We start from the raw sequence: 72,089 nt of genomic DNA, 5'->3' as shown, positions 1-72,089 counted from the left end.
ACCCTGTGATGGTCCTCCTTGGTGCTAGACCTCTCTTTTGATCATAGAGATGTAGGACTATATATGTAGGTACATGTAGGTCTATATATGTAGAGATATGTAGGTACATGTAGGTCTATATATGTAGAGATATGCAGGTACTGTCACGGGTGTCGTAGGGATTGGACCAAAACGCAGCGGGAACGTGTAAACTCATCTTCTTATTTTATTAAAGAAGGAAAACAAAAGAAACACGTATACAAAAACAACAATCGACACTAAACAGTCCCGTCAGGTGCACGAACACAAAACAGGAAACAATTACCCACAAATCCCATAGAAAAAACACCCCTCTTAAATAGGACCTTCAATTAGAAGCAACGAGGAGCAGCTGCTTCCAATTGAAGGTCAACCCAATAAACACCACATAGAAATAGACATACTAGAACTAACATAGAAATAGACTAACAAAGAACATAGCCCAACAAACCCCGAAACACTCTAAACAACCCCTCCCTGCCACGCCCTGACCAAACTACAATAACAAACAACCTCTTTTACTGGTCAGGACGTGACAGTACCCCCCCCCCCCCCAAAAGGTGCAGACCCCGGAAGCCCCTCACACAAAAATAAACACAAAAAAATAAACCCCAAAACAAAAAATAATCCAAACTAAAGGGAGGGAAGGGAGGGTGGCCACCGTCACCGACGGTTCTTGTGCTACACCCCCCCTCCCCAACCTCCTACTACGGAGGTGGCTCAGGCTCCGGCCTTACTCCCCAAACAAACCTGTCCACCCCCGCTAAATGCTTATTATATTTTACTCATCCCAAAGTCTCTGGGCTATGGCGCATCGCTGAAGACCTCGGGCTGATGCGCGTCGCTGGAGACCTCGGGCTGATGCGCGACTCTGGGAGCTCCGGTTCCGGACTGTAGGGCGACTGGGAGCTCCGGTTCCAGACTGTAGGGCAACTCTGGGAGCTCCGGACTGGAGGGCGACTCTGGGAGCTCCGGTTCCGGACTGCAGGGCGACTCTGGGAGCTCTGGTTTCGGACATGACGGGCGACTCTGGGAGCTCCGGTTCCGGACTGCAGGGCGACTCTGGGAGCTCCGGTTCCGGACTGTGGGCCGTCGCTGCTGGCTTCGGACTGTGGGCCGTCACTGCTGGCTCCGGACTGTGGGCCGTCTCTGCTGGCTCCGGACTGTGGGACGTCTCTGCAGGCTCCGGACTGTGGGCCGTCTCTGCTGGTTCTGGACTGTAGGCCGTCGCTGATGGCTCCGGACTGTGGGCCGTCGCTGCTGGCTCCGGACTGTGGGCCGTCTCTGCTGGCTCCGGACTGTGGGCCGTCTCTGCTGGCTCCGGACTGTGGGCCGTCTCTGCTGGCTCCGGACTGTGGGCCGTCTCTGCTGGCTATGGACTGTGGGACACTCTGGACGGGGCACTGTCGCCGCACACTCTGGACGGGGCACTGTGGCCGGACACTCTGGACGGGGCACTGTCGCCGGACACTCTGGACGGGGCACTGTCGCCGGACACTCTGGACGGGGCACTGTTGCCGCACACTCTGGACGGGGCACTGTGGCCGGACACTCTGGATGGGGCACTGTGGCCGGACACTCTGGACGGGGCACTGTGGCCGGACACTCTGGACGGGGCACTGTTGCCGGACACTCTGGACGGGGCACTGTTGCCGGACACTCTGGACCGGGGCACAGTTGCCGGACACTCTGGGCCGGGGCACTGTTCCCGGACACTCAGAACAGGGCACTGTTGCCGGAAGCTCTGGACGGGGACTGCGCCCTGAAGGCCTGATGCGTGGGGCTGGCTTAGGAGGTGCCAGACTAGGGACACGCACCACAGGGCTAGTGCGAGGAGCAGGAGCAGGACGGGCTGGACTGGGCTGACGCACTGGAGGACTGGTGCGTGGGGCTGGTACTGGAGGTACCAGACTGGAGACACGCACCCCAAGGCTAGTGCGAGAAGCGGGAACAGGACGTACTAGACTGGGCTGACGCACTGGAGGCCTGGTGCGTGGTGCTGGCTTTGGAGGCGCCACACGCACCTCAGGGCTAGTGCGAGGAGCAGGAATTGGATACACCGGGCCATGAGTAGGCACTGGAGGTCTGGCGCGCACCTCCTGCACAATCCGTCCTGGCTGGATGGTAATAGTAGCCCTGCACGAGCGGAGTGCTGGCACAGGGCGAACTGGGCTGTGCAGAGGCCTGATGGCTGCCGTGCATAGAGCAGGCGTAGGGTAGCCTGGGCCTAGGAGGCGCACTGGTGGCCAGATGTTCTGCGCAGGCATCCTACTTCCAGGCTGGATGCCCACCCTAGCACGGCACTTGCGAAGGGCTGGGATTGCTCACACCGGACTGTGCGTGCGCATGGGCGAGATCGTGCGCACTTCCGCATACACCGGCGCTCTCCGCTCCACTCGCTCCCCATGTATGTAGAGACATGTAGGTACAGTACACGTAGGTCTATATATGTAGAGATAAGTAGGGACCTGTAGGTCTATATATGTGGAGATGTCGGTACAGCACATGTAGGTCTATATATGTAGAGATAAGTTGGTACATGTAGGTCTGTAAATGTAGAGATATGTAGGTACATGTAGGACTACATACATTATGTAAAGATATGTGGGTACGTATAGGTCTATGCATATGTAGAGATTTGTAGGTACATGTAGGTCTACAGTATACAGTTGAAGTCGGAAGTTTACATACACTTAGGTTGCAGTCATTAAAACTCGTTTTTCAACCACTCCACAAATTTCTTGTTAACAAACTATAGTTTTGGCAAGTCCGTTAGGACATCTACTTTGTGCATGACACAAGTATTTTTTCCAACAATTGTTAACCTGTTGGGGCTAGGGGGCAGTATTTTCACGGCCGGATAAAAAATGTACCCGATTTAAACTGGTTACTACTCTTACACAGAAATGAGAATATGCATATAATTAGTAGATTTGGATATAAAACACTCTAAAGTTTCTAAAACTGTTTGAATGGTGTCTGTGAGTATAACAGAACTCATATGGCAGGCCAAAACCTGAGAAGATTCTATACAGGAAGTGCCCTGTCTGACAAATTGTTCTCCTTCTTGGGCATCTCTATCAAAAATACAGCATCTCTGCTGTAACGTGACATTTTCTAAGGCTTTCATTGGCTCTCAGAAGGCGCCAGAAAGTGGAATGAGAGCTCTGCAGTCTCTGGGCGAAAAACAGCAGGAGATTTTGTGAGTGGTCAGGCAGGGAACACATGTCAAACGTTGTATAACATAAATCTTTAGGGCCTTTTTCAACCAGAGCTTCAATAATATTCAAGGCGGATGATTGCATTGTCTTACTAAGCGTTTCGGAACAAAATGGTTCCCATGGGCGCCCGCGTCATAGTAGTAATGGCCCTCCCCATGTGACCAACTTCCCAAGACTCTCTTTGGGTCAGTTTCTACCATAGAAGACTCAAACCACTTTGTAAAGACTGTTAAATGATTAATAAGTCCCTGTGTGTTTCAATGGCAAAGGTTTGAAGTGATTCCACACATCAGATTTCCATTTCCTGTTAGGATTTGTCTCAGGGTTTTGACTGCCATATGAGTTCTGTTATACTCACAGACACCATTCAAACAGTTTTAGAAACTTTAGAGTGTTTTCTATCCAAATCTACTAATTATATGCATATTCTAGTTACTGGGCAGGAGTAGTAACCAGATTAAATCGGGTACGTTTTTTATCCGGCCGTGCAAATACTGCCCCCTATCCCCAACAGGTTTTAAGTTTCTTCAAATGCAGTCGCAAAAACCATCAAGCACTGTGACGAAACTGGCTCTCATGAGGTCCGTCACAGGAAAGGAAGACCCAGAGTTACCTCTGCTGCAGATTATAAATTCATTAGAGTTACCAGTCTCAGAAATTGCAGCCCAAATAAATGCTTCACAGAGTTCAAGTAAGAGACACATCTCAACATCAACTGTTCAGAGGAGATTGCGTGAATCAGGCTTACTTTGATTTACTTAGAATTCAAGGCACACTTAACCAGCATGGCTACCACAGCATTCTGCAGCGATACACCATCCCATCTGGTTTGCGCTTAATGAGACTATCATTTGTTTTTCAAATGGACAATGACCCAACACACTTCCAGGTGGTGTAAGGGCTGTTTGACCAAGAAGGAGAGTGATGGAGTGCTGTATCAGATAACCTGGCCTCCACAATCACCTGACCTCAACCCAATTGAGATGGTTTGGGATGAGTTGGACCTCAGACTGAAGGGAAAGCTGCCAACAAGTGCAAAGCATATGTGGGAACTCCGTCAAGACTGTTGGAAAAGCATTCAAAGGTGAAGATGGCTGAGAGAATGCCAAGAGTGTACAAAGCTGTCATAAAGGCAAAGGGTTCCTACTTTGAAGAATCAAAATGATTCCATATGTGTTATGTCATAGTTTTGATGTCCTCACTATTATTCTACAATGTAAAAAATAAAGAAAAACACTTGAATGAGTAGGTGTGTCCAAACTTTTGACTGGTACTGTATGCAGAGATTTGTAGGTACATGTAGGTCTATATATGTAGAGATATGTAGGTACATGTAAGCCAATATACTGTATGTACCGGCACATAACTATAGATTATTACACTTTTGCAATGTGAACTCCCTTCACTTCTTTCCAAATGCAGAATACTAACTTGACAACATGATAGTTTTCTCATGAAGAACATGAAATCTCAATTTGCCCCCACCTAGGCCAAAGGAATCATGAAAGGATATTTGATGTTTAAAGATGAAACTGCTGTCTGAAAAATTTGGACTTTTAACAAATTGCAGTAATTCCTTTACCCCATAGCCCTACATAAAAGAGGTGATGGTGCTGTTTAATTGAATTACCATTAGAGGGTCGGGTGGCTGAGGGTTGGGTGCTGTAATTGTGTCTATAGCAGAGGAAGCCAGAAGGAAAAGAAATTGTTAATCGCTTGATTTAATTAGTATGACTACTGGGAACAAATTAGAATTAAGCAATAACGCCTGCTGAGGTGTGATACTGCTAAGGGCTGTTCTTAACCAAGACGCAACGCGGATTGCCTGGATACAGTTTTAGCCGTGTTATACTGGCCATAATTCACAAACCCCCCGAAGTGCCTTATTGCTATTATAAACTGGTTACCAATATAATTATAAGAGTAAAAATAAATGTTTTGTCATGCCCATGGTATACGGTCTGATATACCACGGCTTTGAGACAATCAGCCTTCAGGGCTCGAACCACCCAGTTTATAATTAAGCAATAAGGCACGGGGTGGTGTGGTATATGGCCAATATACCACGAGTAAGGGCGGCTCTTATGCATGATGCATCGCGGAGTGCCTGGACACAGCCCTTAGCCGTGGTATATTGGACATATACCACTAACCCCAGAGGTACCGTATTACTATTATAAACTGCTTACCAACGTAATTAGAGCAGTAAAAACAAAGGGTATAATCTATTTTTCCTCTTACTATCATGAAGTAATCTAGTGACACCGTCTAGTGGAGAAAACAAGTATGCTTCCAAAGTGGTATATATGGATTAGCTGACAACATCACAAAAATTATGTGCAGGCTTCAATGGGGCACTAGATTAGTATGTGAGTTGTTTTGATTCTGAATGGCCAGATAGCTAGCAACAATGACAAGAATCTGCCATGTGGAGAATCGTTTCAGCTAGTTTCATCTTGTTCTTGATACCATGTCTTGCTTTGAGATGTTTTGACTGACTTTATGTCAATGCTAATATGGCTAAAATTCGTTAACTAGCTAACCAACAACTGTAATGATGTATTTGAGAGACAATTGCTCATTGAGCAAATGTCTTTGTTTTCAATATACATTGGAGACTAAATATAGTTTACATGTTGTCAACAATCTAAGCCAACCCTAACCTCTATGAATCCAAGAGCGGAAGACTTGTCTCTTGTCTCTAAAAGTAGGCTCACTTTATGTGAACAGTCCCATCACAAGTCAGACTGTTGAATTAACTTCATTTGAATGTACTTTACCTGTTGTCTGCTGATTTTGTCCTTATGTGCTGTTGGAGGTAATCTGAGAGCAAATATCCACAGACAAGTGTTATTAACCCGACTTTCAGTACGTTGGTCTGTATGTCGCTTAGTATTTCTGATTTTAACCAAAGAACAGACCAAACCTTGTCCCGTGCAACCAGCTGGCAAATTTCACAAGCACTTCCAGCTGATTGCGAGGGAACACGCTTTGGTCGACAACGTTCAGTTACATTTGGCCAGTTTTGTAGTACTTGAGTCAGGTTTCGAAACCACATATTGAGTATCTCGTGTTGGTAAAATTTTTACTCTGTCTTGTCTTGGTGTTCCCGAGACCAGCAGAGTAAAAAACTCATAATCAACTTCCATTTAGTCAGTGCGTAAAAGCCTTCGCCAGGCCAAATATATACACTCCTTTCTTGAAACAATATCTTATGGTCTATAGGAAGCTGGGATTTCTACTTAACTCGTAACATTACTGTCCTTTACTGTCATTGAAAAATTGCCTTGACTCTCTGATAGGGAAGAGGTGGGGAAATTGTTGGAAAGTTGGGTGCTTACTATTAGCAAAGGGGAGACAGGGTGAAAGTGTAACAGTCTTTATATCTATTATAGGCATATCTTAGCAGTGGCGAACCTATTGGACCTAGGCGTGTGGCTCAGTTGGTAGAGCATGGTGTTTGCAATACCAGGGTTGTGGGTTTGATTACCACGGGGGACCAGTATGGAGAAAAAAATGTATGAAATGTATGCATTCACTACTGTAAGTCGCTCTGGATAAGAGTGTCTGCTAAATGACTAAAATGTAAATGTAGGCCTTCAGTGCGTTGCAGGTTAGTACAGTGGTGAACCTATTGGATCTAGGCCTTTAGTGTGTGACAGATTAGTACAGTGGTGAACCTGTTGGACCTCGGTCTTCAGTGTGTGACAGGCTAGTACAGTGGTAAACCTATTGGACCTAGGCCTTCAGTGTGTGACAGGCTAGTACAGTGGTGTATTGGATCTAGGTCTTCAGTGTGTGACAGGTTAGTACAGTGGTGAACCTATTGGATCTAGGCCTTCAGTGTGTGATAGGTTAGTACAGTGGTGAACCTATTGGATCTAGGTCTTCAGTGTGTGACAGGTTAGTACAGTGGTGTATTGGATCTAGGTCTTCAGTGTGTGACAGGTTAGTACAGTGGTGAACCTATTGGACCTCGGTCTTCAGTGTGTGACAGGTTGGTACAGTGGTGAACCTATTGGACCTCGGTCTTCAGTGTGTGACAGGTTAGTACAGTGGTGAACCTATTGGACCTCGGTCTTCAGTGTGTGACAGGTTGGTACAGTGGTGAACCTATTGGACCTCGGTCTTCAGTGTGTGACAGGTTGGTACAGTGGTGAACCTATTGGACCTAGGCCTTCAGTGTGTGACAGGCTCGTGATGCTGAAAGGACAGCAACCGTAATACCAGCACACTCATTGTTGGTGTAGTGGAGGCTAAATGCAGGTACATGCCCTATACCCCTTTTTGTCAGTGGGCATTTCCTATACTCACTTCTTAATCCCTTCTGTTGCGTATCAAAGTAGTGCATTGGAGGTATACGACTTATTAATTATGTTGTACAATAGAGAAATCATGCACAAAGTAGCCTACATACTGTAGCCTATTTCCAGCTGAATATCACCTACAGGCAGCAAGACTGTGCAGCCCTTAACTGTCTGTTTCATTGAGCAGCTCACAGAAGAACCGGTAGGTAGGAAAGACATTTCAACTGATGATATCTACCAGCAAATGCTAACTAAAGCAACAATGGGTATGCAAACCAGGGGTTGAAAAAGAGGTGGTCTTTAGTCTTGGTTAGTAGGCTATTTGTGATGTGTAATTCAGTCATGCGTTGTTTGCATGAACATTTCTAAAGGCTTTCCGCAAAAAACCTTCCCAGTTAAATGTAATGTAGGCCTACCTGACAGAATGATATCATGATGATTTGTATCATTTACATTTGACATTTTAGTCATTTCGCAGACACTCTTATCCAGAGCAACTTACAGTAGTGAATGCACACATTTCATACTTTTTTTTTCTCTGTACTGGTCCCACCATGGGAATCAAACCCACAACCCTGGCATTGCAAACACCATGCTCTACCAACTGAGCCACACAGGACCTATCAATGGGGAGGGCATTTGTTTTGTTCAATTCAATTAAAGGACAACTACACACTCCACAAATATATTTTGTAGATTTGTCCCAGACCTTAAAAATGGTCTCCTGTTGTGGACTTAGAACATCAAGTTTTGTCGTAAAAAATTGATTTTGAGACTGAAAATCTGAAAAATATGATAGGAAAACAGGATTTTTCATGCAGAGCCTTTCCTTCACACAGGACCCACTTCTCCAGGCATCACTGCACCACTGCATAGGGCTGATGGAAAGACAGCAGTCCATTCACTCTGACATTATAAACCAGTAGGTCCCAATCATAATACAAAAACACAACCATTAGGCTAAGCGTTTCCCAATTGAAATGTACAACTATTACTTACCATTGCAAAAAACATTTAACGTTTAGCACACAAATAACTGGTGATCTAAAGTTTAAATAAGTTTAAGTTATTTTCAAAGAGATGGCCAACAACAGCATTTGAGCTGCAATAAAAAAACACAGTTCCACTCACCTGATGATGATAATTTGAAATGTAACTTCTTGTTGAAAGTTATTCTTTAAAAGGGAGAAGCTAACAAATTAGCAACAACATCCTCTTTGATAACACCCACTGCAGCTGCTGCAAACTAGCCTACAGAAAAATCTAGCTAGACTGTGGGAAAACTACTGCTCACTATTGCAAAGTGACCTGTTGGCCATTACAAGTCAATGTGATTCGCTGATTCCACTGTCACTCAAAAATGTTGCCCTAATACAATTGAATGGCAAATGCCTTCTATCAAGCTTATGATGGCCTAGCCAATGGCTGACTTAGCTAGCTAGATGTATCTCCCCAGAGACCACCAAAGAAAAGTCCTGATTGGAACTTTTTTTTCTCTTCAGTATTAACCTTTTCCTTTCTAACAAAAACTGAAGCAATTCAATTGTTGGCCTTTCTCTGAAAGTGTAGAGGGCCCTCATTGTTCCCCACTGTGTTTGGGATAGTAAATATGTGTAGAGTGTCTCTCTATTTACCATCAGCATGTATTTATTCACCATTCTGAATGTCTAAAGAATCCATATGTTCTTCTGGAATATCAACACAGAAATACTGGACATTTTAAGTCTTATTATGATGTCGATTTTACACAATTACAGTCATGATCTTGAATTGGACTCGCATTTTTCTGGTCTTGGTCTTGAATCGGTTTCGCTCCCTCTCAGGTCTCAGTCTTGACTCGGTCTCGCTCCTTCTCAGGTCTTGGTCTTGACTCGGTTTCGCTCCCTCTCAGGTCTCAGTCTTGACTCGGTCTCGCTCCTTCTCAGGTCTTGGTCTTGACTCGGTCTCGCTCCTTCTCAGGTCTTGGTCTTAACTCGGTCTCGCTCCCTCTCAGGTCTTGGTCTTAAGTCGGTCTCGCTCCCTCTCAGGTCTTGGTCTTGACTCGGTCTCGCTCCCTCTCAGGTCTTGGTCTTGAGTCGGTCTCGCTCCCTCTCAGGTATTGGTCTTGACTCGGTCTCGCTCCCTCTCAGGTCTTGGTCTTGACTCGGACTGGATTCGCTTCCGGTCTTGGTCTTGAATCAGTCTCGCTTTAGGTGGTCTCGAATACAATACTGCATTCGGCTATTGTTTACATATTGTTCGTCACATGAAACGCGTCAGGAGATGGAAAATACAAGCAACAGAACATACCGGCACCACCTCCTGTCACCAAAAGGACCAACAGCATGGACAATCGGTAAAATTCATTTAAATATAATTTTAGTCAACATTCTGGCTTGTAGAGACGATTGCATCTTTTTTTACAGCAACTTCTTTGACTGATATCCATGGAGTAGCCATGGTAACATTCTGATGTTTCGACAAAGTCAACCCGTCTGTTTTGCCCCATAGTTGCGCAGGTGTCGGTTTTGTTGTTAAACAACCAACATGTCTATGATTTTCTTATTTTTTTTATCACCTTGGCACATTTTCAGATGTAAGTGTAGTATTTACAACTCTAAACTGATTACATGTTGTGCCCCCTATCTTATGTTCAGGAACCTTTGATTGTGAAGTCATTGGGGTTTCACACATCTTTCACCATTGAGTCATTGATGTAAAATCTAAGTTAAAATCATCAGATAATGATAGGCTCACCATTCCATTTTATCAACCATTTAATCCAATAGCAAAAAATACAAGATACACATTTCAAAACTGTTCTATTTGAAGTGCTGAATAGAAAGAATAGTAGATTGTAAATATCATTTTCCATACAGCATTTGACTATAACATGACATGCACCAATTTGTAAATATTGTATCCAATGGAAGGTTGTGAGCATGTTGACAAATATTTCAGTCTAACACTTTCATTATCCTTATACAGTAGATGTCAAATTGATACATTTGAGGTAGAAATATAGACATTTAGAGCGTTCAGCAGTTCAAAAAAATATACGTTATTTAGACACTACATAATTTTGTTTCAGTAGTTATCAGTTTTGAGCAGTTTCATTAAATAATAGTTAATTGTATTGTTAACAAATTACAAGAAAATCATAGCAAAATTGAAGTTAATATTGCATTTTGAAAAGCAGATACAGAGATTGAACATGTATCCAAATTGAAAGAGTGATTCGGTGAAGTGAACAAGTGACTGTTAATTTGTTTGTTGTACTCCGTCAATTAAAAATATGTGTAGAGTTCTGAAACATGAATCATTTTGATGATCTGTTTAGATTTTTGTGCTTAAGAGATGTAAAAATGTACCACATTCTTGTGAAAATTCCAGCAAAGTAAATGATCTCAGCAGTTGCAGTAGTAAAGGAACAGTGTCAGGCTGTCTCCCTCTAGTGGCTGTAAGGATACATTATAGACCTCTCTAGCCAGAAGCTTCTTCTGGGGATGGTGGAACAGTGGAAGGTCATTTCTTTCCAGGGGTTGTGGTGCACTGGAACGCATGAGAAGGATAAGCGAATAGACAGGGTCCAGGCCCTAGAGGGAAGGAACTTGGTCCAGACAAAGTCATTTCCATGCTGGTCTATCTCTCACCGCCTTGAAGTCTGTCTTCACTGCATCATCACATACAATCCCTGTGGGAAAGTTGAGGAAAGGGTGGAAGAGGGGAATGTGAGCGTGGAGATGGGGGTGTGAGAACGATTGAGGTCAACATTCATTGAATTCAATTATCAAATACATGTTATCTAAAATGTTAGTTTAGCTCGTTCCAACAGAGGTTTACATAGAATAACTTCTCCAAATGTTGTTTTCTGTTTTTGAACAACATTTATGTCTACTAAACCTCATTGAAAACGATAGGTTTGGTACTGACCAAAGTGCTTGAGGAACACCACTTGGTTCTTCTAAATCTTCATCTCATATCTGCCACTGAATGACATGAGGGGAGGTCAGAGTAGAGGGCTGTAGAGAGAGGTGGTGTTCTCTGTAGAGAGAGGTGTTGTTCTCTGTAGAGAGAGGTGGCGTTCTCTGTAGAGAGAGGTGGCGTTCTCTGTAGAGAGAGGTGGTGTTTTCTGTAGAGAGAGGTGGTGTTCTCTGTAGAGAGAGGTGGTGTTCTCTGTAGAGAGAGGTGTTGTTCTCTGTAGAGAGAGGTGGTGTTCTCTGTAGAGAGAGGTGCTGTTCTGTAGAGAGAGGTGTTGTTCTCTGTAGAGAGAGATGCTGTTCTCTGTAGAGAGAGGTGGTGTTCTCTGTAGAGAGAGGTGGTGTTTTCTCTACATTTAAAAATATTACCATCATAGATTACCTGGGTGACTGTTTGAGAAATGTGCCTTGCTTTGTTTGAAGCAAAATTCTGGATTGGATTCATCATCTAACTGCCAGTGACTAGGAGAGTAGCTGTGCACACCCCAACCAAGCAGCACAGCATCTTGACACAATGCCCTCTTAACACGGAAGCCAGCTGCACCAATGTGTCGGAGGAAACACCGTGCACCTGGAGACCGTGTCATCATGCACTGCACCCACCCCAGGAGTCACTAGTGCGCAATGGGAAAAGGACATCCCTGCCAGCCAAACCCTCCCCTTACCTGGACGACGCTGTGCATCCCATGGGTCTCCCGGTCGCAACAGAGCCTTGACTCGAACCCAGAATCTCTAGTGGCATAGCTAGCGCTGCGAAGCAGTGCCTTAGACCACTGCTCCACTCGGGAGGCCTTCATGAAGGTTTTTAATGGAGATTCATAATGCCACAGTGAGGACTATAAAATCGCTTTGAATAAAATCATACAGGCTTATCAATGTTAATATTAATTTTAATACATATTTGCGTTGTAGGAACTGAAGGCAGGGTGTGTGATCATGGGAGGGAAGGGAACTGGGGCGACTGTCAACAGGGGGTTGTTGTATTTAAGGAAGCACTCCTAGTTACTTGTCTGCTCTGAGCACCTCGTCATCATCGTCTTCTTCTCATCGCTCCACACCGCAGCACGGCCATGGCCTTCAGCGGCCATCATGAGATGGAGAGCCAGGGAAATGTCGATAAGTTCACGGAGTTACTTGGTAAGAACCACCTCATGATGTATCGGAATTGTACAATGTAAAAACAACTGTACGTTCAACGAAGATGTTAGATCACAAAGGTTTTACCTCGTAGTACAGAGGGAATATGTGTTGTCATAATTGTACTCCTCAGTAGATGTGTGTTTGTCAGTATATAAAAATAATCACAATGCACCAAAGATAATATGACAATAGGAGTCTAGTAGGTAATAAAATACAAGTCTAAACCAGATATAGAAAATAGAGGTTATATCATCATATAGGTCTATCGTTTACAAGGGTTATCCAAGAACATGGTTGAGGAAGGCAGTGAGGTGAGTTATGTTATGATTCCCCAAATGTAATGAGATGGCATAGATCGGCCTTCTGTCTGGCCCTCCAGATCTCCAAGCCCGCGGAGTGAACGGCTCCACATCCATTGAAGAGAAACAGCAAGAGGGCTCAAAGCGGCCTGTCTCTTCACTAAGCCTTATTGAGCTAGAAACACATCTTCCCTGTTTCCTAATAAGCAGTTAGGGGAGACGGACTGCAACTGTTACTCTACTGCAACAGCGGAGCTCAGGATGATTCTAAAACAAAGAAAGCTGCCTTGGCAAGGAGTTTGGTGTTCTCTTGCATGTTCATTTTACTTTTATTTTACATGATCAGCTGGTACAAAGAAATAAGACATTACTTTATTCACATGAAGGTAGTTCATGGATTCCATTGACACACTTCAAACATTGAATACCAGGAAGTTGCATAGATTGTTTGGTGTATCTCTTTTTATATTAAAGATGAACAGGGGACCGTTGCTGGAAATGTACTGGAAGGGTGATCCAGGTGGTATGAGTCATCCAGATCTTTCTGGAGGTGAAACAGTAAAATACGGGTAGTTTACGAGGTAGCGGGAACAAGGTTTCCAGTAACAGCACACACAGAAGAGCTCTGCCTCAACACGTTACATTTTTAATGTCAGATCCTCTTGTTGATTCTCTTCATGGTCACACCCTTCTCCCCGGCGGTTGTACAGAGCTGTATAACAGAGAAAGGAGAAAAGAACACGGAGAGAGGGTTTATCAGAGTATTGGAATTAAAATATCCATTCTGTACAACATCAAATATCCACATCTAAGTATAAACAACAGTCTCCATCTTTATATGTCTCTTTCCTTTAATCACTCACTAACTCAATCACTCTCCTCTTTCTTTCTTTCTTTCTTTCTCTTTGTCTCAGTCTCTTTCTCTTACCATGATCAGCTTGTCCCCACTGATCTCAGCAGTGAAATGATACTGGGGGAACGGAATAATTATCTTGCCTCCTTCCATGGTGACGGTTGTCTAAGAGGGACAAAAAGAGTTCAGCACGTGAATCACAATCAGATGGAAAGTACAGTACATACGCTGTATCTCTTTGAATACTATTCCATGAGTTTAAAGAGCACACTTATTAATGTCTTCATTCATTTATTCACTCACCACGAATTTAGAGCGTAGCATGCTCTCTAGCTCACACTCCTTTCCGATGGTGAACTTGTTAGTCAAGGTCCAGTTGGGAATAATCTGTGACCAGGTAAAATCGTCCCCCTCCTGAAGCACTTCTGTTATCACTTTGAAGTCAGTTTTGGCATTGGCAAACCCTGGGGTAAAAGTACAGAGGGTACGGTAAGGGTTATATGTTAAGGTTGGGGTTAGGGTAAGGGTAGGGGTAAGATATGGGTTAGGGTTAGGATTAGACTGATAGTTGCGGCTAGTGTTAGGATTAGAGTTAGGGTCATTGTTAGGATTAGAATTAGGGTTGTGGTTAGGGGTAGAGCTACGGTAGTGAACGGTGGGAGAGATTAATGGGGAAAGATTGAGCTTAATGATATACACATCTAATTAAAACCTTTTATTTTGACTCAAACACATTAAACAAATCTTTTAGAGTTTGACTTACCAATTGCCTCCAGAAACTCATCGTAATTCTCTTGACTTTCAAGCTCATACGTCCCAGAGAATGCCATGATGGTGAAGAACTGACCAGAGACAGCAGAGAACAGACAGGAACTCTAGAGAGGTGGGTTATTCTCCTTCTTTTGAAAGAATTCTTTCTTTTTATCATGCAATGTTCAGTGACTCACTGACAAAAATGCCTCATTCCCTCCCTCCACACACAGGCATCACTGACAGCAGCACAAAGACTCCAAGAGGAAGTATGTAGGGCACATGCCAGTCATGGCACCTTGTCGTTCTATTGCCAATGCAATGACATAATGTTGCTGCACGCAGAAACAGTCAGGTACTCAAGTGTTCAGAAAAGTGGATTTCAGCTATGCTATTCACTATTGGGTTGCTGTTGCTTTAAGAAATGTCATATCGGATGTGATTGAGTCATACAGAACAAGTTTGTACAGTATGACAGACAGATGTTCCTAATAAGATGCACTGCACATTGCTATAGTATTGCTTACGTAACACCCCTATGGTGGATACGTAGATAGTCTCTCCCAGAGCCATGTATTTAATTATATGCATCTGGTTCATCCTTTTCAGTGTTAGGCTCCCGAGTCAGTATTGATAATAAAGATAATCTTGGCCTAGAAACCTATATAAAAACAAACCTTTTATGACAATGTCAAAAGTTTTAGAACACTTACTCATTCAAGGGCTTTTCTTTATTTTTACTATTTTCTACATTGTAGAATAACTGTGAAGACATCAAAACTATGAAATAAATAATAGTAACCCAAAAAGTGTTAAACAAATCTAAATATATTTTATATTTGAGATTCTTCAATAACCACCCTTTGCCTTGATGACAGCTTTGAACACACTTGGCATTCTCTCAACCAGCTTCAACTGGAATGCTTTTCCAACAGTCTTGAAGGAGTTCCCACATATGCTGAGCACTTGTTGCCTGCTTTTCCTTCACTCTGCAGTCCGACTCATCCCAAACCATCTCAATTTGGTTGAGGTCAGGGGATTGTTGTCACCACTTCCACCGAAGGTGGTTCCTCTCCCTGTTCGGGCGGTGCTCGGCAGTCGGTGTCGCCGGCCTACTAGCCATCACCGATCCTTATTTCCTTTTCCGTTTGTTTTGTCTGTGGTTCTTTCACAGCTGGTTTCATTTGCCTTAATTGCTGTGTGTATAATTACCCCTGTTGCCTGCCTAGGTTTGTGGGGGATTATTCATGTAATGTTGCTCGTTAAGGTTGTGGCTTATTTGTTTTCACGTATTATACCAAGTGTGTATAAGTTTAGGAGCGTTGTTCCTTATTTTTCTCCTTCCGTGAGTAACTGGTTTCTCTGTTGTCGTTTATTTTGGTATTGTACCTGACCTGTATGTTTGTGGACTTGCCGATTAAATTAATGTATCTCGGACATCTCTGCTCTCCTGCACTTGACTCCTTCACCTACCTCTAAACACAATATCGTCACAGAATCCCGCACCAACTTGATGGAGTCAGCAGGAGCTGACACGCTCCCGACATCTATGGAGGAGCGCGTTCAACACCACGCAGCAGTATTACACTGTCTGGGGAGCGCAATGGATCAGGTGATGGCGACAATGGAAAGATGGGAGAGAGGTGGCCTTCCTACACCTCCACCAGCCACACTCCAACCAGTCCCACAACCCTCTCCTTCGTCGCCTGGTCCCAGTGGAATTCGGCTCGTGCTCCCGAGGGAGTACGATGGGATGGCGGCTGGGTGCCAGGGGTTCTTACTCCAGATGGAGCTATACCTGGCAACCATTCACCCGGCTCCTTTGGGAGGTGAGCGCCCTCATCTCCTGCCTCTCAGGCAAAGCCCTGGAGTGGGCCAACGCGGTGTGGAACGATCCAGACTTGGCGAGGGACCACTACCCAGAGTTCACCCGCCGCTTCCGGGCTGTGTTCGACCACCCACCTGAGGGGTGAATGGGTGAACGTCTGTTCCATCTAAGGCAGGAGACAAGGAGCGCACAGGACTTCGCCCTAGAGTCCTGGACCTTGGCCGCCGGCGCGGGATGGAATGACAGGGCCCTGATTGATCACTATAGGTGCAGTTTGCGCGAGGACGTCCGTAGGGAGCTAGCCTGTAGAGACACCACCCTCACCTTGGACCTGCTGGTAGACATGTCCATTCGGCTGGACAACTTGCTGGCGACCCGTGGACGTCCGGATTGGGCCCTGTCAGTTTCATCCCCTAGCCCTTCCACTCCAACGCCCATGGAGCTAGGAGGTGCTGCAGCGAGGGCGAACGGAGGAGGAGCCCTTTCCTGTACCAGCTGTGCTCGTAGAGGGCACATTGCTGACCGGTGCTGGAGGGGCTCTTCTGGGAGTCGAGACGCCAGGCCAAGCACTGCTTGGACACCTCAGGTGAATTGGCACCAGGCTCACCCAGAGTCCCCTGTTGGTCACATTTATGTGGTGATTTCTTTTCCTGAGTTTTCCCCGCATTCCAGGCATAAGGCGCTAGTAGATTCAGGCGCAGCAGGGAATTTTATTGACCGCGGTTTTGCGCATAGTTTAGAGATCCTCCTTGTTCAGATTGATAAACCCTTCCCAATGCACGCCTTAGATAGCCGACCATTAGGGTCAGGGCTAGTCAGGGAGGCCACGGCTCCACCGGGCATGGTTACACAGGAGGGTCATGAGGAGAGAATCAGTCTCCTCCTCATTGATTCTCCTGTGTTTCCGATGGTGCTGGGGATCCCCTGGTTGGCCTGTCACAACCCTAAGATTTCGTGGCAACAGAGGGCTCTAAAGGGGTGGTCAGAGGAGTGTTCAGGCATGTGTGTAGGGGTTTCCATCGGTGAAACGACGGTGGAGAGTCCAGACCAAATTTCCACAGTGCGCATTCCCTCAGAATATGCCGGTTTGGCTATCGCCTTCTGTAAAAAGAAGGCGACCGAATTACCGAATTGTGCGATAAATCTCCTGGTAGACGCTGCACTTCCCAGGAGTCACGTGTATCCCCTGTCACAGGAGGAGATGGTGTCTATGGAGACATATGTCTCTGAATGCCTGGGGCAGGGGTACATTCGGCCCTCCACATCACCTGCCTCCTCAAGTTTCTTTTTGTGAAGAAGAAGGAGGGAGGTCTGAACCCGTGCATTGACTATAGAGGTCTAAATTCCATCAGGGTGGGGTACAGTTACCCGCTACTTCTCATCGCCACGGCGATTGAGTCATTTCACGGGGCATGCTTCTTCACAAAACTGGATCTCAGGAGTGCATATAACTTGGTGCATATCCGGGAGGGAGATGAGTGGAAGACAGCGTTTAGTACCACATCCGGCCATTATGAGTACCTCGTCATGCCGTACGGGTTGAAGAATGCTCCAGCAGTCTTCTAATCCTTTGTAGACGAGATTCTCAGGGACCTGCATGGGTAGGGTGTGGTGGTTTATATTGATGACATTCTGGTCTATTCCGCTACCCACGCCGCGCATGTGTCTCTGGTGCGCAAGGTACTTGGGCGACTGTTGGAGCATGACCTGTACGTCAAGGCTGTGAAATGCTTGTTCTTTAAACAGACTGTCTCCTTCCTATGGTATCGCATTTCCACATCAGGGTTGGTGATGGAGTGTGACCGCATTGCAGCCGTGCGTAATTGGCCGACTCCAACCACGGTAAAGGAGGTGCAGCGGTTTTTAGGGATTGCCAACTACTACCGGAGGTTTATCCGGGGTTTTTGGCAGGTGGCTGATCCCATCACGTCACTGCTGAAGGGGGGACCAGTGTGTCTGCGGTGGTCGGCTGAGGCGGACAGAGCTTTTGGTCCCCTGAAGGCTCTGTTTACCTCGGCTCCAGTGCTGGCTCATCCGGATCCCTCTTTGGCATTCATAGTGGAGGTGGACGTGTCCGAGGCTGGGATTGAAGCCGTGCTCTCACAGTGCTCAGGTACGCCACCGAAGCTCCGCCCCGGTGCTTGCTTTCGAGGAAGCTCTGCCCGGCGGAGCGAAACTATGACGTGGGGGATCGGGAGTTGTTGGCTGTCGTCAAAGCTCTGAAGGTGTGGAGACAGTGGCTTGAGGGCCTCAACACCCTTTGCTCATCTGGACTGATCACCGTATTCTGGAGTACATCCGGGAGGCGAGGAGACTGAACCCTCGCCAGGCAAGGTGGGCTATGTTTTTCACCCGATTTAGATTTACTATATCATATAGACAAGGTTCCCAGAACACTAAGGCAGATGCACTGTCCTGACTGTAGGATAGGGAGGAGCGGTCCATTGATCCTACTCCCATACTTCCGGCCTCTTGTCTGGTGGCACCGGTGAGGTGGGAGGTGGATGCGGACATCGAGCGGTGTCGCGTGTAGAGCCTACTCCACCACAGTGTCCAGCTGGACGGGTGTACGTTCCGCTTGAGGTTCGTGACAGGCTGATCTGGTGGGCTCACACGTCCCCCTCCTCTGGTCATCCGGGCATCGGTAGGACGGTGCGATGTCTTATTGGGAAGTACTGGTGGTCCACTTTGCCCAAGGACGTGAGGGTTTATGTGTCCTCCTGCTCGGTGTGCGCTCAGTGCAAGGCTCCTAGGCACCTGCCCAGAGGGAAGTTACAACCCGTTCCTGTTCCACAGCGGGCTCGGTCATACCTGTCGGTGGACTTCCTGACCAATCTGCCCCCGTCACAGGGCAACACCACGATCCTGGTCGTTGTGGATCGGTTTTCTAAGTCCTGTCATCTCCTCCCTTTGACCGGTCTGCCTATGGCCCTACAGACTGCGGAGACCCTGTTTTCTCACGTCTTCCGGCACTACGGGGTGCCTGAGGACATAGTTTCTGATTGGTGTCCCCAGTTCACATCCAGGGTGTGGAAGGCGTTCATGGAACGTCTGGGAGTCTCAGTCAGCCTTACCTCGGGTTTTCACCCCGAGAGTAATGGGCAGGTGGAGAGAGTGAACCAGGATGTGGGTAGGTTTCTGCGGTCATATTGCCAGGACTGGCCAGGGGAGTGGGCAAAGTTCATCCTATGGGCAGAGATGGCCCAGAACTCACTCCGCCACTCCTCTACAAACCTGTTGCCCTTCCGGTGCGTGTTGGGGTATCAGCCGGTCCTGGTACCATGGCATCAGAGCCAGACCGAGGCTCCTGTGGTGGACGATTGGGTGAGGCGCTCGATGGAGACCTGGGAGGCCGAAAGGCGGCAGAAGGCAAGCGCTGACCGCCACCGCAGCGAGGCCCTGGTGTTTGCACCGGGGGACCAGGTCTGGCTCTCAGCCCTCCACCTACCCCTCCACCTGCCCTGCCGGAAGCTTGGTCCACGGTTTGTGGGGCCATTTAAAGTCCTGAGGAGAATAAACGAGGTGTGTTATAGGTTACAGCTCCCCCCTTATTACCGTACTAACCCCTCGTTTCATGTGTCTCTCCTCAGGCCGGTGGTGGTTGGTCCACTTCAAGAAGGTGAGGTGTGGGAGGTCCCTCCGCCCCCCCTGGACATCGAGGGGGCCCCGGCGTATGCAATTCGGTCCATACTGGACTCGAGGCGTTGGGTGAGGGGCCTTCAGTACCTCGTGGATTGGGAGGGGTATGGCCCGGAGGAGAGATGCTGAGGGAGTTTCACCGCCTCCATCTGGATCGCCCTGCGCCTCGTCCTCCGGGTCGTCCTCGAGGCCGGCGTTTGTGGGAGCCGATTGTCAGGGGGATTGGGGGGCACAGTCACGTCTTCCACCGAAGGTGGTTCCTCTCCCTGTCCGGGCGGCGCTCGGTGTCGCCGGCCTACTAGCCATCACCGATCCTTTTTTCCTTTTCCGTTTGTTTTGTCTGTGGTTCTTTCACACTTGGTTTCATTTGCCTTAATTGCTTTGTGTATAATTACCCATTTTGCCTGTCTAGGTTTGTGCGGGATTATTCATGTGATGTGCCTTATCACTGCAGAATGCTGTGGTAGCCATGCTGGTTAAGTGTGCCTTGAATTTTAAATAAATCACTGACAGTGTTACCAGCAAAGCACCCCCACTCCATAACACCTCCTCCTGCATGCTTTACGGTGGGAAATACACATGCGGAGATCTTCCGTTCATCCATACCGCATCTCACAAAGACACTCCAATTTGGAGTCCAGACCAATGGACAAATTTCCACCGGTCTAATGTGCATTGCTCATGTTTCTTGGCCTAAGCAAGTCTCTTCTTCTTATTGGTGTCCTTTTGTAGTGGTTTCTTTGCAGCAATTCAACCATGAAGGCCTGATTCACACAGTATCCCCTGAACAGTGGATGTTGAGATGTGTCTGTTTGGTATTTGGAATTTGGTATTTTATTAGGATCCCCATTAGCTGTTGCAAAGCAGCAGCTGCTCTTCCTGGGGTCCAAACAAAACATGAAACATAATACAGAATGACAAGAACAGCTCAAGGACAGAACTACATAAATTACTTGAACTCTGTGAAGCATTTATTTGGGCTGCAATTTCTGAGGCTGGTAACTCTAATGAACTGATCCTCAGCATCAGAGGTAACTCTGGGTCTTCCATTCCTGTGGCGGTCCTCATGAGAGCCAGTTTCATCATAGTGCTTGATGGTTTTTCGACTGCACTAGAAGAAACTTTCAAAGTTCTTGACATTTTCCCGATTGACTGACCTTCAAATCTTAAAGTAATGATGGATTGTCATTTCTCTTTGCTTATTTGAGCTGTCCTTGCCATAATATGTACTTGGTCTTTTATCAAATAGGGCTATCTTCTATATACCCCCTACCTTGTCACAACACAACTAATTGGCTCAAACCCATTAAGAAGGAAAGAAATTCCACAAATTAACTTTTAATAAGGCACACCTGTTAATTGAAATGCATTCCAGGTGACTACCTCATTAATCTATTTGAGAGAATGCCAGAGTGTGCAATGCTGTCATCAAGGCAAAGGGTGGCTCTTTGAAGAATCCCTAATGTAAAATATATTTTTATATTTCTAACACTTTTTGGTTACTACATGATTCCATATGTGTTATTTCATAGTTTTGATGTCTTTACTATTAATCTACAATGTAGAAAATAGTAAATATAAAGAAAAACCCTTGAATGAGTAGGTGTTCTAAAACTTTTGACCGGTAGGTAGTGTATACTAGGACGATCTACACTCTTAGATAAAAAGGTCCTCTCTAGAACCTTAAAGGGTTCTTTGGCTGTCCCCTTTGAAGAACCCTTTTGGGTTCCATGTAGAACCCTTTCTACAGAGGGATATACATGGAACCCAAAAGGGTTCTACTTGGAATCCAAAAGGGTTATCCTATGGAGACAGCGAAGAACCCTTTTGGAACCCTTTTTTCTAGGAGTGTATAGTACTAAATATGACCACCAACATACACAACATGAAGCCTGCATGATGAGTGTTACAAATTCCATTTTCCCTCACTTGTATTTGAAGTCTCTGTGATGTGACAACCACTGTGCTAGTCTACATCCTTCACCCATCTGGGGTCAAAGCACCAAAGGACCAATACACAACCAGATTGTAGCTATGTCTTTAATGAAAGTAAATAAGTAAGACAGTGTGGGGTAGGATAGGGTGTTTTTTATATATAGGAGGTGTATAATATGGGGTAGTGAGGGCTTTTTATTGAAGGTGTATAGTATGGGGTATAGGGGACTTTTTATAGGAGGGATATAGTATGGGTATAGGGGGCTGTTTATAGGAGGTGTATGATATGGGGTATAGGGGCTGTTTATTGGAGGTGTATAATATGGGCTATAAGGGGGCTGTTTATAGGAGGTGTATAGTATAGGGTATAGTGACTCTTTATAGGAGGTGTATGGTATGTGGTGCAGGGGAGAGTTTTTATAGGAGGTGTATGGTATAGGGTGAAGGGGGCTGTTTATAGGAGGGTGTATAGTATTGGGTATAGCGGGCTGTTTATAACTTGTCGTTCTATTGCCAATGCAATGACATAACGTTGCTGCACACAGAAACAGTCAGGTACTCAAGTGTTCAGAAAAGTGGATTTCAGCTATGCTATTCACTATTGGGTTGCTGTTGCTTTAAGAAATGTCATATCGGATGTGATTGAGTCATACAGAACAAGTTTGTGCAGCATGACGGACAGATGTTCCTAATAAGATGCACTGCACATTGCAATAGTATTGCTTACGTAACACCACGTATGGTGGATACAGTGAGGGAAAAAAGTATTTGATCCCCTGCTGATTTTGTACGTTTGCCCACTGACAAATAAATGATCAGTCTATAATTTTAATGGTAATTTTATTTGAACAGTGAGAGACAGAATAACATCAAAAAATCCAGAAAAACGCATCTCAAAAATGTTATAAAATGATTTGCATTTTAATGAGTGAAATAAGTATTTGACCCCTCTGCAAAACATGACTTAGTACTTGGTGGCAAAACCCTTGTTGGCAATCACAGAGGTCAGACGTTTCTTGTAGTTGGCCACCAGGTTTGCACACATCTCAGGAGGGATTTTGTCCCCACTCCTCCTTGCAGATCTTTTCCAAGTCATTAAGGTTTCGAGGCTGATGTTTGGCAACTCGAAACCTTCAGCTCCCTCCACAGATTTTCTATGGGATTAAGGTCTGGAGACCGGCTAGGCCACTCCAGGACCTTAATGTGCTTCTTCTTGAGCCACTCCTTTGTTGCCTTGGCTGTGTGTTTTGGGTCATTGTCATGCTGGAATACCCATCCACGACCCATTTTCAATGCCCTGGCTGAGGGAAGGAGGTTCTCACCCAAGATTTGACGGTACATGGCCCCGTCCATCGTCCCTTTGATGCGGTGAAGTTGTCCTGTCCCCTTAGCAGAAAAACACCCCCAAAGCATAATGTTTCCACCTCCATGTTTGACGGTGGGGATGGTGTTCTTGGGGTCATAGGCAGCATTCCTCCTCCTCCAAACACGGTGAGTTGAGTTGATGCCAAAGAGCTCCATTTTGGTCTCATCTGACCACAACACTTTCACCCAGTTGTCCTCTGAATCATTCAGATGTTCATTGGCAAACTTCAGACGAGCATGTATATGTGCTTTCCTGAGCAGGGGGACCTTGTGGGCGCTGCAGGATTTCAGTCCTTCACGGCGTAGTGTGTTACCAATTGTTTTCTTGGTGACTATGGTCCCAGCTGCCTTGAGATCATTGACAAGATCCTCCCGTGTAGTTGTGGGCTGATTCCTCACCATTCTCATGATCATTGCAACTCCATGAGGTGAGATCTTGCATGGAGCCCCAGGCCGAGGGAGATTGACAGTTCTTTTGTGTTTCTTCTATTTGTGAATAATCGCACCAACTGTTGTCACCTTCTCACCAAGCGATGGTCTTGTAGCCCATTCCAGCCTTGTGTAGGTCTACAATCTTGTCCCTGACATCCTTGGAGAGCTCTTTGGTCTTGGCCATGGTGGAGAGTTTCGAATCTGATTGATTGATTGCTTCTGTGGACAGGTGTCTTTTATACAGGTAACAAGCTAAGATTAGGAGCACTCCCTTTAAGAGTGTGCTCCTAATCTCAGCTCATTACCTATATAAAAGACACCTGGGAGCCAGAAATCTTTCTGATTGAGAGGGGGTCAAATACTTATTTCCCTCATTAAAATGCAAATCAATTTATAACATTTTTGACATTTAATTTCTTTGTCAGTGGGCAAACGTACAAAATCAGCAGGGGATCAAATACTTTATTCCCTCACTGTAGTATGGGGTTTAGGGGGCTGTTTATAGGAGGTGTATAGTATGGGATATAGGGGTCTGTTTATTGAAGGTTTGTAGTATGTGGTATAGGGGACTGTTTTTATAGGAGGTGTATAGTATGGGGTTTAGGGCTGTTTATAGGAGGTGTCTAGTCTGGGGTATAGGGGGCTGTTTATAGGAGGGTTGTATAGTATGTGGTATAGGGGGCATTTTATAGGAGGTGTATAGTATGTGGCATTGAGGGCTTTTTATAGGAGGGTGTATTGTCTGGTGTATAAGGGCTGTTTGTAGAAGGTATATAGTATGGGGTATAGGGGGCTGTTTATAGAAGGTGTATAGTATGGGGTTTAGGGTGCTGTTTCCTCACTCAGACCGACTCATCTGAGAATCTGAAAGTAGAAGAAACTGTAGTTATTTGTATAGTTTCTATAGTAACAACATCATTACTTTGTGCTGCATATGCATTCAAGTCAATGCTAATGAATACATTGTCTGAGGCCATAGAGGTAACTGTAAAGTATATACTATTCTTATTAGTGGGAGTCAGGTTCTGGTTCAGGTGGTACATATTCCCAGACCACAGAATTGGGATTACAAGAATGGACATACATGGACAGGTGGCAATATTGGGTGTACCACAGGCATTGAATGTTTAGTATTCAATACAAACTCAATGACGCCATGGGAATGTTCAATGATGATGTTCAATGATGTTTATTTGAAAGCACATAGTTCTCATATGCCACCCATAGAATTAGAAGTAGTACAGACAAAGCAGCCCAGACTATTGCAATCCCGTGGAAAAATGCCATGATCTGAGAGAACATTTCCATTATATTTATTGTAATACTATGCTCCAGAAAATGGGAGAGTAACTGGGGAGGAGGTATCATATGTCTGCCTGATGCTCAGTTTTTCAAAACGTATTTGTGTGGATACAGTACCCATTGTGCTACAAATGCTACCCTTTTCCCCCCTCGCTAATTTAAAAGATACGCTCCTTATGTTTCCAGCAGCGGGTGGCTCAATACTGAGTTTCCTGAAGTCCCACATGGAGATGGAAGTCATCTTGTCAGAGGACAGGGCGAGGGAGAGTTATGATGGTGAGAAGAAGCGGGGCAGAAAGAAGGGCGTGAGGTGCATACCCGAACCGGCTACGAAATACAAGTCAAGTACTTTCACCTTTGGGTCAAGTACAGGAGATACAAATGCAGTTGATTGATAGTGAACTTGAAATTGATCCTGACAAAAATGAGGAGAAAGAACCTGCATTGTCAGTCAAGAAGAGAGCTTCTGAGTCTGACCCAATGATCAGGAAAATGCCCAAGATGTCCCAGTGGGCCGATTCCGGTTGGCCAGATAGCTTTGTCCGGCCGGCCTGCCAGATAGCTAAGTCCAGCCAGCCAGATAGATATGTCCGGCTGGCCAGATCTAGCTATCTGGCCGGACCTAGCTATTTGGTAGGCCAGACGTAGCTATCCGGTCAGGTCCAGCCGGCCAGATAGATTGGTCCGGCCGACAGACCGGCCTGAAAGCTAAGTCCGGACAGAGCTATGTCCGGCCGGCTGGCCATCCAGATAGCTTGGTCCGGCCAGCTAGATAGCTAGGTCCAGCCGGACAGATAGCTTCATTAAATAGTACCAGCAAAAAAACAGTCTCAACGTCAACACTGAAGAGGTTACTGCGGGATGCTGGCCTTCTAGGCAGAGGTGCAAAGAAAAAGCTATATCTCAGACTGGCCAATAAAAAGAAAAGATTAAGATGGGCAAAAGAACACAGACACTGGACAGAGGAACTCTGCCTGAAAGGCCAGCATCCCGCAGTCGCCTCTTTACTGTTGACATTGAGACTGGTGTTTTGCGGTTACTATTTCATGAAGCTGCCAGTTGAGGACTTGTGAGTCGTATGTTTCTCAAACTAGACACTCTAATGCACTTGTCCTTTTGCTCTGTTGTGCACCGGGGCCTCCCACTTCTCTTTCTATTCTGGTTAGAGCCAGTTTGCGCTGATCTGTAAGGGGAGTAGTACACAGTGTTGTACGAGAACTTCCGTTTCTTGACTATTTTTCACATGGAATAGCCTTCATTTCTCAGAACAAGTATAGACTGAGGAGTTTCAGAAGAAAGTTCTTTGTTTCTGGCCATTTTGAGCCTGTAATCGAACCCACAAATGCTGATGCTCCAGATACTCAACTAGTCTAAAGAAGGCCAGTTTTATTGCTTCTTTAATCAGAACAACAGTTTTCAGCTGTGCTAACATAATTGCAAAAGGGTTTTCTAATGATAACTTAGCCTTTTAAAATAATAAACTTGGATTAGCTAACACAACGTGCCATTGGAACACAGGAGTGATGGTTGCTGATAATGGACCTCTGTACGCCAATGAAGATATTCCATAAAAAATCTGCCGTTTCCAGCTTCAATAGTCATTTACAACATTAACAATGTCTACACTGTATTTCTGATAAATTTGATGTTATTTTAATGGACAAAAAATGTGCTTTTCTTTCAAAAACAAGGACATTTCTAAGTGACCCCAAACTTTTGAACGGTAGTGTATATGCTATATTTTATTTGTTGTGTTGTTTCCTGTTTGGACCCCAGGAAGAGTAGCCTATAGGCATCCGCTAATTGTGGATCCTTATAAATACTATAATTATAAATGATGAAGAGATTGAATATGCACACTGACGGCAGATGCGATTTTGTCAATCTCTCAAGATACTTTGTAAAATAATGCTGTTATCCCAATATAGATGTTGATATCTCACCAAGTGTCCAGCAGCAAGTGATCAAGAAATATAATTAATTCCTGCAACATCTGGATTGTTAGGCATTTCTCACGGCCCAGATTTCTCAACCTCAAAATCCCAGTAAGTCCTGACAAAAATGGTGGCCTACTTTTCCTCCACAATGACATTGATGGAGGTCCTAAGGCATGAACTATCAAATCAAATGGATTTTTTTTACATGCGCCTAATACAACAGGTGTAGACCTTACAGTGAAATGCTTACTTTCACGCCCTTAACCAACAATGCAGTTTTAAGAACATACCAAAAAAAGTAAGAGATAAGAATAACAAATGATTAAAGAGCAGCAGTAAATAACAATAGGAGGGCTATATACAGGGGTAGCGGTACAGAGTCAATGTGCGAGGGCACCGGTGTCGAGGTAAGTGCAGTAATATGTACATGTAGGTAGGGTTATTAAAGTGACTATGCATAGATAATAACATAGAGTAGCAGCAGTGTAGAAGGGGTGGGGGTGGGGGGGCAATGCAAGTAGTCTGGGTAGCCATTTGATTGGATGTTCAGGAGTCTTATGGCTTGGGGGAAGAAGCTGTTTAGAAGTCTCTTGGACCTAGACTTGGCACTCCGGTACCGCTTGCCGTGCGGTAGCAGAGAGAAAAGTCCATGTCTAGGGTGGCTGGAGTCTTTGACACCGCTTGGTATAGAGGTGCTGGATGGCAGGAAGCTTGGCCCTGATGTACTGGGCCGTATTCACTACCCTCTGTAGTGCCTTGCGGTCGGAGGCCGAGCAGTTGCCATACCAGGCAGTGACGCAACCAGTCAGGATGCTCTCGATGGTGCAGCTGTAAAACCTTTTGAGGATCTGAGGACCCACGCCAAATCTTTTCAGTCTCCTGAGGGGTAATAGGCTTTGTCGTGCCCTCTTCACGTCTGTCTTGATGTATTTGGACCATGATTGTTTGTTGGTGATGTGAACAAGAAACTTGAAGCTCTCAACCTGCTCCACTACAGCCCCATCGATGAGAATGCGGGCGAGATTGGTCCTCCTTTTCCTGTAGTCTACAATCATCTCCTTTGTCTTGATCACGTTGAGGGAGAGGTTGTTATCCTGGCACCACACGGCCAGGTCTCTGACCTCCTCCCTATAGGCTGTCTCATCGTTGTCAGCGATCAGGTCTACCACTGTTGTGTCTTCACAAGGATCTGAGGACCCATGCCAAATACTTTCAGTCTCCTGAGAGGGAATAGGTTTTGCCGTGCCCTCTTCACTACTGTTGGCTTACTTGCAAAATGTTCCAAAAATATGTGTTACATACAGTACATACTTAATGAACACAACTGGCCTACAATACAGTCATTGAACCTACTGTACATTATACCAGCTTTGACCAGGATTTGTACCTGATTCATCTAATCTTCTTGATTGATGATTGTGATCAGTTATATCTGGTGTGTTGGGCTTATAGTGAGATTGATATTCAATGTCATTTTCACCACTGGTTTACAAGCATATTGTCAATATCTGACTTGACATACAAGGTAAAAATGAACATAAGGATTGGGTCAGGTTTTATAGCAAAGTTTATTATTTAAGGCAGCACCCAGTTGTTGTGGGTAGAGAAGGGTTAGATAGATCCTCTTGCTGATTCCACTGTTCCATTCTCTCCACTGGCAGCAAAACACTGGGTGGAAGGTAGGAGAGAGAAGATGGTAAGAAGTCATCATACAGTTTATAGTGTTGACTAAAATAGAATTGTTGAAGATTATACAATGGTACAGTCATACGGGATGCTTTGAATACACAGGATGGTTAATCATCACCTGGCTTGTGGCAATAACATTTCTCTCTCTTTTTCTCTCTCTCACCCTCTCTCTCTTTCTCTCTCTCTCTCACTCTCTCTTGAATGCAAAATGAGAAGTATGAAAAAATCGGAAGCTTTTTGCTGCCTTTTTCAACAATATCGTCACCATATTCCTTTGTACTGCTTTCAGACGCCATATAGAATAGTAGGAGACAGCTAGTTTCTTACCAATGTGCTTAAGGAATTCATTGTGGATCTCATATCTCCCAGTGTAAGCCTGGCAGCTTAGCGATGGAAGCAGCAGCTAATTGATGAAGATGAGGTGAGATGCCACTCTGCTCCTTTAAATAGTGTACACCGTCAACCAACCACACACAGAACCATAAACATTGATAATGGTGCCACAATCACTGGCAGTGTGCCAAGATGTTGGTCAGTGACAGAGGTAATTCACCCTCTACTGAACATAGGCCAAGTCAGATGGAGAACTGTTTCTCACCAAAGTGACCATCTGTTGCATTACAAACATGTCTCAGGTGTGTATACAATTTCATTGAAGTCAATGATTTCAAAAGCAGCCATAAAATAAACTCAATTGTTCATTCAGCAATAAGTAGAATTGTACCTTGGACAGCACAGATTGAAATAATATAAAATGTAGGATTGTGAAGTATAATGTCACTCCAAATGATGTCATAGGCTTCAGGTTCCCCTTTTGATTGTGGTAATCTGGTTGTCAGGTCCTATTACAAATAGGAGTGAGCGTTGCATAAAGACATCTGCCCCTGTAGAAGCTTTCTCTTTCTCTTCCTGATCCTGATAGGGTGAAAGAAACATTGTGTTACGTAGCTACTCTGTCACCCTGACAACGCAATGACACTGCAAGCACTGACACCTTGAAATGATAACAAACTCATGACAGTGAGGATAAAGAGAATATCTTGACACCATATTATTTCCTCTTTTATTCAGTGAAAGAAACAATGATAAAGCTACAGGTTCATTTCAACAAAACAGCACAAAGAGACAGAGAGGGAGTGAAATGGGAGACTTGTCAGATCTTAAAACATGCACCTTTCTTTAACAAAGCAAATTTGAGGAAATCCCTACCGAAGTTCTATCAACACATTGACTGTAGTACTCGCTTAGGAAAAACACTAGATCACTGGTACTCGCCTTTTCGAAATACCTATGCCTACAAGACCCTCCCCGCCCTCCCTTCAGCAAATCAGATCACGACTCTATTTTGCTCCCCCTTCTCTATAGGCAGAAACTCAAACAGGAAGTACACGTGCTAAACTCTATTCAACGCTGGTCTGACCAACCAGAACCCATGGTTCAAGATTGTCTTGATCATGCGGACTGGGATATGTTCCGGGTAGCCTCTGAGAATAACATAGACGTATACACGGACACTGTGACTGAGTTCATCAGGAAGTGTATAGGGTAGGTTGTTCCCATGGTGACTATTAAAACATACCCAAACCAGAAACCGTGGATCGATGGCAGCATTCCAGCAAATCTGAAAGCACGGACCACCGCATTTAACCATGGCAAGGTGACTGGGAATATGGTTGAATACAAACAGTGTAGTTATTCCTTCCATAAGGCAATCAAACAGGCAAAAAGTCAGTACAGAGACAAAGTGGAGTCGCGATTCAACAGTTCAGACACAAGACGCATGTGGTACGGTCTACAGAAAATCACGGATTACAAAGGGAAAGCCAGCCACGTTGCAGACACCGACGTCTTGCTCCCAGACAAGCTAAATACTTTCTTCACCCGCTTTGAGGATAACACAGTGCCACCGACGCAGCCCGCTCCCAGCCCACTCTCGTTTTCCGTGGCTGACGTGAGTAAGACATTTAAGCGTGTTAACACTCGCAAGACTGCAGGCCCAGACGGCATCCCTAGCCGCATCCTCAGAGCATGCGCAGAACAAGTGACTGAAGTTTTACAGACATATTCAATCTCTCTCTATCCCAGTCTGCTGTCCCCACTTGCTTCAAGATGTCCACCATTGTTCCTGTGCCCAAGAAAGTAAAGGTAACTGAACTAAATGACTATCACCCCGTATCTCTCACTTCTGTCATCATGATGTGCTTTGAGAGGCTAGTTAAGGATCACACCTGAGACGCACTTCAATTTGATTACCGCCCCAATAGATCCACAGACGATGCAATCGCCATCGCACTGCACACTGCCCTATCCCATCTGGACAAGAGGAATACCTAAGTCAGAATGCTGTTCATTGACTATAGCTCTGCCTTCAACCCCATAGTACCCTCCAAGCTCATCATTAAGCTCGGGGCCCTGGGTCTGAACCCTGCCCTGTGCAACTGGGCCCTGGACTTCCTGACGGCCGCCCCCCAGGTGGTGAAGGTAGGAAACAACACCTCCACTTCGCTGATCCTCAACACAGGGGCCACACAAGGGTGCGTGCTCAGCCCTCTCCTGTACTCCCTGTTCACCCATGACTGTGTGGCCATGCACGCCTCCAACTCAATCACTCAATCATCAAGTTTGCAGACGAAACAACAGTAGTAGGCCTGATTAAAAACAATGACAAGACAGCCTACAGGGAGGAGGTGAGGGCCATGGCAGAGTGGTGCCAGGAAAATAACCTCTCCCTCAACGTCAACAAAATGAAGGAGCTGATCGTGGACTTCAGGAAACAGCAGAGGGAGCACACCCCTATTAACATTGACAGGACTGCAGTGGAGAAGGTGGAAAGCTTCAAGTTCCTCAGTGTACACATCACTGACAATCTGAATTGGTCCACCCACACAGACACTGTGGTGAAGAAGGCGCAACAGCGAAGGCCAAAAAGATCATCAAGGACATCAACCACCCGAGCCACGGCCTGTTCACTCCGCAATCATCCAGAAGGCAAGGTCAGTACAGGTGCATCAAAGCTGGGACCGAGAGACTGAAAAATTGCTTCTATCTCAAGGCCATCAGACTGATAAATAGCCATCACTAGCCGGCTACCACCCAGCTACTCAACCCTGCACCTTAGAGGCTACTGCTCTATATATATAGAAATTGAATCAATGGCCACTTTAATAATGGAACTCTAGTCACTTTAATAATGTTTACATACTGCTTTACTCATCTCATATGTATATACTGTACTCTATTCTACTGTCAATGCCACTCCGACATTGCTCGTCCTAATATTTATATATCCCATTCTTTTACTTTTAGATTTGTGTATTGTTGTGAGATGTCAGACACTACTGCACTGTTGCTAGGAACACAAGCATTTAGCTACACCCACAATAACATCTGCTAAATATGTGTATGTAACCAATACATTTTCTGTTTAATAAAAGGAATCTACCTGCACTCCGGCAGTCATTTTGAGATGGTTTCCAAGGTAACTACAGTATGTACCTGCCTACTGATCTCCTGAGTAGACACCAAACACCCCCTGATCTGCCTGCCTAGTATCTCACAACCCAAGATGGCCACAAACGCATGGCGAAAGTCTTTATTGAAGAAGGCATAAATAAAAGGATTCAGAGATGAGTTAGCATAGCCCAGCCACATAGAGGCCTCCAGGACTATGGGGCTGATCCTGTCTCCCCACAGAGTAAAGGCTATGTTGATACTGAAGTAGGGGAGCCAGCACATTAGGAACACCCCCATGACCAAACCCAGGGTCCTTGCAGCCTTCTTCTCCTTTCTGATGGAGAAGCCTCCCAACCTAGCCTGGACTCGCCTGGCTGGATCTGATCTGGCTGGGTCTGGCCTGGCTGGGTCTGGCCGTGCTGGATCTTCCCTGGTAGGGTTCTGGTCCGTGTGGAGCTGCCCTGAATGGTTCTCCATGGCATGGATCCACCTGGCCTGCCTCTGAGCCACCATAAAGATCCTCCCATAGGCAAACAGCATGAACACAACAGGAATGAAGAAACACACCGTAGAGTCAGCCACAGCATAGGGTGTGTGGATCTGGGCCACACAGGTCGGGCTTTCCTGCTGGGTGCCCCTGTACCCAGTAGGGGGCGTCAAATAGTACATGCTGAGGGAGACGCAGAGGGAGGCGATAAGGAGGGGGAGCAGCCAGGAGAGCAGGAGGAGCATAGTGACCCGTCTTGGAGACATACGGGTGGGGTAGTGAAGTGGGTCGCACACTGCCACGTACCGGTCCAATGCCACACAGCTGAGGTTGAAGATGGAGGAAGTGCACAGGGTCATGTCCAAAAGGAAGTGGGCCACACAGAAGTTCCGTCCAAACCACCAGGTGTCCACAGAGCGCACCAGGCTGAACGGCATCACCAGCACAGCAACCAAGAAGTCCGCCATTGCTAAAGAGACAATGAAGGAGTTGGTGGGCGTCTGGATGTTCCGGAAGCGTCCGACAGAAGCCACGATGAGGAGATTGCCCAGTATGGCAAATACCGGTATGGGGATGAGGACGCAGAGCACACACACTTTGAAGGCGGTGCTCCGGAGCAGGGCTGAGGTGCTCTCGTTGTGCCCCCCGGTATCAGTGAGGTTGATGTAGTCTGTGGTGGAAGAGTTGGACCCAGAGAGTAGAACACCATGAGAGAGAACGCCAGCCATCCACATCGACAGGCCAATTATTGAGAACCCAAAAGGTGTAAATGAAATAGACTGATAACTACAATCACAAGAGGCTTTCAGCCATATGCCCCACTAAATATATAAACTCAATGTATCCTGACTAAGCTGAAGATTTAATCCCTTAGTTAGTAGATAAATATCCTCTTAGTTTGAGCGCTTGATCTATAGCTTTCGGTTGGAGTCTAACAGTCTGACTACGCTCTCTCTCTTCCTTTATCATAGGGACTGCCTTGTCCCCTCTCTGTGCTGTTTGTCTCTACATCTCCCAGCTGTGCATCTCCAGCCATGGGTGGTCAATGTCAATCATTAACCAGCATGCATTTGGGTGTCAAGGGGTAACTGGGCATGAATGCGAAGACTAGGTAGCTATGGCTTCATGTGGCTCTTCCAGATGAGGCCTGATCGATCCAGCGCTATCACAACCATCAACTTTCTCTCTCTCTCTCTCTCTCTCTCTCTCTCTCTCTCTCTCTCTCTCTCTCTCTCTATATATATATATATATATATCTCTTTCTCTCTCTCTATCTCTCTCTCTATCTCTATCTCTATCTCTCTCTATCTCTATCTCTCTCTTTCGCTCTCTCTGCTCTTTGGATGTGTTCATGTTACTGCCCACTGTTTGCTCCCAACTCCTGTCACTCAGGACTGTTTGATCACTGCTTAGAGCAGAATGCATCATTGCCCTATGGCCTATTATGTCTGTAAATAAAAGGGATCATGACAGTATTGAAAATGTGCCTGGATACCAGTCTGTTTGTACCATCACACCACTCCTTGCGAATCCTTAATCTAAGTAGGCAACATACACTATTTTATCTTCGACATATAAATGACAGTTTGAGGAATATTTTGAAATATATTTATTTACAGAGTGTATCAGATTTGTCATCGATGGGGTAGCGAGTGTAACCATAGCAGTGTTTTTTTTCTTCTCTCAAATCAAAACACAATGTTATCTACACACCTTTTCATACACACTAGATGTTTGTCCATATGATTACTACACCAGATAAACCAGGTTCTACTTTATTTACCCACTAGATGTTTGTCCATATGATTACTACACCAGATAAACCAGGTTCTACTTTATTTACCCACTAGATGTTTGTCCATATGATTACTACACAGGATAAACCAGGTTAGACTTTATTTACCCACTAGATGTTTGTCCATATGATTACTACACCAGATAAACCAGGTTCTACTTTATTTACCCACTAGATGTTTGTCCATATGATTACTACACCGGATAAACCAGGTTAGACTTTATTTACCCACTAGATGTTTGTCCATATGATTACTACACCAGATAAACCAGGTTCTACTTTATTTACCCACTAGATGTTTGTCCATATGATTACTACACCAGATAAACCAGGTTATACTTTATTTACCCACTAGATGTTTGTCCATATGATTACTACACCAGATAAACCAGGTTATACTTTATTTACCCACTAGATGTTTATCCATATGATTACTACACCGGATAAACCAGGTTATACTTTATTTACCCACTAGATGTTTGTCCATATGATTACTACACCGGATAAACCAGGTTAGACTTTATTTACCCACTAGATGTTTGTCCATATGATTACTACACCAGATAAACCAGGTTATACTTTATTTACCCACTAGATGTTTGTCCATATGATTACTACACAGGATAAACCAGGTTAGACTTTATTTACCCACTAGATGTTTGTCCATATGATTACTACACCGGATAAACCAGGTTATACTTTATTTACCCACTAGATGTTTGTCCATATGATTACTACACCAGATAAACCAGGTTATACTTTATTTACCCACTAGATGTTTGTCCATATGATTACTACACCAGATAAACCAGGTTATACTTTATTTACCCACTAGATGTTTATCCATATGATTACTACACCTGATAAACCAGGTTATACTTTATTTACCCACTAGATGTTTGTCCATATGATTACTACACCGGATAAACCAGGTTAGACTTTATTTACCCACTAGATGTTTGTCCATATGATTACTACACCAGATAAACCAGGTTATACTTTATTTACCCACTAGATGTTTGTCCATATGATTACTACACCAGATAAACCAGGTTATACTTTATTTACCCACTAGATGTTTATCCATATGATTACTACAACGGATAAACCGGGTTAGACTTTATTTACCCACTAGATGTTTGTCCATATGATTACTACACCAGATAAACCAGGTTCTACTTTATTTACCCACTAGATGTTTGTCCATATGATTACTACACAGGATAAACCAGGTTAGACTTTATTTACCCACTAGATGTTTGTCCATATGATTACTACACCAGATAAACCAGGTTATACTTTATTTACCCACTAGATGTTTGTCCATATGATTACTACACCAGATAAACCAGGTTATACTTTATTTACCCACTAGATGTTTGTCCATATGATTACTACACCGGATAAACCAGGTCATACTTTATTTACCCACTAGATGTTTGTCCATATGATTACTACACCGGATAAACCAGGTCATACTTTATTTACCCACTAGATGTTTGTCCATATGATTACTACACCGGATAAACCAGGTCATACTTTATTTACCCACTAGATGTTTGTCCATATGATTACTACACCAGATAAACCAGGTTAGACTTTATTTACCCACTAGATGTTTATCCATATGATTACTACACCAGATAAACCAGGTTAGACTTTATTTACCCACTAGATGTTTGTCCATATGATTACTACACCGGATAAACCAGGTTATACTTTATTTACCCACTAGATGTTTGTCCATATGATTACTACACCGGATAAACCAGGTTATACTTTATTTACCCACTAGATGTTTATCCATATGATTACTACACCGGATAAACCAGGTTAGACTTTATTTACTCACTAGATGTTTGTCCATATGATTACTACACCGGATAAACCAGGTCATACTTTATTTACCCACTAGATGTTTGTCCATATGATTACTACACCGGATAAACCAGGTCATACTTTATTTACCCACTAGATCTTTGTCCATATGATTACTACACCGGATAAACCAGGTCATACTTTATTTACCCACTAGATGTTTGTCCATATGATTACTACACCAGATAAACCAGGTTATACTTTATTTAAGCAAACACACCATAAAGACAATGAGTGACATTAACAGAAATGTGATCATCTGCTCTTTACATATAGCACCATTCTCCGACTGACCACACACCAGAAACATTCACAGATCAGACCAACTTAAAGAGAATGACCACAGACCAGAAACATTCACAGATCAGACCAACTGAAAGAGAATGACCACAGCTCCAGGAGACCAGAAACATTCACAGATCAGACCAGCTGAAAGAGAATGACTACAGCCCCAGGAGATCAGAAACATTCACAGATCAGACCAACTGAAAGAGAATGACCACAGCTCCAGGAGACCAGAAACATTCACAGATCAGACCAACTGAAAGAGAATGACCACAGCCCCAGGAGACCAGAAACATTCACAGATCAGACCAACTGAAAGAGAATGACCACAGCTCCAGGAGACCAGAAACATTCACAGATCAGACCAGCTGAAAGAGAATGACTACAGCCCCAGGAGATCAGAAACATTTACAGATCAGACCAGCTGAAAGAGAATGACCACAGCCCCAGAAGACCAGAAACATTTACAGATCAGACCAGCTGAAAGAGAAGGAATGACAGATTAGGGTGCAGTTCTACAGGTAGTCTCAAGGTAGCGTAGTCTCTCCCAGTCCTAGGGCCAATACTGTGGCCTTTTATCACTTAGATTTGCTCACCTCCTGCGTCCTCTCTCCTCCGTCCTCTCTCCTCCGTCCTCTCTCCTCCGTCCTCTCTCCTCCGTCCTCTCTCGCCTCTTTTTGAAAAAGGTCAATGTTAATTCAGGAGAGTCGGCGAGGAGAGTGAACGTGGATGAAAACACAGTTGCTTGAAATGAGACGGTCCTTCTCCACTTGCGCATCATTAGGAAAATTACATTTACACAGGTGGAGCCCCCAAACACGTGTAAAGTGCTCAAAACAAATTAAATTCGGTGTTCAAGACATTTATAGATAAAACAATAAGTAGCATATTATTTTTAAATGTGTTCATTTTTTTTCTCCTCTGACATAAAAGCTGATTCAAAGGGGGTGTGGCAGATTTCAAAACTCCTAACTCGCGTTAGGATACACATGAGTATCCTTGATGAAAGGTGGCCATTGAGGAGGGGAAGACACTCTTCCGTTCTCCCACTAACGAATTAACACTCTCCTCCAACATTAAACCACTTATCGGTTTCTGGGTCACGGAGGAGAGAGGACGGAGGACGGTCTTTGGCCCAAACGAGAATCTCCCTGTATGTACAGCCTTGATACAGATGCATGCATTGGTCTGCTATGGTCAAATCCATAATGTACAGTTCATGTGGTTTATCCCATTGCTTCACTACTGGCCTTGATCATGTCTCTGAGAAATACAAGACAGCTTCATCTGTAGTCATTTCTATCTGACACTATTCAATTGAACAGATGCTGGACTGACCCTGATGCTCAGTAATACCTGCTAACATACAGCAGAGGCCACTGTAGCACCAGCTCTACTCCTTCAACCATTTTCCATGCCAACGATACAAAACCATTGACAGTTTGACTTGACTTGAACCACTGACAGTAAATGGAACCATACATCACTCCCCCTCATCAATCAGGTACTGAACATGATTTAAATCCCCATCAGGAATCATTTAACAACAACTGATGACTGTAAGACTCCCAGACAGTCAAACCTTATCCTCAGGTATGTCCCCTCCATGCTCCCCACATGGGAACGAGAACACCCCCTGGCTGGACTTCCTGTAAGACATCTCCCTCTGAGTCCCTCCACCCCCCACACCCCCCCTCAGTGTCCCCAGCTGGCAGTCAGCAGGACTTCCAGGCAGCATAGAGGAGGGCCTGGAGGCGGCAGAGGCCCAGCAGGTGGAGAGGGTCTCCCCCTCTGCACAGGACGGCAGGTAGCTGGGGCTGGGGCTGGCTGAGGAGGGCAGGGTGCGCTGGCTCCCGTTGAGGCAGGCAGAGTTCTTCCGTGAGTAGCCAGACTCTGCAGAGTTCTTCCGTGAGTGGCCAGAGGAGGTGAAGTGGGAGGTGCGGTAGTTGGAAGCCCGCCAGCCTGGGCGACTTCTATAGTGACACTGGCATCTAAGGTTGGGGAGGTGCGGGAAAATGTTTAATTAAAAAACATTATCCATTGAAATGTGTCTTATGTTTCCACAGTTACAGACACAATGTACATACTCTAACATCATTTTATATCATCGGCCATAAGAAATACCAAAGGCCAACCGGAGGATGCAGATGAATTAAAAGGAGTACAGTAATGTGATTGGTAGTAAAGTAATAGACCAACCGGAGGATGCGTATGAAGGCCAGTTTGAACTCTCGGCTATAGCAGGGGTAGATGATGGGGTTGAGACAGGAGTTGAAGTAGCCCAGCCAGAAGATCACCTTGAACAGCGTCTCAGGAGGACGAAAGTCTGGGTTGAAAGACCCTGGGGGAACAAGAACAGACACAAGTTATACAGCTTTATATTGATCTGTATTGATCTGTATTGATCTGTGTTCCCTGTTCATAACATCAGCCTTTATATCAATGAAGTCAATACATAAAGCTGCACACGTCAGGCAGCTTGCTAAGCTTTCTAGTGTACTTCTATTTTTGTCCAATAGATGGCAGCATGCTGTAATAAAACCATGTGGTTCATGATGGACCAAATCAGCTGGACATGTAAACTGCCTCAGAGAAAGATAAATAACGGGGTACAAAAACAGCTCATTGTGGCCTTTTACAACATTGCCAGAAGACACAGTAAATGAGGCCAGAGATCGTAAACTAGATAAATATAATTTTTAGTTCTTCTGACAACGACGCCACATTCGTCCCAGGTATGTGACTAGAGGACCTGGCTGGCGGACACCAGCCTAGCAACTTGGAATTGACACATAACAACACTAACAGGGCCTGAGATGACCCAACATTCTGAGGGAAGACAGATGCGTTCCAGACGAGATGCACCTCTTCAAAAAGAGGGCAGGAATCGGTATGTGTTCAAGACTACATAGCATCGTAAACTTCTCAGCCTTGCTATCTCAAGGTCATTTTTCAATTATGGTGGCATTTGTGCATTGTATTTGAATAATAAAGAAAGAAAGAAAGAAAAATGGTTTACCTTCATTTAACTAGGCAAGTCAGTTAAGAACAAATTCTTATTTACAATGAAGGACAACACCGGCCATACCAGGACCACGCTTGGCCAATTGTGCGCCGCCCTATGGGACTCTCAATCATGGCCGGTTGTGATACAGCCTGGATTCAAACTAGGGTGTCTGTAGGTGATACCTCTAGCACTGAGATGTAGTGCCTTAGACCGCTGCGTCACTTGGGAGCCCTGGTACATCTTCCCATTCTAAATAAACAAATATGGTAGCTTAATGACTTTACCATTATGGTAACATTGTGTCACCAGTAATATTTGTATTTAAAAACGTATTCAGGATCGGTGAGTCACCTCGGGACGTTGAGCTAATGCTATTAGCATGAGGATGTAAGTAAGACAGTTTCCCAGGACATAGACATATCTGATATTGGCAGAAAGCTTAAATTCTTGTTAATCGAACTGCACTGTCCAATTTACAGTAGCTATTACAGTGAAAGAATACCATGCTATTATTTGAGGAGAGTGCACAGTTCTGAACATGAAAAGTTATTAATAAACCAATTAGGCACATTTGGGCAGTCTTGATACAATATTTTGAACAGAAATGCAACGGTTCATTGGCTCAGTCTAAACCTTGGCACATTCACTGCTGCCATCTAGTGGCCACAATCTAAATTGCAGCTGGGCTGGAATAATACATGATGGCCTTTCTCTTGCATTTCAAAGATGATGGTGCAAAACAAAATACAAAAGAACAGTTGGTTTTTTCTTTGTATTTTCTTTTACCAGATCTAATGTGTTATATTCTCATACATTCCTTTCACATTTCCACAGACGCCAAAGTGTTTCCTTTCAAATGGTACCAAGAATATGCATATCCTTGCTTCAGGGCCTGAGTTACAGGCAGTTAGATTTGGGTATGTCATTTTAGGCGAAAATTGGAAAAAAAAGGGTCGGATCCTGAAGAGGATTTATAGACCCCTCCCTCGATAACAGTTTGCTACTGGAGGGAATAATCAAGGTCCTTGTATATCTTTGTAATCAGTGATTTGTCAAGGTGGTAACACCAATGAAATCAAACTGAGGGACACATTTTACTATTAAAAGAAATAGGCATTTTAATAGTGTTCTTTATTTTTATTGATCTAAACAATATTTTCAATAATTGTGTTCATTGTCTAGCATTCAAAATAATAGATAGATATATCTAAACCCACAAAACATGTCACTACTCGTCTATACCAGTGGGACAAGCCAACCTGCTAGCCCCCAGTAGTTTCTACAATGCATACAAATGGATGTGTTGCGGTGTAAAGGATGTACATATGTTTTCTTATTAAATAACAGTTAAATAAAACACAGCATTTATTATCATGTGATTTTACATGGTGCCAAAGTCAAGGGACAGCATTTACCGTCACAATAAAATAATGGGCAAAAGCGAGACCACATGCATTTACCTACTAAATGACAAAAACCTGGACTCATCAATTACAAACGATCCACGGATTTCAACACCTAACTACAGTAGATTACAACATTAGCATGGATTCTCATCAAACACATTTCTTCTGTAGACTAATGAGAGCAGCTAGTCTGTGTTATATTGTGTCACACTCCCCACTGCTACGGTCAAGCATCGCTGGTGAGAGGGAATCTCATAGGCTAATGATGTGAGAGTGGAAACTAGGAAGTACGCCTTAGGAATGAAAACACTGAGTTATGAAACACATACAGGAAGTATGGAATAGCTGGGCTGTGTATTTCTGTGTGTATGTATGTGTGTGTTTGTGTGTGTGTGTGTGTGTGTGTGTGTGTGTGTGTGTAAGTGTATGTCTGTCTGAATGATGTCTGTGGTGTGGGTAAGCCACACTTGGTCTCTGAGGAGATGAACAGCCCAAATGAAAATCACATTCCTGGTAAAATTGTGGATGCTCTATAATCCCAGGCAATCGTGTGTGAAAGTTAGGACATATTAGGACAAATTAGAACACAATATTGTTAATAACCTCTTCCAGGACCCTGACGAAAACAGCTTTTCTGTCATAACGCTGGATGTTAGGCTATTACATTATTGTATCTGAGCTCCTAGAGTGTGCGGCTGTTCAAGTGTTCTACTAGCCTACACCTCGCCTAAACAGGTGTGTGTTTCTTTCGCCTCCAGATGAATCTCTTTCAGGACACCAACATAAAGGCAAGTGCGTCTGGTAGTGGTAATTCCTGTCAACTGAAAGTGGTAACACCTGTCATCTGGTAGTAATGTTAACACTGTTGCTTGGTAGTACTGGTAACAATGTCATCTGGTAGTACTGGTAACACCTGTCATCTGGTAGTACTGGTAATACTGTCATCTGGTAGTGGTCACACCTGTCATCTGGTAGTACTGGTAACACTGTCATCTGGTAGTACTGGTGACACCTGTCATCTGGTAGTACTGGTGACACATGTCATCTGGTAGTAATGTTAACACTGTTGCTTGGTAGTACTGGTAACAATGTCATCTGGTAGTACTGGTAACACCTGTCATCTGGTAGTACTGGTAATACTGCATCTGGTAGTGGTCACACCTGTCATCTGGTAGTAATGTTAACACTGTTGCTTGGTAGTACTGGTAACAATGTCATCTGGTAGTACTGGTAACACCTGTCATCTGGTAGTACTGGTAATACTGTCATCTGGTAGTGGTCACACCTGTCATCTGGTAGTACTGGTAACACTGTCATCTGGTAGTACTGGTGACACCTGTCATCTGGTAGTACTGGTGACACATGTCATCTGGTAGTAATGGAAACACTGTCATCTTGTAGAACTGGTAACACTGTCATCTGGTAGTACTGCTAACACTGTCATCTGGTAGTACTGCAAACACTGTCATCTGGTACTGGTAACACTTTCACCTGGTAGTACTGTTTACACAGTCATCTGGTAGAGTAACACTGTCATCTGGTAGTACTTTTAACACTGTCATCTGGTTGTACTGGTAACACTGTGACCTCTTAGTACTGTTAACACTGTCGTCTGGGTAACACTGTCATCTGGAAGTGGTATAGCTATCATGTGATAGTACTGGTAACAACTGTCATGTGGTAGGGGTAAAACTGTAATCTGGAAGTACTGGTAACACTGTGCTCTGGTACTATTGGTAACACTGGTCATGTGGTAGTGCTACTCACACTGTCAACTGGTAATTATAATCCTGTCATATGGTAGTAGTAACACTGTCATCTGAGAGTACTGCTAACACTGTCATCTGGTACTGGTAACACTGGTCATGTGGTAGCAGTACTCACACTGTCAACTGGTAATTATAATCCTGTCATATGGTAGTAGTAACACTGTCAACTGGAGGTACTGGTAACACTGTCATCTGGTAATGGTTACACTGTCATCTGATAGAACTGGTAACACTGTCATCTGGTAGAACTGGTAACACTGTCATCTGGTAATGGTTACACTGTCATCTGATATAACTGGTAACACTGTCATCTGGTAGTGGTAACACTGTCCACTGGTACTACTGGTAACACTGTTGTCTGGTAGTGATAACACTGTCATCTGGTAGTACTGGTAACACTGTCACCTGGTACTACTGGTAACACTGTCATCCGGTAATGGTTACACTGTCATCTGGTAGAACTGGTAACACTGTCATCCGGTAGTGATTACACTGTCATCTGGTAGTACTGGCAACACTGTCATCTGGTAGTGATAACACTGTCATCTGGTACTACTGGTAACGCTGTCATCTGGTAATGGTTACTCTGTCATCTGGTAGTACTGGTAACACTGTCATCTGGTAGTGGTAACACTGTCCACTGGTACTACTGGTAAAACTGTCATCTGGTAGTGATAACACTGTCATCTGGTAGTACTGGTAACACTGTCATCTGGTGGTGGTAACACTGTCCACTTGTACTACTGGTAACACTGTCATCTGGTAGTACTTGTAACACTGTCATATGGTAGTATTGGTAACACTCATCTAGTGGTTCACATAACACTGCCATCTGGTGTTGGTAAGAAGTCATCTGGTAGTACTGGTAACACTGTGCTCTGATACTATTGGTACCACTGGTCATGTGGTAGTACTACTCACACTGTCAACTGGTAATTATAATCCTATCATATGGTAGTAGTAACACTGTCATCTGATAGTACAGGTAACACTGTCGACTGGAAGTACTGGTAACACTGTCATCTGGTAGCACAGGTAACACTGTCATCTAGTGGTTCATGTAACACTGCCATCTGGTTTTGGTAAGAATGTCAACTGGCAGTATTGGTGACACTGTCATCTGGAAGTGGTAACACTGGTCATGTGGTAGTACAGATAACACTGTCATCTGGAAGTACTCTTAACACAATCGTCTGGTAGTACTATCAACAAGGTCATCTGGTAGAGTAACAGTGTCATCTGGTAGTACTGGTAACAACTGTCATCTGGTAGTGGCAACACTGTCATCTGGTAGTGAAAACACTGTCATCTATTGGTACTGGTAACTCTTTCATCTGCTAGTACTGATAACACTGTCATCTGGTAGTGGTCACACCTGTCATCTGGTAGTAATGGTGACACTGTCGTCTGGTAGTGTAATACTGCCATCTGGTCATGGTAACACTGTCATCTGGTAGTGGTAACACTGTCATCTGTTAGTGATGATAACACTATCCTCTGGTAGTAGTGGTAACAATGTCATCTGGTAGTACTGATAACACTGTCATCTGGTAGTAGTGGTAACACTGTCAATTGGTAGTACAGGTAACACTGTCATATAGTAGTGGTGACACCTGTCATCTGGGAGTACTGGTAACACCTGTCATCTGTTAGTAATGCTAACACTGTCATCTGGTAGAACTGGTAACACCGTCATCTGGTAGTAATGGTAACACTGTCATCTGGTAGAGCTGGTAATGATGTCATCTGGTGTGGTAACACTGTCATCTGGTAGTGATGATAACACTATCCTCTGGTAGTAGTGGTAACACTGTCATTTGGTAGCAGTAAGACTGTTGTTGGTAGTCCGTGTAACACTGTCATCTGGTAGTGCTGGTAACACCTGTCATCTGGTAGTAATGGTAACACTGTCATCTGGTAGAACTGGTAACACTGTCATCTGGTAGTGGTGACACTGTCATATGGTCATTGTAACACTGTCATCTGGTAGTGGTAACACTGTCATCTGGTAGTACTGGTAACACTGTCATCTGGTAGTGGTCACACCTGTCATCTGGTAGTACTGGTAACACCTGTCATCTGGTAGTAATGGTAACACCTGTCATCTGGTAGTAATGGTAACACCTGTCATCTGGTAAAAATGGTAACACTGTCATCTGGTAGTACTCGTAACACTGTCATCTGGTAGTACTGCTAACACTGTCATCTGGTAGTAGTGCACACTGCCATCTGGTACTGGTAACACTTTCACCTGTTAGTACTGTTAACACGGTCATCTGGTAGAGTAACATTGTCATCTGGTAGAACTGTTAACAACTGTCATCTGGTAGTAAAAAAATTGAATTCTGGTAGTACTGGAAACACTGTGCTCTGGTGCTGTTGGTAAAACTGTCATCTCATAGTTCTGCTAACACTGTCATCTGGTACTGGCAACACTGGTCATGTGGTAGTACTACTCACAACGTCATCTGGTAATTATAATCCTATCATATGGTAGTAGTAACACTGTCATCTGCTAGTGGTAACACTGTCATCTGGTAGTGGTAACACTGTCATCTGGTAGTACTGCTAACACTGTCATCTGGTAGTGGTAACACTGTCCACTGGTACTACTGGTAACACGGTCATCTGGTAGTGGTAAGACTGTCAGCTGGAAGCCCTCGTAACACTGTCATCTGGTAGTACTAGTAACGCCGTCATCTAGTTGTTCTCATAACACTGCCATCTGGTATTGGTAAGATTGTCAACTGGTAGTATTGGTGACACAGTCATCTGGAAGTGGTAACACCTGTCATCTGGTAGTACTGGTAACACTGTCATCTAGTAATGGTAACACTGTCATCTGGTAGTACTGGTAACACTGTCATCTAGTAATGGTTACACTGGCATCTGGTAATACTGGTAACACTGTCATCTGCTAGTATTGGTAATACTGTCATCTAGTAATGGTAACACTGTCATCTGGTAGTACTGGTAACACTGTCATCTGGTAATAAACACTGTCATCTGTTGGTAACGGTAACACTGTCATCTGGTAGTACTGGTAACACTGTCATCTAGTAATGGTAACACTGTCATCTGGTAGTACTGGTAACACTGTCATCTAGTAACGGTAACACTGTCATCTGGTAGTACTAGTAACACCTGTCATCTGGTAGTACTGGTAACACTGTCATCTGGTAGTACCGGTAACACTGTCAGCTAGTAATGGTAACACTGTCATCTGGTAATACTGGTAACACTGCCATCTGGTAGTATTGGTAACACTGTCATCTAGTAACGGTAACACTGTCATCTGGTAGTACTGGTAACACTGTCATCTAGTAATGGTAACACTGTCATCTGCTAGTACTGGTAACACTGTCATCTGGTAGTACTGGTAATACTGTCATCTAGTAATGGTAACACTGTCATCTGGTAGTGCTGGTAACACCTGTCATCTGGTAGTACTGGTAACACAGTCATCTAGTAATGGTAACACTGTCATCTGGTAGTACTTGTAACACTGTCATCTGGTAGTACTGCTAACACTGTCATCTGGTAGTGCTGGTAACACTGTCATCTGGTAGTGCTGGTAACACTGTCATCTGGTAGTGCTGGTAACACTGTCATCTAGTAATGGTAACACTGTCATCTGGTAGTACTGGTAACACTGTCATCTGGTAGTACTGGTAACACTGTCATCTGGTGGTACTGGTAACACTGTCATCTGGTAGTACTGGTAACACTGTCATCTGGTGGTACTGGTAACACTGTCATCTGGTAGTACTGGTAACACTGTCATCTAGTAATGGTAACACTGTCATCTAGTAATGGTAACACTGTCATCTAGTAATGGTAACACTGTCATCTAGTAATGGTAACAAGGTCATCTGGTGGTGGTAACATTGTCTGAACCATCACTAAATTATGAATTTAGAATTTAGTTTCGCATAACTCTACCACTCCATAGCGCATGACACAACTATGAGAACAGTCATAATATTAATTGCTCCAGACTTCCTACGACAAAGCACAACATAGTCGTTTTCAAATGCATTTATACATAAGCATTATTTACAGGTGTTGTATATATTGTGTAACGAAACATTTTAGACAAGCTGACACACTCTGACACTCATTTACTGTTTGAAAGTGTGGTGTGTATTGTCAAAGACACCCATTTTACAGGCACAACCTCTAGTGGTAGGACCCAATTCATCCTTTACCCCTGACTAGACCCTGTCCAGGGGATCCTTTCCAACTATTACCCCAGACCCGACTTGGTGCCAGACTTGAGAGATGAAGAGACATGAAGATTTGTGACCTGTTGCCACAAATAAAGGTCAACCAGTGAAGAACAAACACCATTGTAAATACAACCCATATTTATGCTTATTTATTTTCCCTTTGTACTTTAACCATTTGTACATCGTTACAACACTATATATACATAATATGACATGTGTTATGTCTTTAATATTTTGAAACTTCTGTATGTGTAATGTTTACTGTTAATTTTTATTGTTTATTTCACTTTTGTATATTATCTACTTCACTTCCTTTGGCAATGTTAACATATGTTTCCCATGCCAATAAAGCCCCTTGAGTTGAGTTGAGTTGAGAGAGAGATGGAGAGAGAGTGGAACTTTTGTGAGTGTAATGTTTACTGTACATTTTTTATTGATTATTTCACTTTTATTTATTATCTATTTCACTTACTTTGGCAATGTAAACAAATGATAGAGAGAGAGAGAGAGAGAGAGAGAAAGATTGAGAGAGAGAGATGGAGGGAGATGGACAGAAAGAAAGAGACAGAGAGAGACAGAGAGAGAGAGACAGACAGAAAGAAAGAGGAAGGTAAATGGGGGAGAAGGAGAGATAGAAGTAGATAGTTGGGGGCTTAATGCCCAACCTATTCTGCATCTCAAGCAGTCCTACGGTGCATCAATTCCTGGTTACGTAATCTCATTTACTGTGGACGTCAAAGGGTGAAAATACCATTTGAAAATACCAGCCAGTGAACACTGTTCCATATATGTACTGTACAGGAGGTCAAGCCACGTACAGAGAACATTCTCCCTCTGTCTCTCTCTCTCTCGCTCCATCTCACAGACCAAAACACACAGAGATTATCCTAATTGCAAATGCGTTGTGCCATCTGTGACTCAAGCCTCACAGTAAACAGTGCATCCTTGCCATCCCTGCCACACACAGAGAAATTGGCTGAGATCTCTCTCTCTCTCTCTCTCTCTCTCTCTCTCTCTCTCTCTCTCTCTCTCTCTCTCTCTCTCTCTCTCTCTCTCTCTCTCTCTCTCTCTCTCTCTCCTTGGCCAGAGCTAAAGGTTTTGTGCCAAACAAAAGGAGCAGTGTACTGGGATGAGAGGAGAACCAGTGGGTAGTGGGAAGCTTCACTTCCTCCACTGAGCCAGGGAACCACAGAGGGGCCGTTAGCCTGGTATGAGCCCATGCCAAAAAAGCTGTGTTCCTGTCTGCCTCTCTGTCAGGAGTGGGCTCTACACACACAGAGAGTCCCCTGGGGGCCACGACCATGGGTCAGTGCCTAGACCACAGTGCCTGGACCAATACACACAGCCACTGTGTCAACTCAACCCAACACACACAAACACACTCATGTACGAAGAGGATTATCAGAGGATTAGGCTCATCCTAATATACCTACTACTTTACAAACCATTTTCTTTAAGAAATTATATACTGTCATTACACACCACGTATTCATATTTAGATTCTGGATTCTGACACTGCTCACCATAAAAATCTACTTTGGATTGTTAAAGTTCCAATGGAGACGTTTTTATCTCAATATCAAATCAAAAGCTTCTTAGAAAGAGAAACTTCTCAAGCTATAATTTAGGTAAGACTGTCTGGGAGTGGTCTGAGTGGGGAGGGGAAAACTGATAACTAGCTATTATTGACAGATAGGTTTGGAAATATCTTTCTTATTAGTCTATTGACTATATATACCGCCTGGTGAGAGACCAAAATTCCATCCCACCAAAACAGGTAGAAATTTCAGGTCATCTTTTCAAACAGCTCTTACATTAAAAGGGTATTATCATAATTTTCACAATTTCACAGCAGTATTCCAACAGTGCATTCGGAAAGTATTCAGACCCCTTGACTTTATCCAGATTTTGTTACGTTACAGCCTTATTAAAAAATGGATGAAATAAAAAAAAATCTTCATCAATCTACACACAATACCCATTAATGACATCACAATACCCACTATTGACATCACAATACCCACTAATGACTTCACAATACCCACTAATGACATCACAATACCCACTAATGACATCACAATACCCACTAATAACAAAGCGAATACAGGTTTCTACCATCCTGTAGGAAGGTGAACCTTCACCCCAGTTTGCGGTCCTGAGCGCTCTGGAGAAGGTTTTCATTAAGGATCTCTGTACTTTGCTCCGTTCATCTTTCCTTCGATCCTGACCAGTCTCCTAGTCCCTGCTGCTGAAAAACACCCCCACAGCATGATGCTGCCACCAACATGCTTCACCGTAGGGATGGTGCTAGGTTTCCTACAGATGTGATGATCGGCATTCAGGTCAACGAGTTCAATCTTGGTTTCATCAGACCAGAAAATCTTGTTTCTCATGGTCTGAGAGTCCTTTAGGTGCCTTTTGGTAAACTCCAAACGGGCTGTCATGTACCTTTTACTGAGGAGTGGCTTCCGTCTGGCCACTCTACCTTGAAGGCCTGATTGATAGAGTGCTGAGGAGATGGTTGTCCTTCTAGAAGGTTCTCCCATCTCCACAGAGAAACTCTGGAGCTCTGTCAGAGTGGCCATCGGGTTCTTGGTCACCTCCCTGACCAAGGCCCTTCTCCCCCGATTGCTCAGTTTGTGTGGGTGGGTGGTTCCAAACTTCTTCCATTTATTGATGGAGGCCACTGTGTTCTTGGAAACCTTCACTGCTGAAAACAAAAATGTATACCCTTCCTCAGATCTGTGTCTCGACACAATCCCGTCTTAGTTTTTGCTCTGACATGCACTGTCAAGTGTGGGACCTTATATAGACAGGTGTGTGACTTTCCAAATCATGTCCAATCAATTTAATTTTCCATAATCAAGTTGTAGAAACATCTCAAGGTTGATCAATGAAAAGAGGATGCACCTGAGCTCAATTTTGAGTCTCATAGCAAATGGTCTGAATACTTAAACAAATAGGTATTTTTGCTTTGTTTTCCATACATTTGGAAAAACAACCTTTTACGCTTTGTCATTATGGGGTATTGTGTGTAGATTAATGAGGGAAAAAAACAATTTCATCAATTTTAGAATAAGGCTGCAACATAACAAAATGTGAAAAAAGTCAAGGGGTCTGAATACTTTCCGAATATACTGCATATGTAAAACACAGGACAATTATATTCTGGACTGCCCTGGGCTATAACACCTGTAAATCTGTGTACGTGACCAATAAACGTTGATTTGATTTGACACACACAGAGGATTAGAGAGGACAGAGGAAAAGTAACACAACAGGAGAGAAACCGGGAGAGCTTTTCCTGCATGTTTGCTCAGGAGGTCCTTTGTGATCTTTAGCTTTGAAAGCTATGTGTATTATTGTAGATTGTTTTGTGTGTTTGTGCTACGCTTTGTGTGTATGACACTTTGTTCTACAGTATGCTCTTGCCAGTGTTGATATTGAATTCCTATACAAAACTGTCAGTGTAAACTGCCAACTGTTTGGCAAGGATGTAACCAGTGTCCGGTGGTACATGAAAGACAATGGGATGGGGGAAGAACTTAGGGAGAACTATTGTTTCTCCTATGATCTGATCCCGTCCACTGAAAACAGTGTTTTCACCTCCTTCCTGCAGACAAACAACCTTCAATCACACATTACTTTACACATTATTTTACACATAACTTAACACATTACTTTACACATGGCACAAAACGTTTAATTTGTTTCTTTTTCTTTTTGTGTTTTTTTTCTGGGGTCTTCCCTCTGTGTAATTTGTTGTTATAAGATGCTCCCTTCCAAAAGAGACCTTGGTCTCAGTGGGACTTCCTGTTAAAATAAAGGTAAAATAAATCAAACATTACACAGCGTAAGAAACAACAGGAGCGTCTGCAGGAACGTCCTGAGGAAGCAATGCATCCTGTTATTCTCACTGATGGTGTATTTGATACCTTTATGAACACACACACGTACACACATGCAAAGAGGTGTCTAAGATCAGCGTTGAGGGGAGAGAAAATCACACACTCAGACCGGAATGATAGAATGTCCATTAGGTATATACAGTAAGATGTGTCTGGTGTTATAAAAGCCTGGTTTCTTGGTGACATAGCCTAAATACATATGTGATGAACGATGTAAGCCGAGGGAAAGTGTTATTGCTTTGAATGAAAGACACAGAATTAAGCTATTATTGGTGCATTCATTTGATGTCCCTGCGTCCTTGCTTTAGTGACCCTGTCCAGTGGTCCATGGCAGCTCGGTCACAAGGCTCACCTGCCATCCCCTCTATATCGACATCACTCCTCTGACACTTAGCATTCTCATTATTCTTCCCTTCAAAACACCATTTCAATTACCCCCAGAGCACAGGGGCCAGCAGCCTCACTGCGTAAGCACAACATGGACACACGCAGGTGGAGAAATATACGCATTGAGACACATCGACACACACACACCCACACCCACACCCACACCCACACACACACCCACACCCACACACACACCCACACCCACACCCACACACACACACACACACCCACACCCACACCCACACCCACACACACACCCACACCCACACCCACACCCACACACACACACACACACACACACACACACACACACACACACACACACACACACACAGCTCCACCGCCTCAATCACACACAAACACAACACTGCCTCACACAAACACACTGTTTTATAAATACAAATGGTCATGTTTGGACATGCTGCTTCACCATTGGCTAAATAAGAAGCCTTTAGTGCTGGGTGTTCTTATAAATATACACTTTTATGGGTTAAAGTGGCCAGGGAAATGTATGCAGAGAAAATAACACAAATATCCCCTGAGCATTACAGTTTTTTACGATTGCTTACACACTAAAATTGAACTTTTCCCACAATTAGCAAAACCTTACACTCAAGGAGCAAAACACAAGGCTAGATTTGCACAACTGTAAGCACATTGTCAGCTTCACACTATTTGCAAAACATTACACGCAGTGATTTGCAAAACACTAAACACACTTGTATACATCAGACACAGAAGTATATCATGATGTCACTTCCTTGCAATTCCAAAGCACTGACTGTCAAATTACCACACCTATGAGCCAATCTGTTAAACACAGCCATCAGGTGCACACACACATGATTGCTAAATTGTAGACACACCAATCAGGTTTAAGCACTATAAAAATGCAGCAGGTAGGTTCACCTGCCTTCAACCAAAATGGAAGGAGTCAGAAGAAGAGTGAGGGTCGGAGGAGGAGTACACAGAGGAGGCAGAGGCAGAGGCAGAGGCAGAGGCAGAGGCAGAGGCAGAGGCAGAGGCAGAGGCAGAGGCAGAGGCAGAGGCAGAGGCAGAGGCAGAGGCAGAGGTCGAGGAAGACCTGAAGCAGGAGGAGAACGTGCACAAAGAAGAAGAGGACCAAACTTATCAAATGACATTCGTGCAACACTAGTGGACCATGTTGTGAACCACGGATTGACGCCGAGGGAGGCTGGACTGAAAGTTCAGCCAAATCTTAGCACATATACAGTGGCATCTGTCATAAGGCTTTTTCGACAGGAAAACAAGTAAAAGAAGATCTGTCTACAGTTACAGTAATCAGCCGCTTATTGTATGCACCATATCAGCACTTGTGATACCCCTTCCTGTGACATTGTACAGTAAGTTACATGTATTATTCTCTACATAGGATTGAGGGTTGGGAACGACAAGGAGGAAGGGGGCCCATATTCAGGCAAGAACAAGAGAGAGATAATAAACATGGTTTTGGCCAATAATGCTATCAGGCTCAGAGAACTACAAGCCAACATTATCGGTGACCATGCCATTTTCAATAATGTCCATCAGGTCTCTCAGTCAACACTGGCACGCATCCTGAAAAGACATCAGGTTCAAATGAAACAACTTTATTGAGTGCCTTTTGAGCGGAATTCAGAGAGGGTCAAACGGCTGCGGCATGAGTATGTGGAGGTTTGTATTGTTCACTTTAGCACTGTGATGTTGCATACTGCACACATTACTTTTTTACATTGACTGTATACTAGACCTATCCTGAACTACACAATCTTGTCTTTCACTGTATTTCAGGGAGTTTTGCAGATGGATGCTGAGGAAATCCTGCATGAATTCATATATATTGATGAGGCAGGGTTCAACCTCACAAAAGCAAGAAGGAGATGCAGAAATATCCTTGACCACAGGGCTATAATCAATGTCCCAGGGCAACGTGGGGGTAACATCACCCTTTGCGCTGCCATTTCACAGCATGGGGTTCTCCTCCGTCATGCCAAAATGGGCCCTTACAACACACCTCACATTCTCGCATTTTTGGACTGATTGCACCACATCGTCACAGCAGGTAATGAAATGCACCAGATGCAATACACTGTCATCTGGGACACGGTGTCATTCCACCGCTCTGCTTTGGTCCAGAACTGGTTTCAACACCATCCACAGTTGACAGTACTATACCTTCCACCATACTCTCCGTTTCTAAACCCTATGGACGAGTTTTTCTCTGCATGGCGGTGGAAGGTTTACGATCTCCAGCCCCAGGCTCAGGTACCCCTCATTCAGGCCATGGAGGACGCCTGTGACCAAGTCCACGCCGCAGCTGTGCAAGGATGGATTCCACATTCAAGACGGTTCTTCCCGCATTGTCTTGCTAATGAGGATATTGCTTGTGATGTTGATGAAATTCTCTGGCCAGATCCAGGTAGGCGAAGAGATAATGTATAGTATGTTTACTGTAGTATTTTCTGTACAATATTGTCAGTTTTTTCAGATTATTTTTTATGTTGTTATTTACTGTAATTGTAACCTGTACTGGATACAGTATTTTACGTTTGTCTGTTTGCTGAGCTAACAGTGTTATGCACACTACTGTAGTAGCATGAAAACTGGGACATGTTTTGTTGTAATTCTCCATGTTGACATGTTGACTGATTTGGGTATATGGAGAGAAATAAATGAGATTTTCCTCAGTCAGCAGCATTGGTCTTGTGTAGTGTTTGTATAGTTGAACTTTCTCTGTGTACTTCATTTACAGTACTCTAATCACTGACAATTAGACTTGCTAAAAGTGTTTTAGGTTAGCAACAGCAGTGTGTAACTGGTTCATAAAGATTGAAGTCATATGAAATGTGTGTGTTTCGTATGGTAACAAAATCTTGTTTTTATGAAGTCGTGTATAGTTTTGACAAAAGTGTTCCATTTTGCAAATGATCTGAAGTGTTGCGCTACTTTGGTGTAGGGTTGTGCTAATTGTGTGTAGTGTTTTGACAAACCGGGCCCTGTTTTCAAAATTGTGCTTAAACAATTGAAGAAAACAAATGATTTGTCACTGACTGGCTGAGATGAGAGACAGCATTTATCCCACCTTCATTTACTGCCGCTAACGAAAGAGATGTACAGGTAACTGACAAAATAAAGGAAACACTTTCCCACCATCAACAAAACACCAAATTATGGAATATCTTGTGGAAGACTGGTGTCGCATCCCTCCAATAGAGTTCCAGACAAATGTTCAATGCCAAGGTGCATTGAAGCTGTTCTGTCTCGTGCCCTATTAAGATACTTTATGTTGGTGTTTCCTTTATTTGGGCAGTTGCCTATATATTGAATGCATATTCGTTGATAGAAGCTGATGGATTTTGTGCCCTCTGGGATGGCAGTATTACAGATTAAACTCTGCACCTCATTCTCATTCTATGGAGATACAATTAGGCACATTGGTTTACTGTACCTGTTAAAGGATGGGTCTCTCTTTGGGAATAACACATTCTCAGCTTCTTTCTGTGAGAAAGTTCAGTTCAGTGAGCAGGTCTGATAGAGCATGAATCCCACAGGTTGTATAGCTGTGTGTCTGACACACAGAGATGAGTACTGACACCTGTGTACCCTTTCAGGAAGTGATTAACACTGGGCTACTGGTTGCCCACGTCAGTGACCTTCATTAGTCTGTGTGTGTGTGTGTGTGTGTGTGTGCGTCTGTCTATTTTGTGCTTTGAAGTTAGGCCGCTGACCCCTATGAGCCGTAGTTACAACATCCACGCTGGAAAAAAGACCCTCGGGCCACCTGGCATGTGGTCTGAAATCAACATGAGTTTGAGGAGAGAGGAGCCGCTGGGAGCACAGCCAGCCATCACTCTAGTTACATTACATCGACCACAGACTAGTGATTGCAGTGGTTGGGTGTAATGAGCGGCTCACAGGAAATCCCCCTTAGTGGGTGAAGGTAGGCTGATGAAGGCAGTGGGAGCGGAGCTGTGCTGGGAGGGAGAGGATGTGTCTTTCTGTGAGAAAGTTCAGTTCAGTGAGCAGGTCTGATAGAGCATGAATTCTACAGGTTGTTTAGCTGTGTGTCTGACACACATAGAGATGAGTACTGACACCTGTGTACCCTTTCAGGAAGTGATTAACACTGGGCTACTGGTTGCCCACGTCAGTGACCTTCGTGTGTGTGTGTGTGTGTGTGTGTGTGAATCAGAGAGGTGCGGGGGGGCAGTCATAATCGACATCCATGTCTTCGGAGTGCATGTTGTAACGGTTTTGACTTCAGGGCCATCACAATGTGTGTGTGTGTGTGTGATGGAGCCTGTGTGTTTCTGCTCCTATCAGGCTACTATTACTGAGGCTTTAGACTTTGAGCTAACGAGCCAGTCAGTTAAGCTCAGAAGAGCAGCAGGGGATTATTATTTAAAAAACGATAACCCATCCCTTAACCCCTCCATTTACAGACTATAGGATAGGGAGAATAGATAGGATAAGACTACAGGATTGTCATAATATACTGACGAGGAGTCGAGAAGAGGTAGACTATTCCATTGTATAGTGTGGCTATGTAAACAATATGGATGTACGTGGTCCACTGTTCCTACTGTATCTATGCTTGAATTCACAACTCTTGCAGCTCAGCTTAAATTAGCCCCTAAAGTTAAACAGGGTTGTACTGTTAAGTAACATGATGCACTGTATCGTACTGGCCACTAATAATCAGGATATTAGTCTCGTGGTTATCTGTTGATAGGTCTTAAATAAACAGTCCCGAGCTGTCCTCATTCTTACGCCCCCCTCCTCATCCCTCTCCAAAGAACCCTCAGGATCAACAGAACACAACTTCACAATGTTCTCAGGATGTTCCCAGATTTCTGTGCTTCTGTTATCTAATTAAATGTTCCTTGGAGCGGTAGGAGGAATCTCCTGCTGCTGTCCGACCTTGTTTAGTGACCAGCAACCTCATCTCGGATAGGAACGCATAATGTGTGTGTGTGTGTGTGTGTGTATGTATGTTTGTTTGTTTGTTTGTTTGTTTGTGTGTGTGTGTGTGTGTGTGTGTGTGTGTGTGTGTGTGTGTGTGTGTGTGTGTGTGTGTGTGTGTGTGTGTGTGTGTGTGTGTGCGGGCATGTGTGTGTGTATGTGGGTGTGTGTGTTTGTTTGTGTGTGTGTGTTTGTGCAGCAGCGGGGGGTTCTTAAGGCGCCCTCATATTAGGTTCGGTTTGCTCATAGCAGAACTGCGGTAGGCAAAGCGAACGTCTGTGTCTCGAATACTCCCTTAAAAGACTTTAGCTTGAAAAATGGGGAAAAAGCGGCAGTAATACTGTTTGTCCCTCTTGAGATGCAGTAGCAACAACATAGCCAGTTTACACTTCCTCAAAACAGTCTGAATTAATCTAAAATAATCCAAGAAATCTGTTAGAAATGTTTACAGAGGATGTTTGGTGCAGAATTCCTCAAGTGAAAAAATTGACATGAACACTAGTCGTCTTTCATTGAATGTCAACAAACATCCATCATTCTCACTCCTACTAGGAATAGTAATGTCGACCAATCAGAGACAAATATTTTTTTTCGCAAAACCTGCCGAACACCAAAACTAATAAAAATGTCACAAAATGTACTCATAATATATGCACAAACTTTTTCGACTGGGAAGCATGCGACAGGTTTAAGGCCAGGGCCTGTCAAAAAGCACATTTCCACATGGCTGCAGTAATTATAGTCGCACCGGTTGGCGCTCAATGTTAAATTAAAATCTCCTTATTATCATAGCTAAGCCAGTATGAAAACAATGTTGATGAAAATTCACAAATCAACTTGATTCGTCATGAACTGCCTGGCCGTTTACCGAGAACCACTATAACGGATTTTTGACAGGGTCGTTAGCATTAGGGTTGTCAGACAGTTTTTTGAGGGAGTTCTATTACGCTGGCCCGGGTTGAACCGAGCAATGGCCCATCACGCCATCGGGCGAAAATGGGGAGGGAGGAGGATCCTTCTCAGAACATGCAGTAATCTTTGCCAAACAGTAACAAGGCAGCATGGTGCATCGTCCAAAAACATGTAACATCTCTATTCCTTAAAATAAATGTTTGAATTTTCAAACTAGTTTTCATTAGGAAGGCAGATAAAGCATTTTTTATAAAAAACAATCACTTCTGCATGTGAAACAGAATCTTAGTCATCACTCCTGCTTGACTACACCACTTTCTTTTGAGCCAACTTCACCGTCGTTGGCCAGAGCTGGTTCACGCCCTGCAGGCAGCCCAGTTCAAAAAATAAATGCAATCACTTTTCACCCAGTAACCCGGGCCAAATAAAGGAACCCACTCACTGCTTGCTTGCGTGACCTGTGCACTGTCAAAACATGCAAGAAAAGTGGTCAGAGACCTGGCCGGGTGGTGCCAGAATAACAACCTATCCCTCATCGTAACCAAGACTAAGGAGATGATTGTGGACTACAGGAAAAGGAGCACCGAGCACATCCCCATTCTCATCGACGGGGCTGTAGTGGAGCAGGTTGAGAGCTTCAAGTTCCTTGGTGTCCACATCAACAACAAACTAGAATGGTCCAAACACACCAAGACAGTCGTGAAGAGGGCACGACAAAGCCTATTCCCCCTCAGGAAACTAAAAAGATTTGGCATGGGTCCTGAGATCCTCAAAAGGTTCTACAGCTGCAACATCAAGAGCATCCTGACCGGTTGCATCACTGCCTGGTACGGCAATTGCTCGGCCTCTGACCGCAAGACACTTCAGAGGGTAGTGCGTACGGCCCAGTACATCACTGGGGCAAAGCTGCCTGCCATCCAGGACCTCTACACCAGGCGGTGTCAGAGGAAGGCCCTAAAAATTGTCAAAGACCCCAGCCACCCCAGTCATAGACTGTTCTCTCTACTACCGCATGGCAAGTGGTACCGGAGTGCCAAGTCTAGGACAAAAAGGCTTCTCAACAGTTTTTACCCCCAAGCCGTAAGACTTCTGAACAGGTGGTTGGTTATGAATGGTTACCCAGACTATTTGCATTGTGTGCCTCCCCCCAAACTCTCTTTTACGCTGCTGCTACTCTCTGTTTATCTTATATGCATAGTCACTTTAACCATAAATTCATGTACATACTACCTCAATTGGCCTGACCAACCAGCATAGTCACTTTAACCATACCTACATATACATACTACCTCAATAAGCCTGACTAACCGGTGTCTGTATATAGCCTTGCTTCTCATATTTTCAATTGTATTTTTACTGTTATTTTATTTCTTTACTTACCTACACACACACACACACACACACACACACACACACACACACACACACACACACACACACACACACACACACACACACCTTTTTTTCGCACTATTGGTTAGAGCCTGTAAGTAAGCATTTCACTGTAAGGTGAATACCTGTTGTATTCGGCGCACGTGACAAATAAACTTGGATAAAAAAAAAAAAAAATGCAATCACTTTTCACCCAGTAACCCGGGCCAAATAAAGGAACCCACTCACTGCTTGCGTGACCTGTGCACTGTCAAAACATGCAAGAAAAATAAACGTTCAATCAGTACTGAGTGAATGAACATCTAAAACAATTTTGGATTGAACGTGGCTGTCATCACCAGACTGTCCATTGAAATTGAGTGTCAAGTTGACTTACCTCTAACAGTGTTTGTAACGTGACGGTTAGCGTCATCGCCCTGGGATTTGAAAGTCCTGGGATATTTTGACAAAAAATGTAGTGTATAGTTTTTGCCACCCCTGCTCTTCCCGACACACACACGGTGTGTGCTTATTTTAATTTATTAGGTGTCTCTTAAAGGAGCCTTTGGGTTGGTTGGGCATCGTTGAGTGGCAAGGGACGGAGTGGGACCTGTACTTGTACTAGTGTGCATGTCTTCCTACTACAGAGGATAGAACGGTGGAGAGACCAGCTCTTAAACTCTCAAGTAAATTGTTGTTGGCCTCAACCGTCAGATGCACACCATCTCTACGGTACATCCCATGGACACACTGCTTAATGGCAGGGTGGCGGATTGTGGGCATGCACCTATCCCGTAGAAATGTGCAAACCTGCTGATTAATGTATCACCGGGCCATCTCTATGGGAATATTTCTGTCATTTGAGAAGCTAAGAAATTTGTCAAGCTGGCCAACGTGGATCTGACAAACAACTTCAGCACATACACATGTACACAGTAGACTAGCCTACATCACACACACCACACATCAGTAGCACTTATGTATGTTTTCATATTTATACTGCCATTTAAAAATGGGGGAATGCGCGCTCTTCTACTGGAGTTGGACAGCTGTGTACAGCATTACTAAGAGCATTTGCAGCTAAAGGATTAAGAGTGAGAAAGTTACAGACACACAAATATCATACCCCCAATACATGATAACCTTGTCTTGGATGTTCTACACCTGCATTGCTTGCTGTTTGGGGTTTTAGGCTGGGTTTCTGTACAGCACTTTGAGATATCAGCTGATGTAAGAAGGGCTATATAAATACATTTGATTTGATTTGATGTCTTGGAGGTGTGATATTTGTGCGTGTGTAACTTTCTCACTCATCGTTACTCACAATTCATTCAGGATTATTTGTAAACATGGTAGCATCCACATGAATGTAGAAGTGTTTAAGAAACATTATATACTATTAATATCTATTGGGCACAAAATAATCTGAAACACAAAAAAAAAAAACAGCAAATGCATCCAACAAGTTTGTAGAGTCACAAGCTTGATGTAGTCATTGTGTGCAAGAAATATGGGACCAGATAATACACTTTTGACTACTTTAATACACATAAGTGAATTTGTCCCAATACTTTTGGTCCCCTAAAATGGGGGGACTATGTACAAAAAGTAATGTAATGTCTAAACGGTTCACCTGATATGGATGAAAATACCCTCAAGTAGCCCTAACGTCATAGCCAGCAATTTAAAATCCAATGTGCTGGAGTACATATAAAAAACAACAAAACATGTGTTACTGTCCCAATACTTTTGGAGCTCACTGTATGTATTCATAGAAGTGTTTTGTACTTGTCTGTATTTTACAGGTGTTTCACAGCAGTTTGTCATTTGTCACAGTGTTTGTATCAGGAGTTTCCAAAATTGCTATTGACGAGCCACAGGGTTATGTAGGCTTTTTTGTTTAACCTCTTCGCTATAGGGGGCAGTATTTTCACGGCCGGATGAAAAAACGTACCCAAATTAAACAGCCTACTTATCGGGCCCAGAGTCAAATATTTGCATATTGTTAGTAGATTTGGATAGAAAACACTCTGAAGTTTCTAAAACTGTTTGAATGGTGTCTGTGAGTATAACAGAACTCATATGGCAGGCAAAAACCTGAGGATATTCCAAGCAGGAAGTGGCCTTTTGATTCTTTATCGAAACTACAGTATCTGTGGGGTTACGTAGCACTTTCTAAGGCTTCCATTGGCTCTCTAAAGCCTTCAGAAAGTGGATTGAGGCGTCTCCTGTCTCTGGGCAGAGAATAGTAGCTCAGTTTATCAGTGGTCTGCCTGGTAACAAAGAGATTGGATATGCGCGTTCACGAGACCACGCTGTTTTTTATTTTCCTCTTTGAATGAATACACTATTGTCCGGTTGGAATATTATCGCTATTTTACGAGAAAAATACCATAAAAATATATTTTAAACAGCGTTTGACATGCTTAAAAGTACGGTATTGGAACATTTTGAATTTTTTTCTCTCTAATTGTTTCCCTTTGGATAGTGACCTGAACGCACAAACAAAACGGAGGTATTTGGACATAACTGTGGATTATTTGGAACAAAAACAAAATTTCTTGTGGAAGTAGCAGTCCTGGGAGTGCATTCTGATGAAGATCAGCAAAGGTAATAACATTTTTCTAATACTAATTCTGAGTTTAGTGTGCCCCGAAGTTGGCGGGTGTCAAAATAGCTAGCTGTGATGGCTGAGCTATGTACTCAGAATATTGCAAAATGTGCTTTTGCCGAAAAGCTATTTTAAAATCTGACATAGCGATTAAATAAAGGAGTTCTGTATATAAAATTCTTTTTAAAAAAATGATGTATTTTGTCAACGTTTATGATGAGTAATTTAGTAAATTCACCGGAAGTTTTCGGTGGGAATACATTTTCTGAACATCACACGCCGATGTAAAAAGCAGTTTTTTTTATATAAATATGAACTTGATTGAACAAAACATGCATGTATTGTATAACATAATGTCCTAGGAGTGTCATTTGATGAAGATCATCAAAGGTTAGTGCTTCATTTAGCTGTGTTTTGGGTTTTTGTGACATATATGCTTGCTTGGAAAATGGCTGTGTGATTATTTTTGGCTATGTACTCTCCTAACATAATCTAATGTTTTGCTTTCGTTGTAAAGCCTTTTTGAAATCGGACAATGTGGTTAGATTAACAAGAGTCTTATCTTTAAAATGGTGTAAAATAGTCGTATGTTTGAAAAATTGAAATTATTGCATTTTTGAGGTTTTTGTATTTCGCGCCATGCTCTTCCATTGGATATTGGCGAGGCGTTCCGCTAGTGGAACCCCTAGATGTAAGAAGTTAATTAAGCCTGCCACACCTGTTCATCAAGACCTCAGCTGTTCATCAAGACCTCAGCAGTTCATCGAGACCTCAGCAGTTCATCGAGACCTCAGCAGTTCATCAAGACCTCAGCAGTTCATCGAGACCTCAGCAGTTCATCGAGACCTCAGCTGGTCATCGAGACCTCAGCTGGTCATTGAGACCTCAGCTGGTCATAGAGACCTCAGCTGTTCATTGAGACCTCAGCTGTTCATCGAGACCTCAGCTATTCATCGAGACCTCAGCTGTTCATCGAGACCTCAGCTGTTCATTGAGATCTCAGCTGGTCATCGAGACCTCAGCTGTTCATCGAGACCTCAGCTATTCATCGAGACCTCAGCTGTTCATCGAGACCTCAGCTGGTCATCGAAACCTCAGCTGGTCATCGAGACCTCGGCTGTTCATCGAGACCTCAGCTGTTCATCGATACCTCAGCTGTTCATAGAGACCTCAGCTGTTCATCAAGACCTTTAATAGTAGAATCAAGTGTGGTAAAACTGGGCTTGAACAAGAAAGTCTGCATAACCCTGTAGCTCCTCAAAAGCAATTATGGCCATCCCTGAATTGTATGTACAAAGTTGACTAAATCTGATGAATGTACGTTTTACTATACATTTTCTGTTTTGTAATAATTCACTTTTGTTTACAGGTAATGTAGTACTAGGCATTTCTTCAGTCAATTCAAATCAAATCAAATTGTATTTGTCACATGCACCGAATACAACCGTTGTAGACCTTACAGTGAAATGCTTACTTACAAGCCCTTAAGTAAACTATAAGGTACATTTTCATGTAAATAGCTAATGGGTACATGTTGATTATTTGTGTATTTTCCAGGAGCATGCTTGATTATCTTATGAGAGATCAGAGAAAAGTTTACCAGTTTACTCCATATTGGCTTAAATGGGTTTCTGGATTTTGCTTCCCTCTGGAAAATCAGCTGTTAATATTAAATAAACACTAACAACTAGATTATTTCTATTGCCATTTGTGATTATTGTTTACTTTTACTTAACTTTTATTTCTGTGTTATGTTGTATTATAATCTTGTATAATAATGTTGCATGTAAAACCATGGAAACTCAAAACAATAAACAAGGTTTTAAGTGAGAAGTAGGCATTTGTCTGAAGCTGAAAAAGAAAGGAAATTCACATGAGCACCACAATGCATACTTCACCCATGCTTTACCAAGGTTTCCCTGCACTAAGCTTTGACCTACTACAGTAGCTATGTTGGTCTATTGTACTTCAAACAATGTGTAGACAGGTTGCTTAAGATTCAAACCTCCTCAAACAGCCTAATTCATACTCTTCAGAGGGATAATGGACTTTACAGTATCCTGCTGTTCAAATAATATATATATTATTTATATATATTATTTCAACAGCAGGACACTGTAAAGTCCATTATCTTGTGACATTTGTGGTGGTCGTAGAGCAAAATGGAGAACAACACAGTGTTTGTGTGTCACGTTCTGACCAGTAAAGGGGTTATTTGTTATTGTAGTTTGGTCAGGACGTGGCAGGGGGGTATTTGTTTTATGTGGTTCGGGGTGTGTGTTTATGTAGAGTGTTTGGTTAGTGTTTTCCAGGGTTTTTGGGCTATGTTCTATGTTAGTATATTTCTATGTTCTAGTCTAGTCTTTTTAGTTCTATGTTTAGTTTATTGATTTGGCCTTCAATTGGAGGCAGCTGTTCCTCGTTGCCTCTGATTGAAGGTCCTATATAGAGGGATGTGTTTTATTTGGGGTTTTTGGGAAGTTGTGATTGCATAGCTGTGTTTAGCCTGTTATCCTGTTCGTTCGTACGTTTTTGTGGTTTCCTTAAGCAGTCACAATAAATATATAATGAGCACTCAACCTGCTGCGCTTTGGTCCACTTACTACGACGACCGTTACATTGTGAGAGTCTTATCTTTCCAGTGGTCATATTAGGCCAAACCGTTCGGACGCTACAGGCATTTTCGTGAGAAGACAGATTTTTCATGGCCTGACACACATCGCTGTAGCTCGACCACCTTCCACCACAGACGCGGAAGGCCGACATAGGTGGATGGTGTGGATTCAGACACAGCCCATGCAGATATATCTAACTTAAACTGACGGATTTTGATGGGGATTTTTTAAGTTATGTTACTTAGATTGACGCACAGTTAAGGATTGCTACATAGTCATTTGAAAGAGGTATTGAACTGTCCATTGATCAGCACAGCAATTGATAAAACAGGACCATGTTTGACAAATTGTTCTGAGCTTATGTCAATATTACACAGGTAAGCTAACGGTTACTTCAATCAGGTTTGAAGACATGCTCTACAGACCACTATATCTAAACTCAGCAAAAAAAGAAACATCCTCTCACTGTCAACTGCGTTTATTCTCAGCAATAATAATAATGTGTCCCTGAACAAAGGGGGGGGGTCCAAATCAAAAGTAACAGTCAGTATCTGGTGTGGCCACCAGTTAAGTACTGCAGTGAATCTCCTTCTCATGGACTGCACCAGATTTGCCAGTTCTTACTGTGAGATGTTACCCCACTCTTCCACCAAGGCTCAATGGGATTGAGATTCGGGCCCTTCTCTGGCCATGGCAAAACACTGACATTCCTGTCTTGCAGGAAATCATGCACAGAACGAGCAATATGGCTGGTGGCATTGTCATGCTGGAGGGTCATGTCAGGATGAGCCTGCAGGAATGGTACCACATGAGGGAGGACGATGTCTTCACTGTAACGCACAGCGTTGAGATTGACTGCAATGACAACAAGCTCAGTCCGATGATGCTGTGACACACTGCCCCAGACCATGATGGACCCTCCACCTCCAAATCCATCCCACTCCAGAGTACAGGCCTCGGTGTAACGCTCATTCCTTAGACGATAAACGCCCCTGGTGAGACAAAACCGCGACTCGCCAGTGAAGAGCACCTTTTGCCAGTCCTGTCGGTCCAGCAACGGTGGGTTTGTGCTCATAGGCAATGTTGTTGCCGGTGATGTCTAGTGAGGACGTGCCTCACAACAAGCCTACAAGCCCTCAGTCCAGCCACTGTCAGCCTATTGCGGACAGTCTGAGCACTGATGGAGGGATTGTGCCTTTCTGGTGTAACTCGGGCAGTTGTTGCCATCCTGTACCTGTACCGCAGGTGTGATGTTCGGATGTACCGATCCTGTGCAGGTGTTGTTACACGTGGTCTGCCACTGCGAGGACGATCAGCTGTCCATCCTGTCTCCCTGTAGCGCTGTCTTAGGCGTCTCACAGTACGGACATTGCAATTTATTGCCCTGGCCACATCTGCAGTCCTCATGCCTCCTTGCAGCATGCCTAAGGCACGTTCACGCAGATGAGCAGGGACCATGGGCATCTTTCTTTTGGTGTTTTTCAGAGTCAGTAGAAAGGCCTCTTTAGTGTCCTAAGTCTTCACAACTGTGACCTTAATTGCCTAGCGTCTGTAAGCTGTTAGTGTCTTAACAACCATTCCACAGGTGCATGTTCATTAGTTGTTTATGGTTCATTGAACAAGCATGGGAAACAGTGTTTATCCCCTTTACAATGAAGATCAGTGAAGTTATTTGGATTTTTATACGAGTTTATATGAGTGACTGTGTTGAACACACCAACCCCTGTTGTTATGTTGGGTACACACTGACCAACAAATGTGTCATGAAATATATTTATTTTTCAATGACATGTATTGTTAAAATAAAGGTTTATGGAAATACAGGCAGGTACCACATTACTACAAGACAAAATAGCTCAAACAAGCCTGTTGGTCTTTAAGTCTATAAGTATAAAAGTAAAGCTTGCTTTCGTATAATTAAAAAAAGCTTGTAAAGGTAGTGGAAGGAGCTAATGTCTTAGTGTAAGCTGGGAAGAATGCAATACATTACCTTGTATGAGGTACACATCACGTTATTGTGGGAGCACCTCCTCTAAGAGAATGAATTAGGCTGTTTGAGAAGTTTTGAATTGTAAGCAACCTGCCTACACGTTGTTCGAAGTACAATAGACCAACAGAGCTACTGTAGTAGGTCAAAGCTGTGTGCTGGAAAACCTTGGTAGAGCATGGGTGGAGTACGCATTGTGGTGCTCATGTGGATGTCCTTTCTTTTTAGGCTTCAGACCAATTCCTACTTCTCACTTAAAACATATTTTTTTGTTTTAATTAACTAATAGTTCCAGTCGAAGCTAGGACTGCAGACTCCTAATAAGTGCACTACGGATAAGTACTTCCTGATAAGCACAAACTCGTTCACAATTCAAGTGCTCTACATTATTTCTAATGACTGGAGATCTGCATGCTCTGGTTTAGTGCATGCATTCACAACTGTCCCAAGCCAATCCACAGTGGTGGAAAAAGTACTCAAATGTCACACTTGAGTAAAAGTAAAGATACCTTAATAGAAAATGACCCAAATAAAAGTGAAAGTCACCCAGTAATATAGTATTTGAATAAAGGTCTAAAAGTATCTGGTTTTAAATTGACTAAAGTTCAGTTGTGGAAAAAGTACTCAATTGTCATAATGTTACTGGAGTAAAAGTATAAAGTAAAAGCTATACATCAAATTCCTTATACAAAGCAAACCTTTTGACCGTAAAAACTTTAGTTTTTTGTTTTTACAGTCAAGACACCCAGGGGCACACTTCAACACTCAGACATAATTTAGAAACACAGTATATGTGTTTAGTGAGTGCGCCAGATCAGAGGCAGTAGTGATGACAACACGCCATATTGCTGTCCTGTCTGAGCATTCGAAATGTAACAAATACTCTTGGGTGTAAGGGGAAATTTATGGGAGTAAAAAGAACATACATTTATTTTCATTAGGAATGTAGTGTAGTAAAAGTAAAAGTTGTTAAAAATATAAATAATAAAGTAAAGTACAGACACCCCAAAAAATGTCTTAAAATATTTTGACTTAGTTACTTTACACGACTGCCAATGCATGTTTCAGGAGTTTTAGTGATTGACTGCATCTGGTTTATTAGGGGTTATAATAGATAGCTGACCCAGTACATTACCATACTGGAACTGACCTCTTAGAGATAGAGGCACAGAGAAGGGGAAGGACAGAGCAGAGGTCTCCCTGAAAACAACAACAGTAAATAATGATCAACGTTTTCCTCGTCTATCTGCACTGCTCTGTCCACTAACCCCTACCGGCCCCCACTGGCCCCCCTAGACTCCCCTTAACTCCTACCGGCCCCCCACTGGCCCCTCTAGACTTCACTTGCCCCTGTGTCCCAAAAAGCACCGAATCCCATTAGTACAATACTTTTGACCAGGGTCCATAGGGCTTTGGTCAAAGCAGTCCATTATAGGGAATAGGGTGTCATTTGGGACGCAGACATCATGCTGATAAATCATGTCAGTAAATTAATGGATGGATATTATCATATAGGCCATGGTCAGTGCCAACTTTCTGGAGATGGGATTTATGGAACAGTTCTCTCTGAATGGGACCCAAGGGCCACATAGATTTACTTCCAGATATTAAAGAAAAATCTTCTCAGCCACTTTTCAGTAGTTTGCTTGCAAAATGTAATATGGCACCAAAATATATATAAATGTACCATAATATTTTTGTATGTGTATTATCACATATTGAGGGTTATTTTAATTGTAGGCTATAGTATCATATTATTATGATTATTATCATTGTTTCATTCAACTGCTGGACTGCTGTGTCAAGTAACCATATTGATCAAGATAGTTTTCTGTAGAAGGTGTACTTGGATATTAGTTTGGAAAAGGGTCAATATATATGGAAATATATACCTACCAATGGGTAAGGCTAGGAAGAACGGCAGCCAGCAAAGCGTAAACATGCCAACCACGACCCCCAAAGTTTTTGCTGCTTTCTTCTCCCGGGAGAATTTCAGAAGTTTCACTGCCAGGGAGCTCCTTGCCTGGGTTGCGCGGCCCTTGCTGGTGCCTCCGCCTGTGTCATCATGCATCTGGGATCCCCTGTGGATCCTGAGCGTGAGCTCACTCGTATTCATCCTCTCCCTCATCACCCCAGCCTCCAAGTTCTTGGTGGTCCGTTTGGCGACTACATAAACCCTAAAATACATGGACAAGATAACAACCAGCGGTATATAGAAGGACCCGAGGGAGGAAAAGAGTGCGTAAAACGGTTCCTCTGTGATGAGGCACACCGTGTCGTCCGCTGATGGCGGCTGCTTCCACCCAAGGAGGGGTCCAATGGAGATGACCACCGAGAGCACCCACACCCCGAGCATGGCCAGAAGTGCCCGCTTCTCAGTCACTATGCTCAGGTACTGCAGCGGGTGGCTCACCCCGATGTAACGGTCGATTGAAATGACGCACAGGCTCATAATGGACGCGGTGCAGCACAGAACATCCACCGCCGCCCAGATGTCACAGAAGACCCTGCCGAACACCCAGTAGTTGAGGATCTCCAGGGTGGCAGACACCGGCAGCACGGTGGTGCCCAGCAGCAGGTCGGCAATGGCCAGGTTGATTATGAAGTAGTTGGTCGGAGTCCGCAGGTGCCTGTTGGTCACCACCGCCAGGATGACAAGGATGTTGCCCACGATGGCAAACACGATAAAAGCCCCCAGGACCAAGCCGAGCAGGATGGCACGGGTAAGATCCACTTCATCGATCTCCGTCCCGTTGCCAGTGGCGTTTGTGGAGTTGACAGGCGACTCTGACAACCACGGTATCCCCACTTTCCCGCCCTGAAATTCCAATAAGGAACCATTTCCCCATAAGTTGGCATCGTTAGTGCTCAGATTCATTTTGACTAAAGAGATCCTCCATAGCAGGTTTCTAATCACCTGGAGATGTAGCAAAATAAAACGAGCAACACCATCCCAAAATAAACCTGCTCGAACAAGTGTTGTTAGGCTACATGATTAATGGAGAGGTTATCAAGGATTAAAATTACATTTCCCAACCGGTGCATTTTCTTAACGTCCCACTCAGTTACAAAACCAATTGGTTGAAATTGTATCATAAAGGTCTTGTCACATCAGTCCAATTGCAGTGCAGTTGTCTCGCTCTGTCTTCTCTGGGAACTGTTTGCATGAAAAGTATTGAGCAGTCCCCCCTGTGCCTCCTGTCAAACCTCACTGCTCCGCGCGCTGCACTGTATGTGCTTCAGCAGCTCTCTCAATGCAGCTTGACTGTATGAATTGGTAGATAGATATACAGCCGAACAGAAGAGACGTACTGTATATGACGAATATTAGGCCTACGCAGTAGCCCAAGAATAACTGCACTAGGAAAATGTCTGTGGCAGCTCAGAAAACGCATGGATTTCTGTGTTGTTTTTGTGGTGAGGTCTATGCATGCAACTTTTTCATGAGTTGGGCGGGGAGTGGACTAGTGGCTGTGCTGTCATTGATGTATTTTTTCAGATGAGTAGATTAGATTGTTGTTTTGGGAGCTTAGTCTATAGGCTACTATGTTATGCAGGATGTGGGCAGGGGTTCAAGTGGGATTTTCTGGTGGAAAATACGATTTCATTGGAGGGCTAAACTAAAATCAAACAATTGTGCCTTTATGTTCATAACGGGTTTCAATGAGAGCTGATGCTGCTATGCAATGAATTCCTTTTAAAAAATAGTTTCTCCAACAAATCACTCACGACATTATCATGACCACACATTTTATGTGAGGAATAGCTGTCTGATCTAAACATGGAATGGTTCAAATTTGGCTTGGGATTTGTCTATGTTTTCAGAAGGAATTATTCCCTCAATCTCTCTATCCACCATGAAACTCCACAATATTTAGGTAATATGAATAATGTTCAGAAATAAATAATCGAAAAGTCTATCACTACATATCTTAAACTTGATTTTGGAGGTGGGCTTTAGGACATTATACTCTGGGCATCACACCAGGTTGAGTATCTTGGGCATTGAAAACATTGAAGGTTTTTCTTGTTTTGATCGGTCATTTAGTTCAAATGGAGTGGAGGCTTAAAGGGAATCAATAAGGTGAACAAGCACATGGCTGAATTTTGCCTGTTTTTACCCATAGAATAATATCATTAAGCAATGCATAGCTGTTAACATTTCTTTCCCTGTCAAGACAGACTAATATCTTATCATTAAGATTCAGGTGAATATATTTTTCCCACAGGTATTGCAGTCGCTGTAAAAAAATAACCCCTCCAAAAATTACTTCAACTAGTCACATGTAAATTGGTCTTTCCATTTGAAAAATACTACATTTGTTGAACCCAAATGTATGATTCAATACTAATATTTGTTTTGTTATTGATTATTACCAAACCTATTTGTCAAGTTGCAACCTATGTCTTTCAACACTTACTTTTCCCCTTTGGTTAAATCTAATAAATATCAAATAAAACAAATATTTAATGTAAATACAACCCATTGTTTTTATCCCGTTACAAGTAAAAAAAAATATTTTGGAATTACCTAATCACATTTCTTCAATTGAGTTACTATGAATGAAATAAATCCCCTGGAAATCAAGTTATTGGTTCAATAACTTGAAATAATGTTTTCAAACATATTCTTTACACAAGACTGTCATATGTAGTAGACACAATATATAAACCTACCCTTCTCTTTAATAGCACATGCACTTACAGTATGTAAGTAAAATTACAAATGGTGGCAGTGTGTCAGTTGAAGTTTGAATAACAAATGCAAAAGACCACATTAACTGGAGTCACATTCATTCTCAAGGGTGGGCAAAAAAAACAAGCAGAAAGCCACGTCATCAATAAGCCACTCCAACATCTCTTCTGATAGGCTCCCACCGCTACATGCAACGCACATGCGCGTAAGGTGTTGAAAGCAATTTTAAAGCTTTCGTTCAATTAAAAAATCATATTTTATAACACAAATTGAATAATAGGTTGAATGAACCCGAATCGTAATTTTTACTCATTCCAATCAGTATAAGCACTCCAAATAAACAACAGTGTAGTCCCACTTTTCACAGTGTAGACTCTAAGGTGGTCGACTGGAAGGGATAGTTCATGCACAATTTATGTTCTTGTCCAATTTTTGCCGATCAAGCGTTTCAATTACTACTTTGGCACAGACCGGATTTCTTTTGTAGGATAATCACGCAGCTGTACATATTAAACACTACTGTACTGTATCTACTGTATACTGCAGCTTCCCTTTATACTGTCCCTGCCTGGAACCTAAACTACCTTGTGTATATATAGAAAGAACATTCCTACACTACGCAGCATGCATTGGTGATGGATTGAGGTGTTTTTATAGGCTTATGAAGTGGAAGCAAATAAAAGTCCTAATAATAGCTATTTTTTTCTGTAGCTTGTTTGCAAATACTCTGGGTTGCATATCACCTTTGAGTTCTTCTTCACCACACCTGTTTCCAATAGAGGTTCAGAGCAGTTTGGTCATTGTAATGCCACACCACACCACATTCATTCATATTATTCTCTGTGTTCCGGTCCAGCACGGGCAACAAGTCCATATAACAAGGGATTACTAATGTTAACATTGTCAGGGGTTGACCTGCAAACCACAAAGTGAATTATTTTGTAAAGCATGAATGGTGGTATTCCGGTGTCTAGGTCCGGAGGCTTTCAACGCTTTCAGGACTGATGCTTATGTCAAAGTAGTCTGAGGCATGTGATGCCAGTCTTTCCGATTGAGACATTGTTCATTACACAGGAGATGGGGGAGGGGGGCAGGGCAAAGCCGCATTACGGACCTCTTCATGCATATTATTGCTAGCGATTAGCAAGGCACCAAGGCTAACTGAAAGGCTACTCTAATGGTGGACCTGGCTAAGGCTGTCAGTCAGTCTGGAAACACTTTGAGCTGAATTCATAACACAAGAACCTTAATGACCTGTTCTGTCATTGCGCCTGGAGTTAGATGTGTTGATGTTTACATCCTGATGAATGGCACATGGCAGAGAAGCTAATATGGCTTACCCCACACGCATCCCACGTCCAGTCCAATATACAGTACATAGATCGCATTTGTACCACTCAGTGCTCCATTCAGTCTCCAGATGTCTGATTCTGTATAGAGAGTCTGTCCCTGCCCATATATGTTTCATCTGTAGAAAAATAACTAAGGAGACCACTTTGTTTAGCTGCATGTGAGACTTGTTTCAATTATATGATTTTGACACCACAGCAAAACAAGCCCTCACTCATAACCAATGAAGAGGCCAAAATGTTCTCTCTCTCTCTCTCTCTCTCTCTCTCTCTCTCTCCGCATTTCTAAAATCCTACTCTTATTGTCA

At 43.6% G+C, this 72,089-nt stretch overlaps 3 protein-coding genes and 1 long non-coding RNA gene across 4 annotated transcripts; 1 reads left to right on the top strand and 3 right to left on the bottom strand.

The window, feature by feature from the left end:
* Window positions 1–13,242: 13,242 nt before the first annotated feature.
* LOC115205433 (gastrotropin) lies at window positions 13,243–14,942 on the bottom strand. Its single transcript, XM_029771405.1, has 4 exons — window positions 14,561–14,942; window positions 14,101–14,261; window positions 13,873–13,962; window positions 13,243–13,656 (listed from the first exon to the last, which is right to left on the bottom strand). Exons 1-4 carry the CDS (start codon window positions 14,625–14,627, stop codon window positions 13,597–13,599), a joined length of 378 nt encoding a protein of 125 aa, XP_029627265.1. The 5' UTR covers window positions 14,628–14,942; the 3' UTR covers window positions 13,243–13,596.
* A 17,071-nt stretch (window positions 14,943–32,013) lies between these two features.
* LOC115205432 (5-hydroxytryptamine receptor 4-like) lies at window positions 32,014–33,840 on the bottom strand. The gene has a single exon (XM_029771404.1). The coding sequence runs from the start codon at window positions 33,346–33,348 to the stop codon at window positions 32,131–32,133; it is 1,218 nt and encodes a 405-aa protein (XP_029627264.1). The 5' UTR covers window positions 33,349–33,840; the 3' UTR covers window positions 32,014–32,130.
* Window positions 33,841–33,901: 61 nt separating this feature from the next.
* Window positions 33,902–69,134, bottom strand: LOC115205430 (alpha-1A adrenergic receptor). The gene is made up of 3 exons (XM_029771403.1): window positions 67,633–69,134; window positions 38,772–38,913; window positions 33,902–38,563 (listed from the first exon to the last, which is right to left on the bottom strand). Exons 1-3 carry the CDS (start codon window positions 68,612–68,614, stop codon window positions 38,149–38,151), a joined length of 1,539 nt encoding a protein of 512 aa, XP_029627263.1. The 5' UTR covers window positions 68,615–69,134; the 3' UTR covers window positions 33,902–38,148.
* LOC115205431 (uncharacterized) lies at window positions 52,866–53,147 on the top strand. Its single transcript, XR_003880604.1, has 2 exons — window positions 52,866–52,952; window positions 53,070–53,147. It is a non-coding gene; the product is annotated as an uncharacterized LOC115205431 (long non-coding RNA).
* Window positions 69,135–72,089: the final 2,955 nt, after the last annotated feature.

The sequence above is a fragment of the Salmo trutta genome, chromosome 13, assembly GCF_901001165.1.
Source record: "Salmo trutta chromosome 13, fSalTru1.1, whole genome shotgun sequence".
NCBI lineage: Eukaryota > Metazoa > Chordata > Actinopteri > Salmoniformes > Salmonidae > Salmo > Salmo trutta.
This window is presented reverse-complemented; position numbering and strand designations above follow the sequence as displayed.

Bases quoted from the DNA above. Each gene is read 5' to 3' on its own strand.
- LOC115205433 (XM_029771405.1), bottom strand. From the start codon at position 14,627: ATGGCATTCTCTGGGACGTATGAGCTTGAAAGTCAAGAGAATTACGAT. The intron at 14,262-14,560 runs GTAAGTCAAACT...CTTTTACCCCAG, and splicing joins TGAGTTTCTGGAGGCAATTG to GGTTTGCCAATGCCAAAACT. The intron at 13,657-13,872 runs GTAAGAGAAAGA...TCTGTTATACAG, and splicing joins GTGGGGACAAGCTGATCATG to CTCTGTACAACCGCCGGGGA.
- LOC115205430 (XM_029771403.1), bottom strand. From the start codon at position 68,614: ATGAATCTGAGCACTAACGATGCCAACTTATGGGGAAATGGTTCCTTA. The intron at 38,914-67,632 runs GTAGGTATATAT...TTGTTCCCCCAG, and splicing joins CTTCCTAGCCTTACCCATTG to GGTCTTTCAACCCAGACTTT. The intron at 38,564-38,771 runs GTTGGTCTATTA...CCCCAACCTTAG, and splicing joins GCCTTCATACGCATCCTCCG to ATGCCAGTGTCACTATAGAA.
- LOC115205432 (XM_029771404.1), bottom strand. From the start codon at position 33,348: ATGTGGATGGCTGGCGTTCTCTCTCATGGTGTTCTACTCTCTGGGTCC.